We start from the raw sequence: 72,089 nt of genomic DNA, 5'->3' as shown, positions 1-72,089 counted from the left end.
GCACTCAGAGTCTAGTCCAATCATTTTAGAAGGATCTAATTCCAACTCCATACATATCAAAGGGTGGATTAAAAGTATTATTTCTTCTGAGGCATGGGTATTTAGAGTGTAACTTCTAAGTGCAGAATGTAAAGACTTCATTCTATATTAGGGGATTTCTATCTTTCTTATTTTTTAAATAGAGACAGGGCTTTGCCATATTGCCCAGGCTGATCTCAAAACCCCTGAGCTCAAGCAATCTGCCTGCCTCGGCCTTCCAAAGAGCTGGAATTACAGGCATGAGCCAGCATGCCCCGCCAATATTAGAGGATACTGAGTGGCAGGTGGGTGATACTGTTTTAGGAAAGTGAAGACGTCCTTTGCTGCAGTCACACTGGGGGGTCATTGCTCTTTGGAGGCTGGCCATGCTTCAGGGACACAATGGCTGCTTCTTCTATTTGACTGCTCAGTTACAAAACAACAAGGGGTAATTTTCTTTTAAGCTCTTTCTTTACTTATCAAAACTCTTTAGCCTGACCGGGTGCGGTGGCTCATGCCTGTAATCCCAGCACTTTGGGAGGCCGAGGCGGGCAGATCACGGGGTCAGGAGATCAAGACCATCCTGGCCAGCATGGTGAAACCCCGTCTCTACTAAAAATACAAAAAAATTAGCCGGGCCTGGTGGCACGTGCCTGTAATCCCAGCTACTTGGAAGGCTGAGGCCCGAGAATCTCTTCGGCCCAGGAGGCTGAGGTTGCAGTGAGCCGAGATCTCGCCACTGCACTCCAGCCTGGTGACAGAGCAAAACTCTGTCTCAAAAAAAAAAAAAAAAAAAAAAAAAAACAATAAAAAAAAAACACCACAACTCTTTAGCCCTTATCATCACTCACTTGGCATATGAATCCTGCAAAACCACGCTGTGGCTCAGTGCTCCAAATTAAAAATTCTCACTGGATGTCTTCCAATGCTGTCTCATGGTGTTTGAAATTTTGGCAGGTGATCTAGAGTCAATAGTGACTTACAAAGTGTTGACCTTGGTTACCTCTGGTGAAATGATGTAACCATCTCTCTATTCTTGGTAAGTCAGCAAGACATGCCCTAAAGTCACTTTAGGGTAGTGGCAAGGCTGATGGGTAAGAGTGCAGAAAACTGAAGTCTTTTCCATATATGGCATGGCACACACACACACACACACACACACACACACACACACACACACACGTAACGCTTTGCATTTATACAAAATAAAAGCAGGGAAAGACATTTTCAAATAACAACAAAAAAAATTTCCAACTCTAGATGGCAAACTAAAAGTGAGGCAGGCCAAAAGAATTTGAGAAGAAACAAAAGAACAAAAACAACAAAAAGATTCAGTAGCCCCTTTGCTCTTAGAGATGTATTTATCAGACCTACTAAATTTATAAAATACTGCTGTAATATGCAATCACCCCATAATGTATGCCTGCCATATATTACATATATTCTGCTTATATTACATATCAATAGAATTCTGTTAAGATGCTGATGTTGGGCTGATGGTCAGGTGTCTACCTGCTAGGTGAGTACCTCACTCGTGTACACAAACCTCAGTTGGCAAAACCACAAATTCCTAAATGTTATGAGCACTGGGGGACCTTCCAGAATGGTCACAATTGTAAATGGCAAATCCCCAAGGGTGCATTCTATGGAACTCTCCATGATTATGGGACAAAGACTTCAGGAAAAAAAGTGATGACTCACAGATTAAATACATCCTTGGCCTGTTTCTGACTGATGAATACTTCAAAGAGTTTCTTCTGATCAAATTTTCTATAAAATAAACAAGATCATGTTATCGTCCCTCAGCATTTCTAAGCTATGTTGATAAATGTTGAAAAACTACTGAACCCACATGAAAAGAATTTGATATTTTTGTTGGAATCTAGGAAAAAATTTCTGGTCAGAGTATGTTAATTTGTGTCAGATGCTGAGAAGATCACAAATGCACACATACAGACACACACACACGATGAAGAAGAAAGAAAAGATAAAAGAGGGCAAGATAAAAAAACACTGCAGGGACCAGATGGGGAAGGCAGACTGGGGTGATTACCCCTGGGTGATCCTTCCACACGTTCCAAGCTCAAAGAGCCTATACTATGGGGCACCATCACTCTTCACTAAACAAAAGTTGTCCACATAATTCCAGTAAGGTATGCATGACCAGAGGAATTCTCTGAGAGAGAAAAATCAATAAGGGTGAGCAGTGAATAAGTTTAGAATTTCAGAAAGTCTTTGATAAATTAAAAAAAAAGAATTTTAATCATCATGAAATTGATACAGAAATAATCTTGCTTGAACATGAATAAGGAACTTGCATGGAGCCAGTAATCAACACAGGCACGGGCTAAGTGCCCTCACTAACTATAGGCCTTATTAAGAAATGCTACTTCTAATTGTGAAATCTTGTGTTGTTTTAAAACAAATAACAACAACAACAAAAACCTAGCAGCACGTTTCGGGTGTTGTGTTGTGTTGTTGCTATATCACAAATTTCCCCAAAATGTAGTGGCTTAAAACAACAAACTTTAACTCGTGGCTTCTGTGGGCAGGAACCCAGACCTGCTCAGCTGGATGCCTGAGGTTCAGGCTGTTTCCAGAGGCTGCAGTCATCTGCAGGCCAGATGGGGGCTGAGGAATCTGCCTCTGGACTCATTCATGTAGGTACACATGAGTGTAACCTAAGCTCAGACGTGATATCCCATCATTTTTGTTGTATTTGACTTGAAAGTCAACAATTTCAGTCCCCACACAAGGGCGTGAACAGCAGAAATCTGGGGTCCCTGAGGACCATCTCAGAGGCTGCTGGAGCCGGCGTTCTGCACCAGAAGGCCTGCATGCACTGCTCTGCTCCTCTACTTCCTAGCCTCATGGTCTTAGCTCTCTCTATGCCTTGGTTTCCTCACCTTTAGGTTCTCAGAACCTAAAGCACTGAACTCAGAGGGTTGTTATGAGGAGTAAACAAGTGCTTTGAAATGCTGGATGGCACTGAGAAAGCCTTACAGAAGTTTCATTTATTACAAGGGATTGCTTAACGCTCTGGGTTTCAGAATGTTATGGGCATAAAAATAAGAACTTTCTGTAGTAGTTTACACAGTAGGCAATATACTTGTTAAGTGCATTATCCACAGAGATGTGGCACTGAAAGAGAAATAAAATGGTTTAACATCAGCAGTAGCAGAATTATAAACAGCTGCCCAGACAGAGTGTGACTGGAATTCCCCTCTCACGGCATGGAGCACGGAGAAAAGGGGACGTACGAACTAAGTCTCACCTTGAGAAGTCTTTCAAGAACCTGAAGAGCAGAAGCTTTGTCCTATTTCTGATGTCCCCATTCCTATTCCTAAGGCTACATCTTTTAACTTTGCCCTTCAGAAATAATATATTTGAGCACTGTCCATGTTAGGCCAAGGTCACAGAATTCCAATAGGACTAAAGTCAAAGTAAACATATCCCTGCAACTCAGTATCGATTTCAGGGGACAGCTATGCCTCCCTAACAGACCTGAAAACCACGCAACTGCCAGTAAAGAGAACTTAGATAGCACTCTGATGATCTGCTTGTCAGGCTGGGAACGTAAAAACAAGAGAATTCCGAGCCAAACCGCCAACTTCTTAAAGAGGATCGTCATATAAGGCACAGAGGTACATCTCCCAAAATAGGTCTTCTTCACCTTGTGCAGCATGAGAAGTTTACAAAGTTCATAAGTCTTCACTCTGTCCTTCAACCCATGTGTTCAGGACAGTGAGTACATCAGTCACCTAGAAGCTGTTGTAATTAATAAAGCTTAGTGATGGGATGTGACATACGAATTCCGTTGAGATTTCCATGGCTCAGACCTTTTGATTTACTAAATCAGATTGAAATTTCAGGTGTCTAATTCCACCCAATGTTTTGGACTGGTAGAGAATAATAGTAATCATAGCAAATTTATTGCAGGCTTATTATCTATTAGACACTGTACTGAGGGCTTTCGTGAGTGTCCATTCGACCCTCTCAATCACCACAGGAAGTATGTAATGTTATTAGCTCTTTTTACACATGAGAAAACTGAGACTTATGGAAGTTAAATAATTTGTGACCAGTCATCTGAACCCCAGAGATCTGACTTGAAAGCACATGCTCTATACCACAAAACTAATCACTAAAGAATAAAGAACTTAGAATTCTCAAGCTGAATAACTGATGTGTGTGTGTGTGTGTGTGTGTGTGTGTGTGTGTGTATTTCTTTTCAATGAGCAGGCTGCTGTCTTTAAAATAATAGAGTGGGCTGGACAGGTTGGCTCACACCTGTGATCCTAGCACTTTGGGAGGCCAAGGCAGGTGGATTACTTGAGCTCAGGAGTTTGAGACCAGCCTGGCCAACATGGTGAAACCCTGTCTCTACCAAAAATACAAAAAAAAATAGCTAGGGATGGCAGTGCATGCCTGAAGTCCCAGCTACTCAGGAGGCTGAGGTGGGAGGATGGGCTGCGAGGTTGAGGCTGCAGTGAGAGCCGAGATTGCACACTGAACTCCAGCCTGGGCAACAGAGTGAGACCCCATCTCAAATAATAATAATAATAATTGAGTGAGGAGGGGATAGATAACAAATTGAGTAGCACTGCCCCATCACACCCTTTTCCCAGTAGGCACCAAGGCGAAGCCCCAAAGAGCTTCTGCTGTTGTTCACTTGAAGGGAAAGGTAGATGTTATTTAGTAACAGTTGGTTTAGGGATAGGAAGGTTTTTCTTTCAAAGCCAGAGCCATCATTGAGGACATACTATTAATTGTGGAACATCTAGAGTCTCAGTGGGGCCAGACCACTAAAGACCAACACTAACATGTTAATGATGTTGGGAATTTAAAACTTACATCTCAACTCATTAGCCTCTGGCTGTGGTGAAGATGGTGACGGAATTATTTCTGGGGAAAGAAAGATCTGAGGTATACCAGCTAGGTTTGACAAAACGGCTAAGGGGAGAAAGGGAGGAACATTGCTTTTCTTCCTTTCCTGAGCCCTCTCTGAGCAGATGTGGGAAGAAGGAAGGACTAGAGACCAGAACAAGGGAGTCAAATACAAACAGCTGTGCTTGGAGACCCTATAGAAGATGAGGCCACAAAGTGGTTTGATGTGTTGTGTTTCAGCTGAGAACATAGTGTGCAAGGCTCAGATAACTGTAATAAAAACTCCCATTTGTCCAACAGTGAACTATCCAAAGAAGAAATCAAGAATACAATTCCATTTTACAAGAATAAAAGTTACTTAGAAATAAATTTAACCAACAGATGAAAGATCTGTACACTGAAAATTATAAAACATTGATGGAAGAAATTGAAGAAGATACAAACAAATGAAAAATGCTTCATGTTCATGAACTGAAAAATATAATATTGTAAAAATGGCCATACTATTCAAAGCCATCTACAGATTCAGCAGAGTCCCTATCAAAATTCTAATGACATTTTTCGTAGAAATGTAAAAACAATTTTAAATTTGTATGAAACCACAGGAGACCCCAAGTAGCCAAAGAAGTCTTGAGCCAAAAGAACAAAAGTGGAGGAATCACACTACTTGATTTCAAAATCTACTATAAATCTGTAGTAACCAAAACAATATAGTACTGGCACAAACACAGACATACAGAGCAATGGAACAGAACAGAGAGCCCAGAAATAAGTCCACACATTACAGTCAACTGGTCTTTGACAAAGGTGCCAAGATCACACAACAGGGGAAAGGACGGTCTCTTCAATAAATGGTGTTGGGAAAACTGGATATCCACATGCAGAAAAATGGAATTGGACACTTATTTCACCCCATATACAAAAATCAACTCAAAAATGGATTAAAGACTAAATGTAAGAACTCAAATTATAAAATTATCAGAAGAAAAAACAGAAAAAAAAGCTTCTTGACTTTGGTTTTGGCAAATATTTTTTCGGATGTGATCCCAAAACAACAAAACTAAACATAGACAAATGGGATGGAACCAAATTAAAAAAACTTCTGCACAGCAAAGGAAAAGATAATCTACAGAATGGGAGAAAATATTTGCAAACCATTCATATGATAAGGGGTTAATATACAAAATATATCAGGAACTCAAGCAACGTACTAGCAAGAAAACAACACAATTAAAAAATGAGCAAAGGACCCAAATAGATATTTCTCAAAAGAAGACATACAAAAGGGTAACAGGTATATGAAAAGGTGCTCAATGTCACCAATCATCAGAGAAATGCAAATCAAAACCATATGGAGTGATATCATCTCACACTTGTTAAGATGGCTATTATCAAAAGACAAAAGCTAGCAAAGGTTGGTGAGTGTATGAAGAGAAGAGAAGGTAACCCTTGTACATTGTTGGTGGCAATGTAAATTAATGCTGTTATTATAGAAAAATAGTACGAACATTCCTCAAAAAATTAAAAATAGAACAACTGTATGATCCAGCAATCCCACTACTAAGTGTATATCCAAAGAAAATGAAGACAGTAGGTTGAAAAGATATCTGCACTCTTATGTTTATTGTAGCACTATTTACATTGGCCAAGACATCCAGGCAACCTTAGGTGAATGGATAAATAACATATGATATGCATACACAATGGAATACTATTCAGCTTTAAGATAGAAATAAATCCTTTTATTTACAACAATATGGATATACCAGGAGAACATCATGCTTAGGGAAATAAGCCAGGCACAAAAAGCCAAATACTGCGTGACCTCAATTACATGTGAAACCTTAAGAAGTCAAACTCATAGAAGCAGAGAGTAGAACAGTGGTTACCAGGGGCTGGGGGTGTGGGTGGAGATGGGGAAATGTTGGTTAAAGGGTACAAAGTTTTAATTAGGAGGAAGGAATACAATCTGGAGATGTATTGAACAGCATGGTTACTATAGTTAATAATAATGCACTGTATGCTTGAAAATTGCTAAGAGAGTAGATTTTAAATATTATCATTACAAAAATTGTAAGGATGTGAAGGTGATGGATATATTAATTAGCTTGATTTAATCATTCCACAATGTATACATATATCAAAACATGTACCACATTGTACACCACAAATATATGCAATTTTTCATTTGTCAATTCAAAAATAATAAATAAAAGATAAAAACAGAAAATAGAGAACAAAGAACAAAAAAAAACTCCCATTCAGAAGAGGAATACAATAGTCACTGCTCTTTAGCAAAGCCAGAATCTCATAGGGCAGGCACTGCTGTGGCAGTGTAAGAGTGTGTGTGTGTGTGTGTTTGTGTGTGTCCTTAAGTAGATCTTGATCCTACTCTCAATAGGGAATGCTTTGTCTGTCCTTCTCTGGGGTCTCTGGATCTACCCTCTGGGCAGTAGGTTCTCATTATCTTCACAGTCACATCCGAAGTGGGTTTTGGGGAGGACCCCCTTCTCAAAGGCTATTAAAAGTCCACATGTTGACAGTTATTAAGGCTCAGTCAGATTCTGAAGTTGTTACATTTGCTGCCCCATGGAAAAGGCCAGTATGCATAGAGGGAAGGATAGAGACAGATAGAAGTAGATAATGTAAGTGAAGATCTCAATGCTATTTGATTTCCTGCTTCCACTTGTTTTTGCATCCCCAATGAATCCTTTCCTTCCTGCTCCTCAGATTGTCTTTAAATTCTGTAAGATACCCAGTAAATCACTAGCAAGAGTCTTCATCAATACAATTCTTTAATGAACTCAGCCATAAAGGACATTTCATTCAATGTCACAGACACTCAAATGCTTTAGCCCGTTTTAGAGTTCTAATAATGTTTGTCCCATTTTCATTATATAACATCCATTACACATTTCCAAGGCAAAAATGAAGTATGGTAGCTGATTTATGAGCAGATGGGTGTACTTAAGGGGATAGTTAAAAAGAAAAAAAGGATCATACTGCAGTCACTTCTAGGTACCTGGATCTTGTGCCAGGGAGTCAAATAAGTTTGTATCCGTAATAAAAACGTGTACAAAACAAAGACAGTCTAAACAAAATGTGGTATATACATACAATTGAATATTATTCAGCCTTAGAAAAGAAAGAAATTCTGTCACATGCTACAATAAGACTGAAACTTTTGTTAAGTGAAATAAGCCAGTTACAAAAAGACACGTTCTGTATGATTTCACTTATAGGAGTCAAATTCATAGAGACATAAAGTGGAATGGTGAGTGGAGGGAGAGAGTAATGGAGAGTTGTTGTTTAATGGGTATAGAGTTTCAGTTCGGCAAAATGAATATGTTCTGGAGGTAGATGGTGGTGGTGGTTGCACAACACTATGAATATACTTAACACTACTGAAATGTCTATTTGAAATGATTTAAATGGTAAATTTTTGTTACGTGTATTTTACTACAATAAGATAAAACACTGGGGGTGAGATCAATGTTCCAGAACCTTGCTGTTATTAGAAAACACATATATTTCTTGATAAATAGATCTAGACATTAGGTCGGAAGATCTTCAAACCTGGATATTAAAAAATGTAATGATGATAGCTGTTACTAGGTGAGTGCATGTTAATTTTTTCTCCATCGTCGTAGAAAACCACAACACAGAATACATTCTATTTTAGTCCTTTGGGAGCAACTAGAAGATCCTGCTTGAAGCTGGTCATTGACTTGGGGCTCTAGGAGTTCCAGTGCCCAACTGGCCTGCCACGTGCTGCCTCTCTGTGCCCTGCTGTCACCTATTTATGGCACACAACCTGGGAGGCTTCCATCCACAGGGACTGTTCATATGATAGTTGCCTCAGTCAATGGCTTGATTCCAAAGCTGACAAAGTGAGTTTGTGTAAGCTGTAGAGCTAAAAAGATCAGTTTTGCTCAAGTTGTTTTTGTTGTGGGACCTGCTGATACTATCTGTAAAACCTTGAACATCACAGACAATGTGTACTTATTAGCAGCTGATTAGCTTCCATTAGCTGTTAGTTGAGAGATACTAGATTTAAAATAAAAATAGACATTAGTTATATATTGAAATAGGTAAAGCATAACTACCAGATCCTGGGAGACTATTTCTAGCATTCAGTAATACTTTTGGATACAAACATAAATATTAACTGTTTTAGAAAAAAGCATTTCTCCCTGATCAACTGCCCACAATGCCTAATGAAATGGCTTATCTTAACCTAGAGTATGTTTGAAGCTATATAGCAAGAGGAATGGATCCCCAAAATAAGGTAATGGCATAGTACTGACATTTGGGTATACAACTCCAAAACCGAAAAAAAAAAAAAAAAAGAAAAGAAAAGAAAAGAACTTCCTAGTAAACTATCATAATGAATCTGTGTCTTAGATCTAATGCTTTATGTCATGCTTAGAATCCATCTTGGCTTTTAGAAATGTCCCTTTACGTGTAAAAGTTTATTAGAGAGTAATGTTTCTGGACAATGAAATTGTGGCAAATAAAAAGTATTACTCCTCTCATTGAGAAGTGGAGTCCATTTGCCCTCTCCTTGAGTCTGGGTGGGCCTGTGGCTTGTTAGGCCAGAAATAAAGCTGCATTATAAAATCTTAGTTTAGAAGAAGCCTTGCCCTCCTTGAAATCCTGCTTTCTCAGTAAAGGTGATCAAGTCCACCTCTGAACTAAAACATATCCAGATAATACTTCTGAAGATTCAGAGTTTGTCTAGAGTTCTGAACTAAAACAGAAAGGACAAATTTCAGATATTTGCCGCCATGCTAGGTGGATGGGGAGAACAGCATAGAACAATATAGAATTTAATCTACTACAATTTAACTGAAAATTTTCTTCAAGCATCTGAAGTCATGGCACATGCTGTTTTTCTTAGTTGTTCAACTGATTTTGGACATTATGAAGTTTAAGGAAAGATTGCAAGAATTTTTCCACACTCCAGCCTCCATTCCATCTTGAGTTCATATTTTGCTGGCCACACATGACATTTTACAAGTGCTTGAAAAATAAATCTCTAATAAAGCATGAGGACCCAAGATTTGTTCTATAGAGGTATGTTAATTGAATTGAGGTTATGATTTTCCTCTCTTTGTTCTGTTTGGTTTGAAATGGCACACTTTTCAAAGCTTATACAACAATAGACTTATACAAAAAGGTAAACTCATGACTATATCTATTAGAATAAAGAAGTGTCAGAAGAGCTGTGTACATGCATGTGTACTAGAAAGCTTAGAAATTCCAAGCATTTTGACACTAAATAGCTACAAAGCTTCCAAAGTCAACATATGCCAGCAGGTGATATACAGATCCTGATCAACTCTGGACCCAATAGCAAAGATCAAGGCTGTTTACTGATAAGAGTAGATCTTGAACAATATTTATCAAGGTCTTTTTTTTTACTATTTAAACTATGGACTACGGCTGTTTGAGAACATTGACACCAAACTGCACTGGCATGTAGCCTTGATCTTACGTATATTGTACTTGTTATATTTATGTTGAGGTAGTTCTATATTCTTAGATTTATGAACTCTAATTAGGTGGCATTTTTAAAAACTGCAATGCTATAGCCACACTTTCTTTAAGAACAAGACCCAAATCATTATGTAATGAATGGGGGAAATGCTATTTACTACAACTTCTAAGAAAGGAAAATCCTATTGAATGAACTCTTCCCACCCCACCTTTTCCTGCTGAGGACCTAAATTGGTTTTGCTTATGGGCTAAGTTTATGATCAGAGGCAGAAGAGATGTAATTTTCTCTATTAATACAGAGAGAGAATTTGGAGTTTGTATTAGTCCATTCTCATGCTGCTATAAAGAACTACTTGAGACTGGGTAATTTATAAAGGAAAGAGGGTTAATTGACTCATGGTTCTGCAGGGCTGGGGAGGCCTCAGGTAACTTACAATCATGGCAGAGGGCACCACTTCACAGGGTGGCAGGAGAGAGAATGAGAGCCCAGCAAAGGGGGAAGCCCCTTACAAAACCATCAGATCTTGTGAGAACTAACTCACTATCATGAGAACAGGATGAGGGTAATTACCCCCATGATTCAATTACCTCCCACTGAGTCTCTCCCACAACATGTGGGGATCATGGGATTACAATTCAAGATGAGATTTGGGTGGGGACACAGCCAAACCATATCATTCCACCCTTGGCCCCTCCCAAATCTCATGTTCTCACAATTCAAAACACAATCATGCTCTTCCCTTGCAACAGTCCCGTAAAGTCTTAATTCATTCCAGCATTAACTCAAAAGTCCAAGTCTAAACTCTCATCTGAGACAAGGCAAGTTCCTTCTGCCTAGGAGCCTGTAAAATCAAAAGCAGGTTAGTTAGTTCCTAGTTACAATGGGGGCACAGGCATTTAGTAAATACAGCCATTTCAAATGGGAGAAATTGGCAAAAACAAAGGGGCTACAGGCCATATGCAGGTCCGAAATCCAGTGGGGCAGTCATATCTTAAAGCTCCAAAATGATCTTTGACTCCATGTTTCACATCCAGGGCACATCGATGCAAGAGGTGGGCTCCTACGGCTTTGGGCAGCTCTGCCCCTGTGGCTTTGCAGGATACAGCCCCCCCTCCCGGCTGCCTTCATGGGCTGGTGTTGAATGTCTACAGCTTTTCTAGGCACACAGTGCAAGCTATCAGCGGATCTACCATTCTGGGGTCTAGAGGATAGTGGCCCTCTTCTCATAGTTCTATAGGCAGTGCCCCAGTGAGGACTCTGTTTGGGGGTTCTGATCCCACATTTCCCTTCCACACTGCCTTAACAGAGGTTTTCCATGAGCACTCTGCCCCTGCAGCAAACTGCTGCCTAGACATCCAGGTGTTTCCATGCATCCTCCGAAATCTAGACAGAGGCCCAAACCTCAATTTCTGACTTCTGTGCACCTACAGACTCAACACCATGTGGAAGCTGCCAAGGATTGGGGCTTGCACCCTCTGAAGTAATGGCCTGAGCTGTACCTTAGCCACTTTTAGTCATGGATAGAGCTGAAGCAGCTGGGATGCAGGGAACCATGCCCTGAGGCTGCACAGGTTGGGTGGAAAGGGAGAGGGGGCCCTGGTCCCAGTTCAGGAAACCATTTTTCCCTTCTAGGCATCCAGGCATATGATGGGAGGGGCTGCTGACATGCCCTGAAGACATTTTCCCCATTGTCTTGGTGATTAACGTTTGGCTCCGTGTGCAAATTTCTGCAGCCAGCTTGAATTTCTCCCCAGAAAATGGGGTTTTCTTTTCTATTGCATCGTCAGGCTTCAAAATGTCCAAACTTTTGTGCTCTGCTTCCACTTGAACACTTTGCCGCCTAGAAATTTCTTACCCCAGATACCCTAAATTATCTCTCTCAAGTTCAAAGTTCCGCAGATCTCTAGGGCAGGGGCAAAATGCCACCAGTCTCTTTGCCTAGCAAGAGTGACCTTTACTCCAGTTCTCAACAAGTTCCTCATCTCCATCTGAGACCACCTCAGCCTGGACTTCATTGTCCATATCACTATCAGCATTTTGATCAAAGCCATTCAACAAGTCTCTAGGAAGTTCCAAACTTTCCCACATTTTCCTGTCTTCTTCTGAGCCCTCCAAACTGTCCCAACTTCTGCCTATTACCGAGTTCCAAAGTCACTTCCACATAAAGTATCCTTATAGCCGCACCCCACTCTCTGTGGTACCAATTTACTGTATTAGTCCTTTCTCATACTGCTATGAAGAAATACCCAAGACTGCATAATTTATAAAGGAAAGAGGTTTAACTGATAGTTCCGCATGGCTGGGGAGGCCTCAGGAAACTTACAATCATGGTGGAAGGCACCTCTTTACAGGGTGGCAGGAGAGAGAATGAGTGTCCAGAAAAAGGGGGAAGTCCCTCATGAAACCATCAGAACTCATAAGAACTAACTCACTGTCATGAGAATGGGATAGGGGAAACTGCCTCTGTGATTCAACTATGTTCACCTAGTCCCTCCCACTACATGTGGGGATAATGGGAACTATAATTCAAGATGAGATTTGGGTGGGGACACAGAGTTTCAGGAAGCATCTTGTCTCCAAACAGAGAACATGAAGTTGCTATGACAGCATAGGCCTGGGAGTGTGGCATGGAAAAATGTGGCTAAAGAAAAATCCCCAAGGATGGACAGTTGGAAGGACTTGAAAATAGAAATGTTGGCCAGGCATGGTGGTTCATGCCTGTAGTCCCAGCACTTTGGGAGAACAAGGTGGGTGGATTACTTGAGGTCAGGAGTTTGAGACCAGCCTGGCCAACATGGTGAAACCCCGACTCTACTAAAAATACAAAAATTAGGTCGGTGTGGTGGTGCTCAACTGTAGTCCCAGCTACTTGGGAGGCTGAGTTGGGAGAATCACTTGAACTGGGAGGCAGAGGTTGCAGTGAGCTGAGATCATACCACTGCACTCCAGCCTGCATGACAGAGTGAGACTCTGTCTAAAAAAAAAAAATGAGGGAATGTGGAGTATTCTGTTGCAGTTGTTTGCAATGCTGTAATATTTCTTTCTCCTTCTGCAGTCTTCCTTTGTTAACATTGGCTGCCAAAATCAAGAAGGTTTTGTGTACAGAGTTTTGTGTTTTTTCTTCCAGGCTTTTCTTTTTGGGGAGGGTAGGATGGGTGCAGAAACCACAGAGGTCTCTAAGTTTGACATCTGTGTCAGGGTACTATGAATAGGAACCACATACAAGGGCACAGGGATGATCATAAATCCAACTGATTAAATACAAACAAGGAGTTTCAGGTAAGGATGCTAATGAAAATGAAGTCTCCTGGGGATCTGGGGAAATGTGGGGAAGGGCTTTTCACTTCCACAGGATGTAGGATGGGACCTTATCTAGAAGTTAAAAGGAAGAGAAAGCATAGCTACTTTTGGTAGAATTACCTTGTCTATTTGCCTGTCTCTGTCTCTCTCTCTCTCTCTCTCTCTCTTTAGGCAGGGAGGAGTGTGGTTAACAAATATGTAAATATCTTTACGTAACTTTTAATGCTATTACCCTTGCAGAATATTATTAGCTTCTATTCCATTTTACAAATGCAGACACTAGAGCTCTGAGTAACTTTTTCAGAGCCACCCAGGAATGAGTAACAGAGCAAGGAATTAACTGAGATCTGTCCAACTCCAGGGCAATATTTATTCCATCAGTCTTCACAAAAGTGACATGAACCCTTCTGGAACTGAGGAAATGCATGGTTATGGGAATGGGGAGGATGACTGGTAACATATAATCTAAAAATCTCAGTTTGCCATATATTACTGACTGTAATTATTTATTGACCTATATATTGAGATCCCTAAATAAATTAATAGGAGCTTTCAAAGGAATTAATTACCTTTGCTATATCATCACTTTTATTTTATCTTTCACCACTAGTTCTTCCCCAGAGTCCATTTTCTTGGGTGAATTTACTCCAGAAGATAGAATGTTTCTACTGTTTTCACAGACATTGGAGGAATTAAAAACGAAATATATTGAAAATATGGGAAAACATTCATTGTTGATAAATAGGGGTGAGTGAGAGAGAATGTCAAGTAGGTTGCAGTCATATGGTAGAATTAAATTACTGGGAAAGTAAGAAAGCTAGTTAAATGGAAATGAATAAAGATGAGATTGGATTTTCATTACAATCACAAGTAACTGAAACATTTGAAGATTTAAGCTAACAATGGGGATTTTGAATTTAGCTAAGAAAGAAGAGATTAAAAAAGACCTTATTATGGCTGTTTCTGACAACTAAGTATGACAGAAGCAAGAGCCCAAATAGAACAGAGCACCGGAGAGGGGACAGCTGAGGCAATTCAAGTGTTTATGCAAAGAACTTCAGAAGCAAACTTTGGCTTAGACTCTCCTCTCAACTTTGGCTTAGGTGTAAGATAAAGGAAATATGAGGATGTCAGAAGTGTAGGAACATTCGAAGAGAAAAGCGGATTTCTCCCTTACATCCCTTAGTACTGAGAGTGAAAGGTCTATGGTTAGAGGGCCTGGGGGGAGGAGAGAGAGAGAAAGAGAGCAGAAAGACAGACAGAGAGAGAGACAGAGAGAGAAGAAGAGATTTTAGGAATGAATGGCTAAAGAAGATTATGAAGAGTCGATAAGAGAAAAAGGTATTGTCCTAAATGAAGAGCTATATAGGACAAAGAGGCAGAGATTGTTGAACTTTTTAGAGACAAGAAGACCTAAGAGAGTGAATAGTTATGTAATGGGGTACTCAGTGGCATAAACACAAATAACAAGGAATAACTTCACACTGAGTTCTCATAGTGCACAAAGAGATAAAAAGAATCAAGAATGGAAATAAGAGTGAAATCCAGTGAAACCTTGAAACAGAGAGGAAGAGAAAAGAGATCGTCTCTACTAAAAACACAAAAATTAGCCATGTGCAGTGGCAGGTTCCTGTAATCACAGCTACTCAGGAGACTGAGGCATCGTGCCACTGCACTCTAGCCTGGGCAACAGAGCAAGACGCTGTCTCAAAAAGAAAAAGAATTAAGAATAGAAAAAAAGTAGATGGGCCAACCAGCAGTATGTTAGTGGGGAAAGAAGCGCAGTAGTTCAATGTTAGAATACATTATATGCATTATGTCATGTATTTTCCATTATCTATCAAGGGTAGGTACTGCCAGGTGAGGTTACTGTCACGCGCATCCATGTGAAGAGACCACCAAACAGGATCAGTGTGAGCAACAAGGCTGTTTATTTCACCTGGGTGCAGGTGGGCTGAGTCCGAAAAGAGAGTTAGCGAAGGGAGATAGGGGTGGGGCCGTTTTACAGGATTTGGGTGGGTAGTGGAAAATTATAGTCAAAGGGGGTTTTTCTCCTGTGGGCAGGGGCGGGGGTCACAAGGTGCTCAGTGGGGGAGCTTCTGAGCCAGGAGAAGGAATTTCACAAGGTTAATCGCTCAGTTAAGGTGGGGCAGGAACAAATCACGATGGTGGAATGTTATCAGTTAAGGCAGGAACCCGCCATTTTCACTTGTTTTGTGATTCTTCACTTGCTTCAGGTCATCTGGATGTATACGTGCAGGTCACAGGGGATATGATGGCTTGGCTCGGGCTCAGAGGCCTGACAGTTAATAAGGCATAGAGTTTAAATGCCTTGACCAAACGTCACTAGCTGGTAAATGAAGTCAAGTGTCAAACCAGGCCTGTCTCCAAAGCCTATACTCTATCACCATTTACATTTTTGAAGACATTTTAACTTCAGTATGTATTTTAAAAGAAACATTTTCTGGATAGCCAAAATATTATCATAATTCACAAAAATTAATTATAATTTTTTAATATACCCTGTCCATATTTCACAAACTGCCTTCCAAATATCATTTACAGCTGGTGTATACAAACCATGATCCTGTCCAAGCCACACTACTTACCTTTCCAATGTAGAAGAGTCTCTTTTTTTTCTCAATGATACTGATCTGTTCTGTAAAGTGTTTCACCTTCTGAATTTGTCTAATTGTTTCATTGTGGCAACTGTCTATTCTTCTATATGTTTCCTATAAACTGAAAGTTATATCTAAAGTCTTGATAGGTTTGGCCGGCCGTGGTGGCTCACACCTGTAATCCCAGCACTTTGGGAGGCTGAGGCGGGTGGATCATGAGGTCAGGAGATCGAGACCATCCTAGCTAACGCGGTGAAATCCCATCTCTACTAAAAATACAAAAAATTAGCCGGGCGCGGTGGCAGGCACCTGTACTCCCAGCTACTTGGGAGGCTGAGGCAGGAGAATGGCGTGAACCCGGGAGGTGGAGCTTGCAGTGAGCCGAGATAGCGCCACTACACTCTGGCCTGGGCAGAAGAGCGAGCCTCTGTCTCAAAAAAAAAAAAAAAAAAAAAAAAAAAAGTCTTCATAGGTTCAAGTTAAGTGTTTTAGTTGAAAGTGCATCATAGTTAATGTGTATACACCATAGGCAATTCATTAGGAGTTGGATAATACCTGGTTGTTCTAGCATTAGGGGTGCCAAGTTTGGTCAATGAATTAGGATGATGATGGCCTTATTCTCTATTGTACAATTTTAGTCTTATCCTGCCTCTGCCATTGCATATTTATGATTTCCCCTTGTGAAGCGAATGTGATCTTTTTTTTGATATTCCTTAAGCAAATCACATACAAAATTCACTTCCCCACCAATTGATCACCTAACAATTTTAACATCAACTGATAATCCTTGCCTGAGTCAGTAATTTTCATCAGGGCTGCAAAATGGTGAATTTTATCTTTCTATCTATTATCATCTATATTTATTAGCTGGCATTCTTTTGTAAAGTACAGCTTTGACTTGTCAACTAGGGCTACTAGTTACTCAGAAATACCGGTCTTACTGGAAAGGCAGAATAAATGTGTAATACTTCCTTTTACTTACCAATTTTCAAAGTAAGATGTTGGTTTAATGGCCACCTCAAATGGTAACAAATAGGTTTTTATGACTTATTTGAGAGTTATGACGGACTTAACGAATTTTCCTAGACCTAATGTGTTTCAGTTACCTACAATCTTGATGTTCAAATGGTGGCAAATTAGGCCAGTGGGAACCCCATCTACGAGGTTTTTGTGCCCTTTTGAAATGACTCCATGTCTTTGAAAGCTTCTTTACTTTGGTCAGAAGATAATGTGGGTCACCTTGTGTTTCCCTGTTTTAAATCTGGAATCAGCCATTTCTTCAAGGAGTCCTGCTTACTTTTAGTGAGCAATGATACTAGAGATCAAAATTTGGGTTTGAAATGATATTTTTTTTAAAAAAACTAAACTACAGTCTTAAGGTAAATCTGTTTCTAAGATTTTGACTTTGTTCTTATCATGAATTTCCCCCACATTATTAAATAAAACGCCTCTACTAGGCCTTTTTTTTTGAGACGGAGGCTTGCTCTGACGCCCAGACTGGAGTGCGGAGTGCAGAGTGCAGTGGTGTGATCTCGGATCACTGCAAGCTCCGCCTCCCGAGTTCACGCCATTCTCCTGCCTCAGCCTTACAGGTGTCCGCCACCATGCCCAGCTAATTTTTTGTATTTTTAGCAGAGACGAAGTTTCACCGTGTTAGCCAGGATGGTCTCGATCTCCTGACCTTGCGCCTTGTCCTCCCGAAGTGCTGGGATTACAGGCATGAGCCACCACGCCCGGCCCTGTCTACTAGGCCTTTTTAAGTGACTGAATGGTGCTCTATGAAACTATTATAATTTTTGATGAATAGGCTTGTGCAATTAAACTTTCTTCAAAAAGCTATTAAGCATTAAGTCCAGGAAAGGTAGAGGTCCTACAAAATTTTCATTGACTTTAACCTACTTGTTAATATTATACCCTACAAACCAGCCCATAGATCTTACTAGACTGAAAATGTTTTCAATAAGAATTCTCAAATTATCTTACCAGAGAACCAACTCAAATGGAAGGCAATAAACAACACAAGTTATATCTTCCCTAGATTTGCTCACTGTTATTCACTGATTTGTATCATTTTTCCATTTTTAACCATGTCAGGACATCTTTAAGCACTTTGTTGGTTAGTGTTTAACTTTGTGAAACAATATCAGAATTCAGAACTAAAGGAACAGTTTCTTTTTTCCAGCTTTACTGAAGTATGATTGACAACAATTGTGTATATTTAAAGTGTACAATGTGACATTTCGATACAGGTATTGTACCTGACTGAGTTAGAGAAAATGCCACACTTTGAGACAAATTAAGAGTCCGTTTATTTAGCCGGCGGCCAAGAGACGGCTAATGCTCAAAGTTCTCTCGGCCCTGAAGAAGGGGCTAGATTTTCTTTTATACTTTGGTTTAGAAAGGGGAGGGGGGATCTAGTTAAAACAATTTTACAGAAGTAAATTAGGCAAAAAAGTTAAAAGGATAAATGGTTACAGGAAAGTAAACAGTTCCAGGTGCAGGGGCTTTAAGACTATTACAAGGTGCCTGTAATCCCAGCACTTTGGGAGGCCGAGGCAGGCGGATCACGAGGTCAGGAAATCGAGACCATCCTGGCTAACAAGGTGGAACCCCATCTCTACTAAAAATACAAAAATTAGCCGGGCGTGGTGGCAGGCGCTTGTAGTCCCAGCCACTCGGGAGGCTGAGGCAGGAGAATGGCGTGAACTCAGGAGGCAGAGCTTGCAGTGAGCCGAGATTGTGCCACTGCACTCCAGCCTGGGCAACAGAGCAAGACTCCATCTCAAAAAAAAAAAAAAAAAAAAAAAAAAAACTATTACAAGGTGATAGACACGGGGCTTTGGGCATTATCAATCAGACGAATTCCTGGGAACTAAGGATATTGCTCGCCACAGTATCTTATCAATTAATTGCATTCTTGGATGTGCTGGGAGTCAGCTTGCACAAGTTAAGTCCTTGAGGAAGGGGCTGCCAGTGAAAGAGCCAAGATGGAGTCTGTCTGGCTCTCTTAGCTAAGGGAGAGTCAATTCAGGTGGAAACAAGGCTAGGTGATTAAAGGAAAGAGAGAGTCTAAGAACAGGGTTAGTAAAAACAAGGTTGGGCATTACAGTACACATTGTGAAATGATTATCATAATCAAGCTTCATCAACTCACATTTTTTGTGTGTGTATGGTGAGAACAATAGCAATCTACTGTCTTAGCAAATTTCAAGTATGCAATATATTATTATTAACTTTAGTCACCATGCTGTACATTAGGTCTCCAGGACTTAATCATTTTATAACTGAAAGTTCACATTCCTTGATCAATAAATCTTTTTCCCCACTCCCCAACCCCTTGTAATCACCGTTCTATTGTTATTAGGAGTTTAAGCATTTTTTTTTTAGATTCCGCATATAAGTGCTCATGTGATATTTGTCTTTTTATCTTTCTGTGCCTGGCTTATGTCACTTAGCATATTGTCCTTCAGGTTTTTCCATGTTATCAGAAGTGGCAGAGAAAAACTAGAAAATTCCTTCTTTTTTTTAAAGAATGAGTAATATTCCATTGTATATATGCACCACGTTTTCTTTATATGTTCGTCTGTTGTAGAACACTTAGGCTGTTTCCACACCTTTGTGATTGTGAATGACGTTGCAGTGAACATGGGAGTGTAGACATCTCTCAAGACAGTGATTTTATTTCTTTTGGACATATACTCAGAAGTAGAACTGATATGCGGAAGTAGGATTTCTGGATCAAATAGTAGTTCTATTTTCAATCTTTTGAGGAACGGTCATATTGTTTTCCATAATGGCTGTACCTGAAGGACCATGTTCTAATCTCCTCATTCTGGAGATGAGAAAGTTGGGACTTGCAGAGATGGTGGTAGAGGCATGCTTAAAAATTTGGGACATCCAACTCCTATGCTAATTCTCTCCATTTTCATTTTGCAGTTCTGCCACTTATATCTCTGTTAGCACACTGATAATTGTAAAGTTGCAACAACATTTTGCAAGAGGGAAAGGTAAAGATCAAAGTATGCCAAGACCAGCTAGGTTGGGGAGACCCTAACCCAGTGGCACTAGAGGAATTAGAGACACACACGCAGAAATACAGAGGTGTGGAGCGGGAAATCAGGGGTCTCACAGCCTCCAGAGCTGAGAGCCTCGAACAGAGATTTACCCACGCATTTACCGACAGCAAGCCAGTGATAAGCATTGTTTCTATAGATTATAGATTAACTAAAAGTATTCCTTATGGGAACAAAGGGATGGGCTGAAATAAAGGGATGGGTTTAGCTAGTTATCTGCAGCAGGAAACATGTCCTTAAGGCACAGATCGCTCATGCTATTGTTTGTGGCTTAGGAATGCCTTTAAGCGGTTTTCCGCCCTAGGTGGGCCAGGTGTTCCTTGTCCTCATTCCGGTAAACCCACAACCTTCCAGCATGGGCCTCATGGCCATCACGAACATGTCACAGTGCTGCAGAGATTTTGTTTATGGTTAGTTTTGGGGCCAGTTTATGGCCAGATTTTGGGGGGCCTGTTCCCAACAAAAGTAGAAGTTGTGAGAACTTATGACTGCAAAGGTAGAAAAGAGCTAGGAATTAAAATCTGATAAATCAGAATTTAGCTAAGGAAAACAGAAGGAAATATGGAATGGGTTTTTTTTTTTTTTTTTTTAAAAAAGGAAAAAGACTAAATTTTCTAGTAGTGCATTTAAATAAAGAATGCATTATTGAGAAGTCAGGGGAGCACTCAGTGGGGCATTTTAAATGCTGTCCAGGGAGCATGGTCAGTGAGCAATACACTCAAGTGACGGACATCTGGTAAATATCTGATGGGCAACACAACCCTAAAAAAAACCCAAGGTCGGCCGGGTGCGGTGGCTCACGCCTGTAATCCCAGCACTTTGGGAGGCTGAGGTGGGAGGATCACGAGGTCAGGAGTTCGAGACCAGCCTGACCAACATGGTGAAACCCCGACTCTACTAAAAATACAAAAATTAGCCAGGCATGGTGGCGCGTACCTGTAATCCCAGCTATTCAGGAGGTTGAGGCAGGAGAATCGCTTGAACCAGGGAGGCGAAGGTTGCAGTGAGCCGAGATGGTGCCACTGCACTCCAGCCTGGGCGACAGAGCAAGACTCCGTCTCAAGAAAAGAAAAAGAAAGAAAAAAAAAGAACCCAAGGCCTTCTACACTGATACCCTCAATATTTTTATGTTTTGACATTAGCTATATTACATTTCTGAAAATGCCAATCATATTCAGCCAAGTATTCCTCATTTATACTGCAGGAGATCACAGAAACCGTGGCTACATGATACTGACGTCTGGGTAATTTCTAATTCTTATTTGAACAGGTAACTTTGATCCTCTCCCTTCATTTTATTAACGCAGCTAAGGGAAAGATACTGGCATGGATTCTTTCCCAGGACCTATACACCCCCTGGTGGAGACAAAAACAAGTAATCAAATTCCCATACCCTGATGACCTGATGTTAACTTGTCACAAGGTAACTACTGTATAAGATTTTGTATTACTACAAGTAGCACCTTGATTTTGTAAAGATTAACAGGCTCTATGATCTTAAGTATTTATTGCCAGATAATGACATGTTTGGGCGGGGATAAAACATAGTTCGTCACTCATTGTTACCTGACATGGCTCCTCGCCCATACATACCTATCAGTAGGTGGAAACCACACAGTTCCTTGTCTTACAGCCTGGGTCATTGTATCAGATCCAAGTCACTTTGTCAAAGAAGTGAAAATGTAATAAACAATAGTACTCTTGATATTTCTAATTGCTGCCAACCAGTGATATCTGATGTAGTCTTCTCTTTTCTGGCTTACAGTTGAATAAGAATACCAGATTCTTGCACCAGATCAATGTAAAAAAAAAAAAAAAAGAATTTGATATTCCTATCTCCAGTTAAAGAAAAACATAATATTCTTATAGAATTAGCGCCAGTGCCTTTCAAATATTCTGCTTTTTTCTGCCACATCATTTTTGATGTAAAAAAGTTTCTACGATAGGTTTGAAAAACAAAACAAAACAAAAACAGCAAACATTCAAGGAAAATATATCAAAACATTAAAACACATTAGAACACTCCACACAAGAAAGTTAAACAGAACCCAAACTACCAAATCTTCATACATTAACATTCCATCTGAGGATGCTTTTGGCAGTGAGGCCAAAAATTACATTTGCTGAATAGCCTTCAGAAAATTACTTAATATGCTGAATACTCACCATATTTGCTGAATATCCTTTAGAAACTACTTAATCCTTTATAATAATCTACAAAATGAATATGTCAATATCTCTGTATCTACACTGCTAATTACTATTAAGAAATAAGGACAATGTTTGTTACCCAAAACTGCAGGACAATGGAAACTGAATCATGCCAACCATAAGGAGATACTGACTTCATCTCTACTCACAATGTGATTCTTCACGTCACTTAACTTTTACCCATGAAAATACTGGGGATATGATTTATTCTGCTTATCTCCAAGGGTTCTCGTGGAAGCCGTATTTTGAAATAATGAATTTTGTATAGGAGCGAAGAGCTTTACAAACTCAAGTGCTGACATAGTAGAGATATTTCAGGATTTATGTTTATATAGGCTTTTACATTGTTGGTATTTATAGATATATCTCCATTTACAAATTAGATGACCCCAAGTGTTGAATGTAAACTGACTTTTGTAGTTAAGTCATTCAGATTGCACTTAAAGGGACTCAACAGAGAATCATCAATAAACAACTATTTTGCAGTTGAATTGGCACCAATACTAATGTTATCTTATATATAAAGATATTCCTGATGAAAGCTGTCTGTGTTACAGGGCTTTGCTCTTCTAATCCTCTAGTGAGCCTTGTCAGAGCTGACGGTGCCCCACCTCTGCTGTGCCACTGGCAAGATACCATTCACACTTGGTACTTCTCCTGACATGTTACTGTCAGGAGAACTCAATGTTCCAAGGAAAGTTCCCAGTGAGTCAGAAAGTTTTGGAAGTAATATTTAGAAGTATATGGAGAACAATGAGAAAAAAGAACCCAAGAGGAATGGAAGTGAAAGTTTATACAGTGTTTGAAACTTTATGGAAAGTTTATGAAAGTTTATTGAAAGTTGGTTGGAGATTTAGAAGTATATGAATAAAACAAAAAATCGCCACCAGCACCCTACCCTATTTACATATAGTATGAAGATTTTAAAAATATTTTGGGATATTTACAACTAGTAAAAGTAAATACCAACTTGCTTACAGTAGGAAGAATAATGAGGAAATAAACATGTTTTTGTATATACTTAAATGCAATTATCTAAGTAAAATCTTAGCTTTGGTGAACCATTAAAAGTGGTAAAAACTGGAATTAGGGGATCTGTTTGCAGGTATAAAATAATAACTTGTCATAAATTTAAAAGCTTTTAGAAATGCAAACATCTTTTATAATTTTATTATTTTCACTAATAGATTAAATTAAGGTAGCTCCTCCTAATTTAAAACTAATTTAGAGAGGGAAAAAAAAGAGTTTGTGAGCCATCCAGTGATGCTTTGCCTCTAAGAAGGTCGGATCACGTTAATATATGCCATGCACTCACTGTGGCATGAACATGACCTGGAAACCCATCAAGGCTTCTTTTTGCTATTTTCATTACATCCAAAACAAAAGGATTGAGATGCTTGTGGGTACAGTCCTACGTTAAAAGTAATTTCTCATTTTAAGAACAAAATATAGAGAACTCCTGATTTCTTGTAAACTTCAGTGCCATTTTTAATGTCAAATATACTTAAGATTTTTATTTATAGTACGTAATAAAAACCTATGGAAATTAAGTAATTACTGGTTGAATATTTTAACACGCAGAATAGGGTACTTTTAAGAACTATCGAAATTAAGAGGAATTTATAATATCATTTATTTTTCTGAAAAATAATTCCAAAAAGAACATTGAAACTCAGGCATGTTTGCAGATATCCTTGTCTGTTTATAAAGGTTGTTTGGAAATCTGTAACTCCAGGTCATTTCTACTGCCTTTGCTTGCGTGAAAGATTGCATAAGTGAGTTAATTTAGAGAACAAAAACAATATATAATGACAAGTGAGAATTTTCTTTAAAAGTTCAGCCAAACTGAGCAGGTAGCCAAAGTCAACAGCTACTTGAACTTGTTTGATTTCAGAGGCATGAGTGCCACATAACTAAAGCCTCTAATATCATCTTATTTTCTGTAGTTTTTTATTTAAAAAATTATTACATAGATTTAGAAACTCATTAACTCCTCTTTCACATTTTTTTGGGTGTCAGTAGTCAGGTAACAAATAAATGATGATGAGATATTACATTCAAAGCCTGAAAATGTTGGAATATGTGAAATTTAATAAAAATAAATTGAAAAATGGATATTACACAGGCTTGTATTATATAGCCTGCATTATATAGATTTTATATATGAAAATGAAATCTATAATAATCATACTGTAAGCAATCAGATAGTATGACAAGTGACCAAGGAAACTTTGGTTGTTTCAGAGTGAAAACAAAAATCATTACTGAACAGCTTGAGGGTTTTCTACAATGTCTTCATAGCACAGTGTTCTTCCTTATCTCCAGACTTCTAGAATCACAGCAGTTACTACTATATATATATACACAAAGTTTTTTAAGCCAGGGTCTTGCTCTGTCACCTAGGATGGAGTGCAGTGGCATGAACATGGCACTGCAGACTCAACCTCCTGGGTTCAAGCGATCCTCCCACCCCAGCCTCCTGAATAGCTGGAACTGTAGGCATGTGTCACCACACCCTGCTAGTTTTTAAAAATATTTTGTAGAGACAGGGTTTGCTACGTTGCCTAGGCTGGTCTTGAACTCCTGGCCTCAAGCAACCCTCCTGCCTCGGCCTCCCAAACTGCTGGGATTACAGGCGTGAGCCACTGCACCCAGCCAACATACATTTTTCTATCACCAGCATCAACTTTGTTGGCACTGCTCTCTCGTTTAAAAAACATTAATGTATATATTTCCTCAAGGTCCAGAGGGTTCTATTCTTCATTCGCTGATTTATTACTAATTAACCATTTACCGAGTGACTCCTATATGTAAGATGTTGTTCTGGGCTCTAGGGACACATAGTGGAGAGTCTGGAGGAATGGGAAAGGAGCATGTTAGTCAAACAAGTTAACAAGAAAATGTCAGGTATTGCTAATGCTACAGTAAAGAGTGTAAAAAGTAACTGAGAGAGAAAAGAGATGACTTTAGATTGAGGTATCAGGGAAGGCCTTTCTGAAGAAATTACATTTATTAAGCTGAGGTCAGAAGGACAAACTGTAACAGAGTGTCATTTACCCTAAGTAATGTGCCGCCTGCAAATACAGGACTGTGTTCTTGGTAGGCCCTCAATAAGTGGTAAGTCCAAGTAGTCATCTCTAAGTTATGTACTCCTGGCTGGGCGCAGTGGCTCACACCTGTAATCCCAGCACTTTGGGAGGCTAAGGTGGGTGGATCACTTGAGGTCAGGAGTTCAAGACCAGCCTGGCCAACATGGTGAAAACCCATCTCTACTAAAATACAAAAAAAAATTAGAAGGGCGTGGTGGTGCATGCTTCTAATTCCAGCTACTTGGGAGGCTGAGGCAGGAGAATCGCTTGAACCCAGGTGGCCAAGTTTGCAGTGAGCCAAGATCGTGCCGTTGCACTCCAGCCTGAGCAACAGAGCAAGACTCCATCTCAAACAAAAAAGGAAAAACAAAACAAAACAAAAAACCTCCAAAAGTCATTTACTCTATTGCAAAAGTACCATACACATGCTTAATATTAAATCATATAAAGTCAGATTAGTTTGGGTTGCCATAGAACACCAATGTACACAACATTCTAGACACTAACATCTACTCACATTACAAATACTTATAACAGGTTTTCTTTTTTTTTTTTTTTTTGAGACGGAGTCTGGCTCTGTCGCCCAGGCTGGAGTGCAGTGGCCCAATCTCGGCTCACTGCAAGCTCCGCCTCCCAGGTTCGGGCCATTCTCCTGCCTCAGCCTCCCAAGTAGCTGGGACTACAGGCACCTGCAACCACGCCTGGCTAATTTTTTGTATTTTTAGTAGAGACGGGGTTTCACCGTGTTAGCCAGGATGGTCTCGATTTCCTGACCTCGTGATCCGCCCCCCTCGGCCTCCCAAAGTGCTGGGATTACAGGCATGAACCACCGCGCCTGGCCTATAATAGGTTTTCAAAGGGGAAAAGAAAACCCTTCTAGCCTCAATATTATGTATTTTATATGTACAAGTTTAAACATGGTGTTTGCATGTAACTTTACTGTATTAATAAAAACGACCACCTCATCCCCTGGAATGTTGAATCTGTTATCAGTTTGTAGAAAGGATGAACATTTCTTTCTACAAGATATCACTTCATCCTACTACCTTCTTTCTCAAAAGCCCACATACAGTCACAAATTCCAGGCTAGGGCAAGCAGGACCTCCACTTGTATCAACTGGTTCATGCTTTCACTTTCAAGTCTACTGATGCTCTGAATATCTGTAGTATCTATAGTTGCTACTTTTTAATCAACATACTTACAGACAACTAAACATTATAGTTTTTACCATTCCTGATAAAAATGATAAAATCTGTTAAACAAGCCTTTCCCACAAAGATAAAACTGAAGAATAAAATAGGGAAGATGTTAAATACAGAAACTATGAGGAAAGACTTTTATAATTAAGAATGTTCTACAAAGTACATTGAAAGGTACACTATGTAAGGAAAACACAAACCAAAAATCAATACAAAGGATAAAACAGAAAGGACATGTACTCATTTTAAATATTCTTCTATCTCCAAGGTCAAAGTGAGAAAAGGCACTGGCTCAAATATTGACACTAATTGTGAGTCATTTTAAACACTATTTCCAAGCCAGTGTAAACTGAAGGAGGTAAAGGACAGTAAAGAGAATCTTGTGAGGAAAAACCTTTCTTAGTCCTCTTTTAATGTTGCCTAATTATCATACAAACCTTAATTCAACAATGATAAGCCATTAGAAAACATTGTATTGCTAATTATGTGTGAAGTCTTTAAGTCCATGCGAATAAGTTAGTTAACTGTTACGCCCTCCAAAGAAAGCAAGAAGTGTTGTGATACAATCAACAAAACAGTGGTTTATCAGCATTCTCTTTCCCTGTAGCTTTCCTTTGAGTAGGTGCACTTGGAATTATGCTAGTGAAGCCACATGAAATCAAACTACAGGACTCAAAAGAAATTTTAAGGTAGCCACTGCCGAGGATGATTCTGAATGTCTCTGCTTTATATTGTAGCAGGACAAGCCGCAGACAAAACCCCTCAGACACCGAGTTAAAGAAGGAAGGGCTTTATTTGGCCGGGAGCTTCGGCAAGACTCACGTCTCCAAAAACCGAGCTCCCCGTGAGCAATTCCTGTCCCTTTTAAGGGCTTACAACTCTTAAGGAGTTCTGTGTGAGAGGGTTGTGATCGATTGAGCAAGCAGGGGGTGCCTGACTGGGGGCTGCATGCACCTGTAATCAGAACGGAACAGAACAGGACAGAGATTTCCACAGTGCTTTTCCATACAATGTCTGGAATCTATAGATAACATAACCAGTTAGGTCAGGGGTCGATCTTTAACCAGGCCCAGGGCGTGGCGCCAGGCTCTCTGCCTGTGGGTTTCATTTCTGCCTTTTAGTTTTTACTTCTTCTTTCTTTGGAGGCAGAAATTGGGCATAAGACAATATGAGGGGTGGTCTCCTCCCTTAATATAGAAAGATTTATCTAAAGGAAAATGAATCATCAAGTTCAAACTTTGTAAAAGAGCATTTTCCCCTGCACAGATCCCCAGGTCATAGCTATAAATTCCAAAGAGGCAAAACTGTTAAGCTAAGTGGATTAGGGCTAATTATTAGTTCTAGGACACACATGCTATTTTCATGTGCTATAACACACACACACACATACATATACATGGTTACACATGTACTAGGGCTCTTTTTATAAACTATTTGAGTTAGAAGATACTTTACATTAAAAACTTTATAGAGGATTATAGAAATTATTAGCCTTTATGACAATATTGGTCACATATATATTCACATTTATTGATCAGGGACACTCTTAAGGGGCAAACACTAATACAGGATATAGAAATAAATTATTTAGGCAGATAGTGAGGGCAAAAGAGTCCTCAACAGAACTTCCCTTTTTACAAAAAGCAGCCCTAGAAATCATTTCTTTTCTAACAAAGAGCAGCCTGAAAGATCGAGCTGCAAACACAGGTAAGGCAGCTGGAAGCTTGCACAGGAGGAGGCCTGCAGCTGTGCCAATAGAAAAGGGTTACCTGGGGGCCAGACATGTCCACCATGGAAACTCCATCTCCCCTTTTTTGTTAGCATGTGTACAGTAAGAAAGAAATGGGCAACATGGAGAAGCTCAGGCAGAGAACCCACCTGCATAATATTGGGGTGGGGGCTGCCAGAGATTTACACCCTATGCAGATGGCACACCTGTTCCTAACTGGCTTGTTGCACCCTATGTACATCAGACACTATCCCCCAACTAGCTCATCTATAAAACCCCCTGCATTTCACTGCGGATCAGCAAGCAATTTTTCCAGGACCCCTCTTGGTAGCAGAGCTCTTCTCTTTCTTTTGCCTATTAAACTTCAGCTCTTAACCTCACTGTGTGTGTCCACCTTTTTGATCTCTGTGGCTGTGAGACAACGAACCTCGGGTGTCGCCCCAGACAAGGCCGCTTCAACATGATGCACTTTTTAACAATATACGTTGCATGAACCCCAAATACCTAAGACAGGTCTCAATTTAGGAAGTTTATTTTGCCAAGGTTAAGGATGCGCAAGTGTGACACAGCCTCAGGAGGTCCTGATGACATGAGCCCAAGGTGATCAGGGCACAGCTTGGTTTTATACATTTTAGGGAGACATAAGACATCAATCAACATATGTAAGATGGACATTGGATCAATATGGAAAGGTAGGACAACTCAAAGTGTGGGAGAGGACTTCCAGGGCACAGGTAGATAAGAGACAAATGGTTGCATTCTTTTGAGTTTCTGATGAGCCCTTCCAAAGGAGGCAATCAGATAGGCCTTTATCTCAGTGAGCAGAGAGAACTGAATAGAATGAATAGGAGGCAGGTTTGCGCTAAGCAGTTCCCAGCTTGACTTTTCCCTTTAGCTTAGTGATTCTGGGGTCCCAAGATTTACTTTCCTTTAACAATTGTGACAAGGTTTTCAGAAATCCACTGTGGCAAAAAAGCAGCACCTGAACCTTTTTATTTGGGTAGAATAAAAACAGAAACAGTAACAGGATATTCAGATAATATGCTACAACCAATTCCTTCTCTGTCCCTGACAAAGGTGCTCCAAGGGAAATTAAACCACAGGAAATGTTATTCATGTTAAAACAATCTATTCAGGCACTCAAAACTACAAATCAAAGAAAATTTGAAAAACCTTTCCAATAAGTTTCAGTGAAAACATTCTTTATTAGTAAGCAGACATTTCAAAGTTTTTGATTACATACATCATGCAAAATGACTGACCTCACAGATGGTTGTCTGTTCATTGTGACATCTTTTTTGAGATGATTATAAATTTAAGATGACTGCAGTAGTAAAAATAATTCATGAAAATGACTCTCAATAAAGCAAAACACTACACAGCACACATGAAATACTGTTCATCCCTCCTGGATGTTTAATTCTCTCCTAATGTAAATCTCTATCTTGGAAGACTTATATATACAAAAATGGCAGTTGTTTTTCTATGTGCACCTATAGGCACTCAACTGATAAAAACAAGAAAATTTCAAATACTTTTACAAAGATTGGTTATTTTTCCTGTTTTGTTAATCCACAACAGGATAATGCCCTTTGATTTACAATGTTCAATTCTTTAAAGAAATCATTTTCTTCGGAAGATGATTTTGACCCATGAAAAAGTTGTTTTACCCCTGATAATCTTTTTGAAATGGGGCTGGCTGTTATACATTATCCAAGTTGTTTTCAGTAAGTGAAAAGGAGTAGGGCTTATTTTGAGAATTCCTCTATATTACGGCACTGAGAAAACTTCTCTGCAGTGGTGGGCTCACCACTTTCATCCTGTGATAGTTCTGGTAGCACTCGCAGTGTGAAAACCCTAGCACAGGTAAATTCACCTCTTTGAAATAAACAGTGACCCCGGAGAAAGGTGAATTCCAAATCTAGTAGCATATTCAAGTCATCTGGCAGAGAAGCAGGCATAAAAGACTTTTCTAGGTACTTGGGGTGCTGCTGTAACAAACCTAAAAGTGGAAAAGTGGCTCTGGAATTTGGCAGTACGTAGAGGCTGGAAGAATTCTGAGGAGCATGCCAGAAAAGAGCTAAATTGCCTTAAACAGACTGTTAAGTAGAAATATGGAATGTTAATGCTAGGACGGCCTTGAAGAAAGGAGCATAATAGAGAATACCTCGATTGCCATAGAATATCTAAATCATCATGAATAGACTGTTGGTAAAAAATGAGGAATATGTTATTGGAAAAGTGGAGGAAAGGAGTCCTTGTTACATAGTGGCAAAAAGCTAAGCCGAGTTGTGTCCTGCAGTCATGTGTAAAGCAGAACTTTTAAGTGATGACTTCAATATTTAGCTGAGGATATTTCCAAGCAAGCTGTGGAAGGTACAGTCTGCTGTCTTCTTGCTGATTATAGTAAAATGTGGAAGGAGGTAGATTGAGGGAAGAACTGTTAAATATAAAGAAACCAGAACTTGATGATTTGGGAAATTCGTGGCCTATTCAAAGGGCAAAAGCCACTAAAACTAAGATTCACTGTCAGGGCAGCCTTCTCTAGAGAAAGTGAAGATATGGCTGTATAACCTTTTGCTAATACTTCAGAAACATCAAAAGGTCTGAATATCAGGTCACACAAAAGACTCTTTGAAGATATTAAGGGTGTGAATCATAGATCCTCTCAGCTATTTCAGAAAAAGCCAAAAACAGAGACAGGATTTTCCAGGAAAGGTATGTGAGGAGCCTCTTATCTAAATGAGTGCATCCCCGTGACATACGTAAGAGACCCACAAGTTTCTTGACAACGTTATAGCAAGTTTCTTGACAACGTTATAGCAGCAGAAGCACCACCATTTTTAACAGAAAGCTTTAGAGAATATAAAAGAAGAAACAAACTGATAAGCTGATACTCAGCTGCAAATGTGTGCTACCTTTTGTGAAAAAGTAAAGATGACTCTGAGACAGTCAACAAGCCCAGAGAACAGCAGTGAGCTGAAGATTACTCCCAGGCCTTGAAACTTAAAGAAGGGTGCCTGGCTGGTTTTGTAAATTGATTGGTGCTGATGGCTCCTTTTTCCATCCCAGTTTCTGCTTTTTGAACAGGAACGTGTGTAACTATTATTGTCTGCCTGTCATGCCATCATACTTGGGAACAGATAACTTGTTTTCTAGGTTCACAAGTGCACAGATGGAATTATGTCCCAGAAATCACACACAGATCCTCTCCCAAACTTAATTTAGATGGCTTTAATGTGAGATTTGAGACTTTTGAGTTGGTGAGACCCAGATAAGATTTTGGATTTAGAGTTGATGCTGTAATAATGGGTTGTGACTTTTGAGCACCTATGAGTGACGTCAATTTATTTGTGATGAATCTGAATCTTTATCACAGGGGTGAAGCGGGGGGTGGGTGGGAACTGTAGTAGGCAAGAATAATGTTCCATGTAAAATGTTAATGTCCTAATCTCCAAACCTGTATGTAACCTTAGATGGTAAAAGAGACTTTGCAGATGTAATGTTACTATGGATTTCAAGACAAGGAGATAAGTGTAGATTATCCAGTGGGCCTCATTTAATCATGAGTCCTGCAGAGAACCTCTCCACGCTGGTGTCAAAGAGATGTGGTAACAGAAGGGTCATAGAGATGAAACAGCACTGGTTTTTAAGATGGAAGAAGGAGGCCACAAGCCAAGGAATGAGGATGTCCTGTAGAAGGTGGAATGACAAGGAAATGATTCTCCTGTAGAGCCTCCTAACGGAATGCAACCCTGCCAACACATTGATCTTAGCACCGCGAAACTCCTAACCTGGACTCCTAACCTACAGAATTGTGAAGATAATAAATTTGTGCTATTTTAAGCCACATTTTGTAACTTGTTATGGTGGCAATGGAAAACTAACCAGAAGTGATAACTGAGGATGAAATGGTGTCTGGGAAGAAGGAAAAGCTTCTGGCTTCAGCAGAAATGCAAACATTTATGCTGGTAATTCTTTGGATCTAGTCTGTCTGACAGAATTTACATTCCTGTATTTCTACACTAGTCTTGTTCTGGAGAAGACATTCTAGATTGAGCACATAGAATAGTGTTTAATGTATACAGTGAGTTTCCTAGAAAAATGTGTTAAATGAATAAATGAATGTGATCAACGCAAGCTCTGGGAGGAACTGTAATTACTTGATTTTAAAATGTTGTTGCTGTTTACCACATCTTCTTAAGAACTGCTGACCTTTAGGCTGGGCGTGGTGGCTCATGCCTGTAATACCAGCACTTTGGGAGGCTGAGGTGGGTGGATCACCTGAGGTTGGGAGTTCGAGACCAGCCTGATCAACACGGACAAACGCCATCTCTACTAAAAACACAAAAATTAGCCAGGCATGGTGGCGCATGCCTATAATCCCAGCTACCCAGGAGGCTGAGGCAGGAGAATCTTTTGAACCTGGGAGGTGGAGGTTGTGGTGAGCAGAAATTATGCCATTGCACTCCAGCCTGGGCAACAAGAGCAAAACTCCATATCAAAAAAAAAAAAAAAAAAAAAAAAAGAATTACTGACCTTTATGTGTTTCTGTTTAAGTTCACAACAGTCATAATTCTGTAAAATACAAGGCAAAACTGTAGTTTCCGATACTAGTAATATATCTAAATCAGTAAGTAAAAAGGATGTGTAAAATCTTAATAGGAGAAATAATTATTGTATGATCAAACAATTTCAAAATCAAAATAGACACGTTTCAGTATATATTATAGACAAATTTTTAACTTATTTGATCAAAAGATTTCTTAATGGCTGTTGGTCAATGCTGCATCAAGAAACTTTAGTGCAAATTTTACCAAATGCATTTATCAAAAAGGGGTTTTGTTCGTTTTTCTCTGCAAAGAAATGTTGCTACATTAACACTAAGCATGTAACAAACTGATTTGCCTAGAAATCCAAAAACTATCAACATAAGCCAGTCCTTCAACTAAAAACTCAAACATACTTATCTCAAGGTCTATTCCTAATCCAAATTTGTCTATATTCAGATTGGAAGACAGATTAACAATAAAACCAAAATTTATCTGTAAAAATAATAAAAATAATTTGGCTGTTTTTAATGCTGAAGTATTGTCCTTATTAATATGGCACATCATCTATTCCCACATGCTACTGCATGGACAGGAACAATATTATTTTAGTTGCTGGAGTAACACAGTGTTAAGAATATCTGCTTCTAGCAGTGTCAGGCTTTCATCTGTTAGCTCTTTATTCGGAAATGAAGTCACAAGAATAAAGTCAAGAGCTGCAAATTCAGGACGAGACTGTACAATAAAGTTCCGGACATCCAGGATCCTGAAGAAATAAGATAAAAATAATTTGTAACATAAAAAATCATATTTTCATGTAAACTTAAAACTGAATCATAATAAAAATCACAAAATTTTAATCTTTATATAAAGGTGTTGTAACTTTCTTTAATATATAGTATTTCAATTGAAGGATTTATCTTAGGCTTCAGTTAAAATGTAAAGTAACTTTAGTGTGTACTTTTACTTTTCCTGTAAAATGGAAACAATCTTCAGGTAAGTTATGCATAAAGTTAAGTGTACTAACGTTGTTATTTTAAAAGTGCAGGTCCAGCTGGGCACGGTGGTTCACGCCTGTAATTCCAGCACTTTGGGAGGCAGAGGTGGGCAGATCACTTGAGGCCAGGAGTTCAAGACTAGCCTAGCTAACACGGTGAAAACCCCGTCTCTACTAAAACCAGAAAAAATTAGCTGGGCATGGTGGTGGCTGCCTGTAATCCCAGCTACTCAGGAGGCTGAGGCATGAGAATTGCTTGAATCTGGAAGCCGGAGTTTGTAGTAGGCTGAGATTCCACCACTGAACTCCAGCCTGGGAGACAGAGTAAGACTCTGTCTCAAAAAAAAAAAAAAAAAAAAAAAAGTGCAGGTTGTACTTTTTTCGGAGTATAAAATATGTTAGCAGCATATGACCCAGAAAAAGGTAATTATGATTGGCCTGTGGCAAGGTGAGTCTAAAACTATGAAATGTCTTATCATAGGAATAATTTTAAAAAATTACTCTCACACAAACATAGTAATTCAACCAAAATCATAAATATATCTGTTAGGGTCTTACTTCAATGGACAAATCAAATGTTGATGCACAAGTCAATATTAAAGAAACATTTAAAAGTATCTGAAGTTCTTGACAAAAGTACAATTAAACTTGATTTACAATACACATTTATATTATGAAGTATTTGCTATACAGAAAATTAATCCCAATCAAAATTATCACAAATTTTTAAATGAATAAAGTCCCCAAAAGGTTTTACTATGTTAAATTAAATCTGATTCTACTTCATATAGTTTTAGTAACAACGTAAAACTATAGTTCTGAATTTATTTCTGTGTGATATCTGAGATCACATTAGTATTTGGATAGTTTATAGAGACTGTTTAAATACCACATATTTCATTTCTTATACACAGCTATTGTCCTTTCAAAAATGTTTCTTCTGCCAAAAACTTACTTCAAAAGTAAATCTAAAGAATATCATATTCTTCATTACTCAAAGTCACATACAGTTCTACTTAGATAAGCAATCCAGTGTATATAACAGCAAACAGGACACTGTTGGTATAGAAGCTTACCTGTGTGTACTATTGAATCTTTGTATCAAACGACTCCCATCTGCTAACCTGATTTGAATTTTTGTTGTTGGCACTGAATCATCAATAAGAACAACTGCATTAAGTATTGATTTATCCTCCTCTTCTGGAGAGGAAGGTGTACTGACTATTTCAGGTGTAAGGCTAAAAAAGAGGAATTAAATAATTAGAACACCAATCTGAATATGTAAAATATATGACAAACTGAAGACAGCAGATAAACACTTAGAACATGGCTTCATTTGAGTCTCCTATACTTCTTTCAACGTCTTTCATTATATTAAAGTTATTTTGGATCCTACGATTCTTATTTGGTTTATCTAATCTCTCTTAAAAGCCTAACTTTGCATCCTTTCCTCATTTAACTGTTTGCAACTTCATCACTGTTTAGCAAACCAGTTTATTTAGAAATACAAGCAACTCTGAGTTAGTGTCAAAGAATCACTAAGAGCACAGACAGACATGGTTTCACATCCCAGCTATGTCAACTGTGTAAAGTTGAGTAAGTACATCAATCATTTTGAATCCCAGTTCTATCATTTATAAAGTGAGGGAATAATACTATGTTATGAAGGTATATTATACCAGTAAGTCCTTAATATTGTGCCTAGAACACAGTGTTTCCACGGGTGCCAGCTATTGTGAACATATTATCAGCACTAAATTCATTTAATTTAGACTTGGTTAATATTACTTAAAAACATCTGATTCAAGCACTGCTTTGCAAAAGAGAAATAACTTCTAAGTACTAGTGAGGAATAAAATGTTATTACATGACAATAAATTCATAATGAAGCTTGATAGAACATCTTACCACCATTTGAACTTGGTTACTAGTGACCCTAGCATTGCTGTCTTAGCCCCTTCTAACACCAGCAGGATGATCAGCCAGCATATGCCAAAAGTGAATGTCAAAAATAGACGAGTACTCTTTTGGTTAAATAATTAAAATACATTTAGCTCAATTTTCTCAGTCATCTTAAGGAATTTTTGATAGCCTTGAAGTTTTTTCTCTTGAACTCTGAGATTTAGGTGGTTTCCTATAGATTATTTTCTTCTGGAAGAAAGACATGCATGTATCTACATATTACTAGTATAAAAGTTCTATGAGCATTTGGGCTTTACTCCAATCTAAATCATGACTCTTCCTCCCATTCAAAAAGCTTCTCTCTCAGAGTACACAGTAAAGTGATAAAATTACCTGGTACTAACTGCTGACACTTTCTCTTCCTTTAGCTATTTCCTGATGCTAATTTTAGAACTGACTTGAGGATACATAAAAATATACGTAAGGTTAAAATTATGACTTACAATAAATGATGAGATATTAAGGAATTTCTTTTTAATTTGGAATTGAGGGCCTAAGTAATTGCACTGCCAATCTGGTTTACTGTGCCAACAGTCCAGCGTTCCTTACACAAGGGAGGGGGATGAAAATCCAAGAGAAAAGACATGAGACACTGAATGCAAAGGTCCTCTTTACCTCCGCCTCACTGATAACCAGGTATACACATTATCATCGTCACTACCACCATTACCACCTCTGCCACATGCAATATTTCATTTACATCAGCCTGGGAGGCAGTGTTAACAGCATGGTTCCCAGAGCTGGATTACCTGGTTTCAATCCCAACTCAGCACTTATTCTGTGACACCAGGCAAGTCACTTACCCTTATTGTGCCTGAGAGACAACAGCAGCAGTGCTGTAAAGATTATATTAATTAGGACACATAAGCACTTCAAATGGTGCTTTTATATAGTTGGTACTACTAAAAGTTGTCTATTAGCATTATAATTATCCTAACAACAACTCTGGAAAAAAAAAAATTACGCCCAATATTCCTATTGGTAAGTGAGAGAGCTGAGGTTTATCTTGGGCTCTTTCCACACACCAAGTTGCCTCCCTGTTATTTTTGTAATCTACATCTTTCTGTTTAAGGCAGATTCTGACCAGGTATGCTTTTTCTCAAAACAGAAAATGCGGGATGGGGAAGCTAGGTAAGAAAATGTGTGTATATCACAATGAAACTATTGTGTATGGAATAATAACATTTGAGAACTGGAATGGATGGACTTCCAACATAATTTAGGCCAACCATATCATTTTATCTAAAAGAAACTGAGTCACAGAGAGACTAAAAGACATGCTGAGAACCACACAGATAGATAGCTGGACAAGCTGGTAGTGTGGTATTAAAAAACCAGCCTAAAAAGTTATGTTCATTAATTTATTTTACTTTATTTATTTATTTTTCTGGGATGCAGTGTTGCTCTGTTGCCCAGGCTGGAGTGCAGTGGTGTGATCTCAGCTCACTGCAACCTCTGCTTCCTGAGTTCAAGTGATTCTCCTGCCTCAGCCTCCCAAGTAGCTGGGATTACAGGTGCCTGTCACCACATGCGGCTAATTTTTTCTCTTTTTTTTTGTATTTTTAGTAGAGATGGGGTTTCGCCATGCTGGCCAGGCTGGTCTTGAATTCCTGATCTCAAGTCATCTGCCTGCCTCGGCCTCCCAAAGTGCTGGGATTACAGGTGTGAGCCACAGTGCCCAGGCAAGTTATGTTAATTCTAACATTTAGCTGTCAAAATCACATCTGTTTGCTATTTAAAACTTTCTCCATATCATTCAATTGATCAAGCCATAGTAAAACTTTTACATTAAAAAGAGAATTTTTTTAAGAAAGAAAAGAGAAATTAATTGGTACAACAAGGTTTGTAGGCAAATGGCAGGAAAGGATGTAGGTTGTAATTCCCTCAGACAGGAGGAGAAACATCCTCTTCTTCAAACTTATGGAGGGAGAGGAGGATGGAAATGACCAGCTTGAAGGCTGGAGGGAAACATAATAAGAATGAGAATTCCCGTCAGGTTCTATTTTCTCAATGAAGCTGGAAGCATAATTTGCTGGGAGTGAGGGGCAGGGGTCGAGGAGGGGGTTTAGGAAAGCAACTCAGCCCTGTGAGACTGACGAGGCACAGCAATGCCTGCTCAGCACAGCTGAGACTGTCCCCAGAAGTACTGAATTGCACAGGGCTGACAACCCAGTCAGGCTTCAGTTAGGCCACAGCTGTTGAAGAGCTGAGATAAGGTAAGGCTTTGAAGTTTTAGGGAAGAGGGCCCTCAGGGTCTAGGGCCCCAGATGAAGTCAAATCTCAGGTGAGTGAGAGTGGCAAGCACAATCTTTTGAAGAGAACAGTAGGACAAATAGGCAGTGACTGTTCTTCTGCAGAAAGATCAGCTTCAAATCATGATGTTTATCATTATACACGCCAGCTCAAAAGCCTACCAAGAATGCCTACTCGCTAGTCCTATTAAAAACGACTCCGTGATTTTGTAGGTCTTTTACTTGTTAGGCACTACTCTAGCTCACCAAGCTAATTTTTATTCAATAATACAGTTTGTTCTACCATTGCAAATTTGCAGTTTTATATCTACGGTTTGCTTTCTTCTATTATGTGAGGGTACTATGTAACATTTTTATGGCATTTTGGTTTGCACCATAATTGTATATCGCATGAAAAGATTTAGTTCCCATCTATGTAACATTCTGTGTGTAATTAGACTGCCATCTATGGAAGACAATAGATTATTTTCATTTCTGTTTTACTTGCTTCTTTTTATTTCCTGCTCAGTAAATAATTGTCTTGAACTCTTGAGAACCAAGCCATTTTAGAAAGTTACTTTCTAAATGAAGGTTAACTATTAAACTTTTAATATATTTCTTAATGTAAATCTTTAATATAAAATGTTCTATGTAATTCTTCACTTTAGAATATATGATATTTGCTTATTCAACTGCTGGGTTTGTGTACACACAGGCTCACATCATCATGCTATCTCCTTCTATTAGAAGCTGAAAATTCTAAAGACTCCATCTCCCAGACTCTCTTGCAGCTAGGATTTCATGATTCTACCCTTCCACCAAGCAAACAAACATACATTTGTTTGGTGGAAGTAAGCACTGCAAAGTGGAAACTCTGTAGCTCTTCTGATTACTAAGGTGGTGGAGGCATTTATTTCTTCTATGGTGGAATGTTCTAATATCTAGTCCCTAGTTTCATGGGCACCGAGCACCTGACTGGGGGACGTAGTTTTTTCTCTGGAACACTCTTCTACGGTGTTTGTTTCTCCTGGCTAAGGAAAGCTTGGTTTGCTTGTCTCTTCCAGATATTCTATAAATTACACAAGATCCTGTAAGAAATCTATTACTACTGGCAAGTAGATTCCGTTTTCTATAATCAAAATCTTGATCAATATGGCTAGTAAATTAACATGGCATTATTACCACCACTGATCTCTGTCACTTTCTTCCATCAGTTTCTCCTTTCTTTTCTGTTATTTTCTCTATTTTCCTTATAAGGAAAATGATTGGCCTTTGTGAGATACTATCATCAGATAATATCGTTATTTTCATGAGTTTAATAATCACTGGCTCTTCTCAGATGCCTTCCCTTTATGCTACCTTCTTCGATTCCAAGTCTAGATTTACTGTAGGTCTACTAACAAGGATGTGCAGTCTAACATTAATTCTTGGTCATACATTTAAATAATAGAGAAGGAATATGTATATAGCAAAGAGATGACTAGGCATTTTATCTGCATTCTAATTAAAAATCGTAATCTCAATAAATATTAAGTAAAAATGGGAAGTGATAATTAAAAAAATACATACATACATATATACACATACATACATATATATACGTATATATATACACATATATATATGTGATCACAACAAGAGGAGTAAAAACATAATATTATACAATTCGAGAGAAGCCTGGCCAGGCGCAGTGGCTCATGCCTGTAACCCAGGCACTTTGGCAGGCCAGGGCAGAAGAACAGCTTGAGGCCAGGAATTCAAGACCAGCCTGGGCAACATAGTAAGACATGTGTCTCTACAAAACCTAAAAATGAAAAAAAATTAGCTGGGCGTGGCAGTGCCTGTAGTCCCAGTCAGGAGAGTGGAGTAGGAAGCTTGCCTGAGCCCAGGAGGTCAAGGCTGCAGTGAACTATGACTGCACCACTGTACTCCAGTCTGGGCAACAGAGCAAGAGACCCCATCTCAAAAAAAAAAAAGAAAGAAAGAAAGAGAAGCTTGACATGTGTTGGCAGGAAAGAGAGATGAGGAAGAAAATTTCCGAGTAAACCTGTGACTTAAAATTGAAGAGTTTGTGTCCTAAGAAAAACAGGTCAACATAAATTCCTGTATTTCCTTTATGTCCCCAGCGCCAGTCTCTATTAGGAGAAGAGAATACAGAAAGGGAGACTAGAGATAGCAAAGCATAAAGAAGCAATATTGAATTCTTTCTTATCTTGAAAAATAAGGGGAGAATAGACAACCAGTGTACACCGGGCAACTGAAGGGGGCTTGGAAGGGAAGGAATCACATGAAGAGAAGCAAAGGATGCACCAAAGAATACACTGGAAACATCGCCAATGTGGCAATTCCATATCACCTGTAACAATATGTGGACGAGTAGAGGGTAACTTTTACCAACATATTTTACAATTTCTAAGATTACATTAAGCCATGGCTATTATAAAGGAAACCACTCATACATTCTGCCATGTGCATTGGTTTTTAAATTGTGCTCTTCAAAGTCCTAAGGTTCTTTGGAAATGTCTCAGACACAACGCCTTCTTTCACCGACAATCAGAGGAACTCAGGTTTTACATATTGCACTTCTATGACTTGAAAAAAGGGTTTGGCTGTTTAAAAACTATTGAAAATCACAAAGCTAAGCACACTGCTCCTGCTGCAAGAGCTTGGTCATTACTGATGGCAGACATGCATGCTTAAGTTGTGATGTAAGGTATCCATTATTTTATCTCATTGACAACCCTTTACAATTCTCTCCTTTGAAACCAGGTAATCTGAAAGAGGCATATAACATAGTGGTGAAAAGCACAAACTCTGGAGTCAGAGTGCCTGGGTTTGAATCCCACATGCTAGTCATTTCTTAGCTCAATAATCTTGGGCAAATTACTGCATCTGCAAAATGAAGTAATAACAGTATCTACGTCAAAGAGCTGTTGTAAAGATTAAGTGAGATAACACATGAATAGGGCTTAGAGGGCCAGGAACATGGTAACTGCAATCTAAGTATTAATTACAGTATTATTAATATCACAATTAATATCATAATGATATAATAGTATAATAATATAATACTATTAACAGATTTATATATCTAATGTGCATGGTTCATATTTTTGTTTTTTACTTCATAAGTCATTTTGCTTTTCTTATTCTCAAAGAAAAATTCATGTTCAACAAAGGTATTTTTCTCATTTTAGGATTTTTACCTTCCAAGTTTTTGCCCTTCTCCACTAAAAGCCTTGAACCTCAATCTAGGTTTTATGTATTCTTGATCCTGATGATCCTCCATATCCAAATTCACTTGGCCACCATGAACAAGGCGCTGAAGCTCCAGGGGAATCTCTCTTTTAAAAAGGGGGGAAAAAATTATCATTAAGTTTTTCAAGAATTAAACTACACTGTTGAGATTACTGTAATTATTTCATGAGCTACACTGGAAAACAGAATTTTTTGCTTAAATCATAACACAAAAATTTCCATGATGACTGATCAGTCCTTGTAGATCTTTTTTAAAGTCACTTCACATTACTCCTTACTGTTTCTCAACATAGGGATGCTTTGGTTGTCATAATTATCTTGGAGAGCTTCTGGCATTTAGAAAGTTAAATTTGAAGACAGCAATTTATATGTAAATCAGCACTAGAAAATTCCTATGAGGATAAAAAGGTAATGTGGATATTTATTAATAAACTCCTTGGAGAAAGTTCTGAAAATTGATATTGGTGTTTTTGCTTGTTGGGAGTATTAGTCCATTTGCATTGCTATAAGGAAATATCCGAGGCTGGGTAATTTATAAAGCAAAGAGGTTTACTTTGGCTCATGGTTCTGCAGGCTGTAAAAGCAACATGGCACCAGAATCTGCTTCTGGTGAGACCTCGGGAAACTTACAATCACAGTGGAAGGCAAAAGGGGACCCAGCATATCACATGGCAAGAGCAGAAGCAAAAGGGAGACGGGAGGTTCCAGGCTATTAAACAACCAGCTCTTGAGTGAACTACCGGGGTGAGAACTCATTACCATGGGGATGGCACCAAGCCATTCATGAGGGATCTGCCTCCAGGATCCAAAACCTCCCACCAGCCCCGCCTCAGTAATGGAGGTCACACTTCAACATGAGATTCGGAAGGGATAAAACATCCAAACCGTATCATTTCACCACTGGCCCCCCAAATCTCATGTCCTTCTCACATCACAAAATACAATCATCCCTTCTCAATAGTCCCCCAAAGTCTTAACTCGTTCCAGCATTAACTCAAAAGTCCAAAATCTCATCTGAGATTCAAGCCATGTTCTTTCTACCTATAATCCTGTAAGATAAAAAATAAACTATTTACTTCTAAGATAGAATGGTGGTATAGGCATTGGGTAAACATTCCCATTCCAAAAGAGAGATCTGCCCAACGAAAGAGGCAACAGGCCCCACATAAGTCTGAAACCCGGCAGGGCAGACATTAAATCTTAAAGCTCCAAAATAATCCTTGATTCCATGTCCCATATACAGGGCATATTGGTGCAAGAGGTGGGCTTCCAAGGCTTTGGGCAGCTCTGGCCCTGTGGCTTCTCTCATGGGTTGGAAGTGAGTACCTGTGGCTTTTCCAGGCTCAGGTTGCTGGTGGCTCCACCATTCCTGGGTCTGGAGAGTGGCACCTCCCTTCCAACAGCTCCACTATGCAGTGCACCAGTGGGGACTCTGTCTGGGGGCTCCAACCTCACATTTCCCTTTGGCATGCCCCTCTGAAATCTAAGTGCAGCCTCCCATGCCTCTTTCACTTGTGCATTCTGTGTGCCTGTAGGCTTAACACCATGTGGAAGCCACCAAGGCTTACAGTAGTGGCTTGTGCCCTTCAGAGCGAGTGGAGGCCCAAGCTATACCTGGGGCTTTTTGAGCTGTGGCTGGAGCTGCAGCAGCTGGGATGCTGGGAACAGTGTCCAGAGGCTGCACAGGGCAGCTGGGCCCCGGGTTTGGCCTCCAAAACCACACTTTTCTCCTAGGACTCTGGGCCTGTGATGGGGGTTGGGGGGGCTGCCTTAAAGGTCTCTGAAATGCCTTCAAGGCTTTCTTCCTATCATCTTGATTAGTAGCACTAGGCTAGGCTCTCTTCTGTTCATGCAAATCTCTCTATCAAGTGGTTGCTCCACAGCCTGCTTGTATTCTTCTCCTGAAAACACTTTCTCCTTCTCTACTACATAGCCAGGATGAGAATTTTCCAAACTTCAACTGGCTCTGCTTCTCTTTTAAATATGAGTTCCAAGTTTAAATCATTTATTTGCTCCTATGTCTGACCACAGGTTGTTAGAAGTTGCCACAAAGCCTCTTGAATGTTCTGCTGCTTAGAAATTTCTTCCACCAGGGCCAGGCGTGGTGGCTCATGCCTGTAATCCCAGCACTTTGGGAGGCCAAGGTGGGTGGACCACAAGGTCAGGGGTTCAAGATCAGCCTGGCCAAGATGGTGAAACCCATCTCTACTAAATACAAAAATTAGCCGGGTGTGGTGGCAAGCACCTGTAATTCCAGCTACTTGGGAGGCTGAGGCAGGAGAATTGCTTGAACCTGGGAGGTGGAGGTTGCAGTGAGCCTAGATCATGCCACTGCACTCCAGCCTGGGTGACAGAGCATGACTCGTCTCAAAAAAAAAGAAAAAAAAAAGAAATTTCTTCCACCAGGTACCCTAGATCACTCTTTAGTTCAACCTTCCACAAAGCCTTAGGGTATGGACACAATGCAGACAAGTCCTTTGCTAGGGTGTAACAAGGCTGATCTTTACTCCAGTTCCCAATAACTTCCTCATTTCTATCTGAGAACTCATCAGCCTGGACTTCACTGTCCATATTTCTATCAGTACTTTGGTCATAACCACTTGAGAAGTCTCTAAGAAGTATCAAATTTTCCTTTGTCTTCCTGTCTTCTTCAAGGACATCCAAAGTCTTCCAACCACTGCCTATTACCCAGTTCCAAAGATGCTTCCACATCTTCATGTATCTTTAGAGCAATGCCCTACTCCTTGGTACCAATTTTCTGTATTAGTCTGTTTGTACTGCTATAAAGGAATACTTGAGGCTGGGTAATTTATAAAGCAAAAAGGTTTATTTTGGCTCATGGTTCTGCAGGCTGTACAAGTAGCATGGTACCAGATTCTCCTTCTGGTGAAGCCTCAGGGAACTTACAATCATGGTAGAAGGCAAAGGGGGACCTGGTGTATGACACAGCAAGAGTGGAAGCAAGAGAGAAGGGGAGGTTCCAGGCTCTTTTAAACAATCAACTCTCACTTGAACTGTCAGAACAAGAACTCATTCATTACCATGGGAATGGCACCAAGCCATATGTGAGGGATCAACCCCATGATCCAAACACCTCCCACAAGCCCACCCCCAACAGTGGAGGTCACATTTCAACATGAGATTTGAGGAGGACAAAACATCTAAACCATCTAAACATCATGGCGTGATTTGTGAGCACTGCTGTCATTCAGTGTCGAGGTAGGGGATGTCAGATGCACTGCAACAGGAGATTTGTCTTACGTGATAAAGACTCGTCTTGGGTTCCAAAGAATCATCATGTGCCCTCCAGGGAGTCACGTGGATAATACTGTCTGATCCTAAAACCTAACTCTGTCTCATATACAAGCAAAACACATTTTTTAGGCTACTGTATTAATATACTTTGCAATCTCCAGGAATGTACGATCATGTAAAGTGAGGGAAGACTGTACTTTGTTTTGTTTGGACCTTTACCAAGTCCTTGAATGCAATGTTACTTGTAGTAATTAAGCTGACAACCTCATATACTTAATTTTTCTGTTTTTATACCTGTCACATTTACATGGGAAGTGCTAGACTGCACAGAGGCACAAACTAACTACTTCTTATGTGTGCTGTGTGGTCATACCAGGGCATTTATAAACTAAAACATGTATCATTTTTATAATAAATTACTTTATTTCTTCAATATATTTAAGGTAGAACATATATTAATTTCTTTTGGAGAATCATGTACATAGATTATATTATCTATGAGTTCTCCTTTGAGGATAGTGTAGATGGTTTTACAAAATATTTCTTATAAAAAGGAGACAATGGGTCTTACATAGCTGAGAACCACTACCTGACATTACTCATTTTCTTTAAACAGTCTTTTCTAAAACCCTTATTGATCATAATTTGTACATTATTGCAGATATGGTGTGGCTCAAATTTTAAAATTCTTTTAATATACCACATTTGTTTAAACATTAGCCTACAAAGTTTATGGTTTATTTTCATTTAACAATAAATTAGTTTTTATCTATATAATAGTACATTCATTCTCAATATGTTCTTTGTTTCCACTATCTTGAAATTAGTATCAATTTCTATAGTTATGTTGGTCTTCACTTAGCCAATCAAAACTTCCCCCACCTAGTTGCTCACAGCTCTTCCCAGGGATTCTGCAGGTTTCCAAGTCCACAGCATTGACTTAAACCATTATATCCTGTATTTGCCACCCCCATATACTGCCTCCTAGGACAGCTTCCCACCTTTCCCAATGCCTTCAGCATACTTCTTATGGCATTTGTTGCCTTTGTTTGGTATCCTGACAGTATCTGTACATAATTTAAATTCAAAATTCATGCTAATTAATCTTCTAAAAGACTAACCTCCACTCCATGTCAGCCACTCATCCTGGACATATTTCAACATTTGGAAATGCTCCACCTTCTATTCCTTTATGGAGTATAACCCTGTATATATAACTCTGGTTATATACAGTAAAACTCTGATCCTTTCCTACAACTTAATTCCCCAGTTTATGCTCAACTTTATGTCTTTAGTTGCATATCTACTTAGAAATAACTCCACTTTCAGCTAGTTTAATCATAACACAGAAAAGCTTTTATTATCATAGCAAAATCACTTGATTCCTCATCCTTTAGCAAGAAGAGCTGGTAAGTTACAATGTTCTTTGGATGGGTGAGAGCACTGAATATCTGAGTTTACTTTCACAAATTACAACTTCAAACTAACCTTTTGAAATCTTCTGCCAGCAGTAATGCCACATTAAAAGATTTCTAATATAAGTTGCTGAATTTCAGGCATACATGCAATGAGAGTCACCCTGTCAACAGTAAGCAGGACAGTGGCTTAGTGGGTGGGCAGCTACATACTAATTAACTCATTGATTATCACATTAAGATGTTTCTTCTTGGAGCTGGGATCATAGTTTCATCAGATTTTAAAATGGGCCAATGTCCAATGCCCCTGGCCCACAAAATTAAGAACCAGTGACTTACAGATAGCAGTATATCCTTTATAAACTTAAGAATACCTACACCCCCAGCAACCACTTATTTAATATATTCCAGGAACTACTTCTTGAAAACCCGTAGTGCACTAATAATGAGTAGTCTGTTAAGAAAATAAGTCCCACTCTACGTAACAAATAGAATACAAATAATACATCTTACCCTCTCTTAACAGACTCCAGAAATTGAGCATTTGTTGGTTCATTGTAAGGTCTCAATTCTCCATCATCTAAACTGAAACCATTGCTCCACAGTTTAAGCAAAATCTGAACCTTTTGGGTATAGAAAAAAAAAAATATATATATATATTCACATATATGTAAGAATACATCTCTCCCAAATAATTTTAAGTTCCAAATGTGATATCATAAAACGTATTTACTTAATTTAAAATAGGGAGTTATTTCTACTATTCTTTATTCATAGTGAAAGACATTAATGAAACCACATGTGTTTGTTTGGCTAGTTTGCATTCAGCTTAACAAATTGACAATGGCTGCAAATACCAAAGGTCCTGCAGCTGGACCCTGGCCTTGAAGTACAATTATTGGTGGATGGTTCACTAGAAAATGAAAGCAATGAGAAGAGCTGTACTCCGTGATTCCCACTTCCTTCATTTTCCTTCATCTGCACCCATACTCTTCTTTGCTACAGAGCTTAAATATTCATGCTAAGGGGAACAGAATTTCCAGTAACCTTCCAAGAAACTATAAATGTCTAAAATAAAATTAAAACTCCAAAATTTCAAAAGGCAACAGAAACAAAGAATGACTTTAGGTGTTCTACATTTACACCTCACCTCATTTTAGCTTATGAAAATATACCATTTATAATAATAACTATATATTTGTTCATTTTTCTTTTTTTAATTGATTTTTTTATCTTAAAGAGCCAGGGTCTTACTATGTTGCCCAGGGTGGTCTCGAACTCCTGGGCTCAAGCAATCTGCCCACCTCAGTCTCCTAAAGTGCTAGGATTATAGGTGTGAGCCACTGTGCCTGGCCCAAGTTCATTTTTTTAAACGTCTTTTTTTTTTAAAAAAAAAGAGATAGGGTCTGATTATGTTTTCCGGGCTGGCCTTGAACTTCTGGGCTCAAGTGATCCTCCTACCTCAGCCTCTGGAGTAGTTGGGACTCCAGATGCATGTCACCACGCCTGGCTGCAAATTCATTTGGAAAATGAATCACACATTCTTTCAACAAATAGTTACATATCTCTAAGTGCAAGGCATAATTGTGATACAAAACATAAAGATCGAGACTGAAAACTCACACATCATTGGTCCTTTTAACCCATGTTTTAAAAAGTAACAAAAATATATTTATATTATCAATTCTTAATTTTAAAACCAACAGTTTTAGTAACTAGAAGCAAATATTTATACTTTTTCATTTTGATTATTGTACCTACATCTTGCAGCTGATTTTCTCCATAGATATATTCAGACCGCTTACAAAAAGAACTACCCAATCTGTATCCTCCACCTGTAAATGACTAAAATACATAGCAAGTGAGTTAAAATTCACAAAGGATTATTCAGCAAAAAGTTATTATGTGATATGTATTTTAAAACTAGATTAATTCTAATTAGCCAAAGTGGCTCATACTGGGGAGCCTTCAAGAACCGAAATTACCATAAGACTTGACTAAAAGATAATTTCAAACCATTGATGAATAATGAAATGAAAACCAAAATTTAAGTTTCATTAGAGCAGTGGTTCTCAACAATGGATGTCAAAATTATCATAGAGGCTTTTTTAAAAGACATGTTTCTAGGCATATCCCAAATCTATTGAACCGTAATACCTGAAGCCATCAGGTAGGTTAGACAACCTCCCCAAATGATTTTGATGGAGAAATTCCAGGTTGAGAAATGCTACTTATAAGAATGTATGAAATGATACCACAAAAGACACGTAACTGTTGGTCTTTAGTATATCAATATTGTGTCAGTTGATAACAATTATAAAAGCTGTATAGAGGTGGCTCACGCTGGTAATCCCAGCACTTTGGGAGGCCGAGGCAGGCGGATCATGAGGTCAGGAGATCGAGACCACCCTGGCTAACATGGTGAAACCCCGTTACTACTAAAAATACAAAAAATTAGCTGGGTGTGGTGGCAGATGCCTGTAATCCCAGCTACTCGGGAGGCTGAGGCAGGAGAATGGCGTGAACCCGGGAGGCGGAGCTTGCAGTAAGCCCAGATCGTGCCACTGCACTCCAGCCTGGGCAACAGAGCGAGACACTGTCTCAAAAAAAAAAAGAGAAATTTAGAAACGTACAAAAGCAATTCAATGGAGAAAGGAGTGCCTTTCAAGAAGTGATGCTGGAGCAACTGGACATCCATAAGCAAAACAATAAACTCTGGTTTCAACCTCACACCTTATATAAAAAATTCAAATAGATCATAGCTTTAAATGTAAAGCTGTAACATTTTTCCAGATAACAAGGGAGAAAATATTTGGGACCTACAGTTAAGTGAAAAGTTCTTAGACAATACAGCAAAAGCATGATCCATAAAAGAAAAAAAAGGAATAAATTGGACTTTATCCAAGTTTTTATCTTTTGCTTAGTGAAAAATCCTGCTAAGAGGATAAAAATATGAATGACATTCTGAGAGAAAATATTTACAAACCATGTATCTGACACAGGACCCATACCTATTAAAATATACAAAGAATTCTCAAAACTCAACAGTAACAAAATAATCCAATTAGAGAATGGGAAAAGTAATGAAGAGATATTTCCTTGAAAAGAATAATACAGATAATGGCAAGGAAGCACATGAAACAATGTTCATCACTAGCTATTAAGAAAATGCAAATTAACATCATTAGTTATTAGAGAAATAAAACCATGTTATGTTATCACTACACACCCATCAAAATGGCTAAAATTAAAAATAGTGACAATACCAAATGCTGAAAAGGATGCAGAGAAACTTGCTCTCTCATATATGTGGGAATATAAAATGGCACAACCACTCTGGAAAATAGTTTGGCTGTTTCTTAAACTAAACATACACTTAATGTATGACCTACAAATTGCACTTCTGAGCATTTATCCCAGAGAAATAAAACCATACGTAAGTAAAAAAAAAACCTGTACCCAATTGCTCACAGCAGCTTTATTTGTAATAGTCAAAAGCTGGCAACTAAAATATCCCTCAATAAATGAATGGTTAAACTGTGGTATATCTATACCATAAAATGCTACTCAGGAATTAAAAAGGAACAAAGTTGTGATACAAGCAATAACTCTGACAGATCTGAAGGGCATTATGCCAAGTGAAAAAAGCTATTCCAAAAGGTCACATATTGTATGACTCCATTTGTATAACATTGGAGTTTCACCATGTTGGCCAGGCTGGTCTTGAACTGTGATCTGCCCGCTTCGGCCTCCCAAAGTGCTAGGATTACACGCATGAGCCACCACACCCGGCTGGTGTAACACTCTTAACATGATAAAATTATAGAGATGAAAACCCGACTAGTATTGGCTAGAGGTTAGGGATGGCAGGAGAGACAGGGTGGGTGTGAGTGCAAATGGGTAGGCTATGAAGGAGAGCTTCAGTTGGGTGATTACACACGTGATGAAAGGACATAGAGAGAAATGCCAAATTCCTGGCTTTCATATTATACTACAATCATGTGAAATGTAACCATTGGGGGAAACTAAGTGAAAGGTACATGAAACCTCCTGTATTCTTTTTGCAAATGCCTGTGACTCTACTAATTATTTTGTAATTAAAAGGTAAATCAAAAAGTTGTTCAGAAATGTAAGAAATTGTCTCAACTTTCAATCATTAACAGAAATATTATAATTTTATAAAAATGAAACAAATATTTAAAACAGAAATATACAATTAGAAAAGCAATGTTTGCAAATAATAGAAAAATGAAAAAGGAGGTAAAATATAGAAACAATGTATTTAGTTTAAAATTGAGCACTGACCTTAGATTTATCATCACCTGAAGCTCTTGTGGCTTCATTCAGAGGGACAGCCCCATGTTCCCTTGCCTCTTTGAAAAGTTCATTCACAATTTTCCCAGTTGAAGGTCGAACTATATTTAATCCACTGTATTCATGTTCACTTGAGTAAAACCTTTAAACATTTTAGTTCATGAATAAAAACTTAGGATAACAGACATAAACTGAAGTAAAAAGCTACATAGTCTTATGAAAATAAAAGTATTTTATTTAAAAAGAGGCATTCTTTTGACTTCTATGAGAATATTAAATTTTTAAAATGGGATTAAGGAAAAGAATAAATAGGAAATAGATCATATACTTTCTCACTGAGTTTGCAAAGATTGACTCTAAGGGCAAGTTCAGCCTCCAGCACGGTAACTGGCTTGGTTGCTGATCCCTCAGCCTTCTGTAACTGCTTATCACATACATCTCATTCACTAATTTAGCACTTCTGATGTAGAAGGGAAAGCAGTGTCAACAATCAAAAGGTAGTCCCTTCTCCCTAAGAAGGCCACACTCAGTAGAGACCTAGTTAGTGACGAGATCTCTAGATTTAGACAGTATAAACAGCTAATTCTAAACTAAAGGGTTATCTATAGAGGATTTATCTTTCAGAGATTTTTGGATTTAAGAGACCTACTCCCTTATAAGCCCCTGTGTTTGTTAAAAGTAAATAATTTAGACAGTAATTTTTTGGTGACCAATTTCTACTTTGACTCCAACTTCATAAATGGTCCTAGGAAACATAAAAATTACCTTTACGTAAGATTAATAACCTACTTTTATCTTTCAAGATGTTTTCTATCAAGAATATCAGAAACTATAACCAATGAAGTATCAACATGGAGACTTCCAGGGTAAGATGACAATCAAACTTCATTTGTTAAAATACTTACAACTCTCCAATCCAATTCCAAATTCACACTGAACTGACACATAGAACAAAACAATGGGGGGAAATGATATCTGCCTTGGAGACTAGGAATGGAATTCACCTTCAAGGCTTTCTCCTAAATTAGAATATGCAAAACTGAGTAAGATAAGAGGAAAGAACAGACCAGCTCTTACTTTGCAGTAAAGGAAGGAAAAGATCTATCAGGATGGAGAACAAGGAGACACCAGGAGAACCCTACTAAATCCCACAAACTGCAGAAGGTGGAGGTGGGGCTTCATCCTGCCAGTGCTCTGGAGAAGTACACTGGGCCCAAATTTATCTAGAGCAGGAGCCTATGGAAGCCCTCCTCCCAAGCTTACACTCAAGGGTCCAGGGTAGCAAGCAAGGGTGAACACTGCCCTAGTTGGCTTTTAAGACAAGCCTTAGTGTTAGAAACAGATTATTTTAGGTAGCTATGACAAACACAGAGAAGCAAAGCAATGCTTCCTGCTGCAGCTGTCTGCTGCTGTAACACTCCTCCCCTCTCTGGAGTGCCCTGGAAACAAGGAACGGAAGTCGCCTTCAAGGCTTTCCACATCTCTAATCTGGCAAAGTGAATAATCATTCCTTTTTATCTCAGTCTTAGTGAGAAAGACCTTACTGCAAAAATCGGTCATAGCAAATGGTTTCCTATGTCCTTTATGGTTAATGGTTTTTATTATTTGAAATCTTTGCCTACTCTAAGGTCATAAAGATATTCTATTTTCTTCCAGAAATTTTATTGTTTTAATTTCTATATTTAGATCCACAACCCATATGGAACTGACGTTTATAGGCGGTATAAGGTAGAGGACAAGAACTATTTTTTCTCCACATAAATGTCCATTTGTCCCAGTACCACCTAATGAAATTCTGCCCCTCACTGCTCTGCAGTGTCATAAATCAAGTTGCCTATGATTCTGAGTTCCCTTATTTTGGTCCATGGTCTACTGTCAGTTCTTACTCTCTTAACCATTGCAGCTTTACAATAAGTCTTTGCATGCAGCAGTGTAAGTCCTCAACTTTAATTCCTCATGAATGTTTGGGGCAAAAATATTTATTGATTGCTGAAGTAATTCTCTATACTCATTCAAACTAACTTATTAAATATAAGTGAAAAGGAATAAAAGATGCCTAGTACAGAATTAGTACTTAGCTGGGCCTTAAAAGGGTTTAGGACATTAGGACTTAGATAAGCACAGAGGACAAGGGACAAAATTCTAGGAATGAAGAGGAACACAGGAGGAAAAAATCAAAATGACCAGAGGAATCAGAAAAAGAATCAGTCTTTTACAGTTTTCTTTGTATGCAATTATGTCATTACACATAATGAGCTTTATTTATTTCCAATTTGTATACTTTTGTTTTTCTAATCTCATTGTGCTGACTAAAACCTCCAGTACAAGTTGAATGAAAATTGTGATAGGGGTTACCCACTGATAATGTTCCCAACTTCAGAAGAGTTGGGCGGTTTCAATCTTTTTAGATCCTAATGATGATTATCCAAACCTTAAACATTACCTGCGACTGGTGCCCATCTTTCCCGTGCATTTACTCCCTGCGGTAAGATTTTTGCTCCCATTTTGCTACTGAATGTCAAGGTTTGCTACTGAATACTCAAAGGTTCTGAGTTATCTTCTCATTGCCAAACACAAAAGACTTCCCTCAGTTATTAAACACTTTCTGAAACATTTGATCCTTTTGAGTCTATTCTTCTTCTCCCTTTCGCTGTTTCATAGTTGAACTCTCTCCTGGACTTTCATCATACCAAAATTGCTTGTTTCTTTGCCCAATGGGATCCAACATCTCCTTCTCTATTTTACTGAGTTTTCTTCCTCCTCCTCTTACATAAATATGCCTATATCCTTGACTTCAATTCCCCTCTATTTAAGCTCATGTCATCATCAAAATATTTATCCACTGCCAAAGATAACCTCTTCCTATACAGATGACTATGAAATATGTGCTTTTACCACTCACTTATGGTCCAGTGTTGAATTTAAAAGCACCTGCTAGATAGTTCTACTTCAATTAAGTTCATCTCCAAAACTGAAGCTATTTCTACACATAAGCCCTCCCATTAACAATCACACTTTTTCCTGTATCCCATATTTAAAACATTTAAGTCTTCTCTCTTTCCCACTGGCTTACTCCCTATATCCCATGTCATTACATTTCTACAATAAACACCTTGAAAATATCCTGCATTAATTTCATCCTTTTCTCTCCATTCCATTGACACTACCTCAATCCAAAATTTATTTTATTTATATATTTTTTGAGACAACATATGGCTCTACTGCCCAGGCTAGAGTGCAGTGGCGTGATCTTGGCTCACTACAACTTCCACCTCTTGGACTCAAGCTATCCTGCCACCTCAGCCTCCTGAGTAGTTGGGACTACAGGCGTGCACCACCATGCCTGGGTATTTTTTTGTAGAGACGGGGTTTAAGCCCTGTTGCCCAGGCTGGTCTTGAACTCATGAGCTCAAGCGATCTGCACCGCTTCAGCCTCCCAAAGTGCTAAGATGACAGGCGTGAGCCACCGTCCTTGGCCTTGAATCCAAAATCTTATTACCTCATTCCTTAGTTTACCTCAATTGTTTCTGTCTTGATTTCTTTCCCTCTTTATCCTGTTCTCCCCATCCTCATTAATTTTATATAGTATTGCCAGTCCTATTTTCCTAAATGAATAGTAATAGCTAACATTTATCAAGGGATGACTATGTGTTTAGTTAATCCTCCTAACAATGGTATTACTCCTGTTTTACAGGTAAGAAAACTAAGACCGAAGGAGTTTAAATAACTTGCCAATTGGCAAAACCTTATTAGAAGACAGAGGAAAAAAAATCACAGGGAGGAGGAGCGAGCCAGCCTGGGGGGCGGCTGCACACAGTCTCCGGGATCCCCAGGCCTGGAGGGGGGTCTGTGCACTGTCTGCTGGCTCCACCCCGTATCGGGTCCCGAGCGGGCCTCCCTCGGGCCAGCCCAATGTGACCGAGCCCAGCGGAGCCTGAGCAAGGAGCGAGTCCGTCACGGAGCTGGAATGTGGGAGGAACATGACGTTGCAGAGATGGTTTCACCCAAATATCACTGGGGTGGAGGCAGAAAACCCACTGTTGACATGAGGAGCTGATAGCAGTTTTTTGGCAAGGCCTAGTAAAAGTAACCCTGGAGACTTCACACTTTCTGTTAGAAGAAATGGAGCTGTCACCCACATCAAGATTCAGAACACTGGGCAGGTCACGGTGGTTCACACCTGTAATCCCAGCACTTTGGGAGGCCGAAAAGGGCGGATCACGAGGTCAGGAGATTGAGACCATCCTGGCTAACATGGTGAAACCCCGTCTCTACTAAAAAATATAAAAAAATTAGCCGGGCGTGGTGGCAGGCACCTGTAGTCCCAGCTACTCAGGAGGCTAAGGCAGGAGAATGGCATGAATCCAGGAGGCAAAGCTTACAGTGAGCCGAGATCATGCCACTGCACTCCAGCCTGGGTGACAGAGCGAGACTCTGTCTCAAAAAAAAAAAAAAAAAAAAAGATTCAGAACACTGGTGATTACTATGATCTGTATGGAGGGGAGAAATTTTCCACTTTGGCTGAGTTGGTCCGTGATGCATTAGAACATCACGGGCAATTAAAAGAGAAGAATGGAGATGTTATTGAGCTTAAATATCCTCTGAACTGTGCAGATCCTACCTCTGAAAGGTGGTTTCAGGGACACCTCTCTGGGAAAGAAGCAGAGAAATTATTTTTTTTTTTTTTTAAGACACATACACACGTATGTTTATTGTGGCATTATTCACAATAGCAAAGACTTGGAACCAACCCAAATGTCCAACAATGATAGACTGGATTAAGAAAATGTGGCACATATACACCATGGAATACTATGCAGCCATAAAAAATGATGAGTTCATGTCCTTTGTAGGGACATGGATGAAATTGGAAATCATCATTCTCAGTAAACTATCGCAAGCACAAAAAACCAAACACCGCATATTCTCACTCATAGGTGGGAATTGAACAATGAGAACACATGGACACAGAGAAGCAGAGAAATTATTAACTGAAAAAGGAAAACATGGTAGTTTTCTTGTATGAGAGAGCCAGAGCCACCTTGGAGATTTTGTTCTCTCTGTGCGCACCAGTGATGACAAAGGGGAGAGCAATAATGGCAAGTCTAAAGTGGCCCATGTTATGATTTGCTGTCAGGAAGTGAAATACGATGTTGGTGGAGGAGAACGGTATGATTCTTTGACAGATCTTGTGGAACATTACAAGAAGAATCCTATGACGGAAACATGGAGTACAGTACTACAACTCAAGTAGCCCCTTAACACGACTCGTATAAATGCTGCTGAAATAGAAAGCAGAGTTTGAGAACTAAGCAAATTAGCTGAGACCACAATAAAGTCAAACAAGGCTTTTGGGAAGAATTTGAGACACTACAACAACAGGAGTGCAAACTTCTCTACAGCCGAAAAGAGGGTCAAAGGCAAGAAAACAAAAACAAAAATAGATATAAAAACATCCTGCCCTTTGATCACACCAGGGTTGTCCTACACGATGGTGATCCCAATGAGCCTGTTTCAGATGACATCAATGCAAATATCATCATGCCCGAATTTGAAATCAAGTGTAACAATTCAAAGCCCAAAAAGAGTTACATTGCCACACAAGGCTGCCTGCAAAACATGGTGAACGACTTTTGGCGGATGGTATTCCAAGAAAACTCCCGAGTGATTGTCATGACAACGAAACAAGTGGAGAGCGGAAAGAGTAAATGTGTCAAATACTGGCCTGGTGAGTATGCTCTAAAAGAATATGGCATTATGCGTGTTAGGAATGTCAGAGAAAGCGCCGCTCACAACTATATGCTAAGAGAACTTAAACTTTCAAAGGTTGGACAAGTGAATAAGGAGAGAATGGTCTGGCAATACCACTTTTGGACCTGGCCGGACCACGGAATGCCCATTGACCCCAGGGGTGTGCTGGACTTCCTGGAGGAGGTGCACCATAAGCAGGAACGCATCATGCATTCAAGGCCAGTCGTGGTGCACTGCAGTGCTGGAATTGGCCGGACAGGGACATATGTTGTGATTGATATTCTGATTGACATCAACAGAGAGAAAGGTGTTGACTGTGACACTGACGTTCTCAAAACCATCCAGATGGTGCAGTCTCAGAGGTCAGGGATGGTCCAGACAGAAGCACAGTACCGATTTATCTATATGGCGGTCCAGCATTATACTGAAACACTACAGCGCAGGACTGAAGAAGAGCAGAAAAGCAAGAGGAAAGGGCATGAATATACAAATATTAAGTATTCTCTAGCGGACCAGACGAGTGGAGATCAGAGCCCCCTCCCGCCTTGTACTCCAACTCCACGCTGTGCAGAAATGAGAGAAGACAGTGCTAGAGTGTATGAAAACGTGGGCCTGACGCAACAGCAGAAGAGTTTCAGATGAGAAAATCTGCCAAAACTTCAGCACAAAAATAGATGTGGACTTTCACTCTCTCCCTAAAAAGATCAAACTTTCGCAAGAAAGTTTACGTGAAGACCAAATTTGGATTTGGAAGGCTTGCATTGTGGTTGACTACCTTTTGATAAGCAAAATTTGAAACCATTTAAAGATCACTGTATTTTAACTCAACAATACCTGCTTCCCAATTAGTCATTTCCTCAGACAAGAAGAAATCATCTCTTCTATGTAGACATTATATTTTATAGAATTTTGTTTTAAATTGAGGAAGCAGTTAAATTGTGTGCTATATTTTGCAGATTATGGGGATTCAAACTCTAGTTATAGGCTTTTTTTTTTCTTTTTATAACCTTAACCAGTTTTAATTTTTTTTTTCCTCATTGTGGGGGATGATAAGAAGAAATGATTTGGGAAGATTAAGTAACAACATCCTAGAAAAGTGAGAACAATCTCATTTACCATCATGTATCCAATAGTGGATAATTCATTTTGATGGCTTCTATTTTTGGCCAAATGAGAATTAAGCTAGCGCCTGAGACTGTCAGAAGCTGACTGGTCTACCTTTGCATTGGCATTAAAGAGTCATAGAAAAGGAATCATGGATATTTATGAATTAAGAGGTGTAGCTTTTTTTTTTTTCCAGCCGATGACAGTTTGGCTGTTGACTGAGAAGGTTGTGGTGGGAAAACGTTTGCCGTATTTTCTTTGCATTTGAGTAACTGTCTTCTACTTAGAAAAAAAGCATCTATGAATGATCAGTGTTTTTGGTTGTCAAATGTTGCTGACAAACTTACCCTAAAACTTTAGTGGCTTAAAAAAAAAACCCACTCCCGGCTGGACGCGGTGGCTCATGCCTGTAATCACAGCACTTTGGGAGGCCGAGGCTGGCGGATCACAAGGTCAGGAGATCGAGACCATCCTGGTTAACACGGTGAAACCCCGTCTCTTTTGAAAATACAAAAAATTAGCAGGGCATGGTGGCAGGCTCCTGTAGTCCCAGCTACTTGGGAGGCTGAGGCAGGAGAATGGTGTGAACCCAGGAGGCAGAGCTTTAAGTGAGCTGAGATCTCGCCACTGCACTCCAGCCTGGGCGACAGTGCAAGACTCCGTGTCAAAAAACAAAACAAAACAAAACAAACAAACAAACCCACCCCCAACTGTTCTTCAATCTGAGTTGGGCTCAGCTGGGCTGTTCTTCTGCCAGCCTGCAGGTGGCCACTCATGTGGTCAGCAGGTTGGCAGAGAGACTGGGATGGCTGGGCTTCTCTCTCTGCCTGCAGTCCTGAGCCTCTCCTTCTTCGTGTAGTCTCTTTCAGTGGCCTGGCTGGCAGGTAGAGAGACCTCTGACATGCAGCTCGGAGCTCCCAAGAGCTCAAAAGCAGAAGTGGCCAGGCCTTCTTAAGACTAAAGTCCAGAATTGTCGCAGCTTCCCTTCTACTGCCCTCTATTGATGATGATGATGACGATGATTCTGTCTAATCAGAAGAGAGCTGGAGTATGCCCTCTACTTACTAAACAAGTCACATGCCCAGCCCAGATTAAAAAAAAGGGTGTGAAGTAGAGGTACAGTTAATTGGGGGGCCACTTGTCTAACAGACGGTCACAACCAGTGCCATGGAAAACCAAGGATATTAGCAAAAGCAGAAGTTGCTAGTGACCCTGGGAAGCTGAAGCTGCTTACAGCAGCTGAGACAAGCTGAAAGACTGAAAAATAAAGAGAGGGCCTTCAAGAAGCTTCCTGAATGATTTCTGCCAATCCTGAGCCTATTTTTGGAACCAGCACTTGGGGAAACTGATCTTGTGAGGATGGATGTGTTTAGGGACACACGGCTTTTGCAGGCAGCACCACCCCACTGGGGCACCCCCAGACTTGGGAAATGTGACTCTTTCTTAATGCCACTGGTTTTTAGTCAGGCCACAGTGAGAAGGAACAGCCCTAACAGGCCTCTAGCCAGGTTGAACGAGATCATTTTTGTTTTAGCCAAATGGTAAGATTTGCTAATGTTTCACCTTAAGTGCCTTCTCCAAAGACATCCCTCTTCGCCTTACACGTTGAATCATCATTGAGTGTGGATATTTCAATGAAAATATCATTGGTTGACTTTTGTGATGGTAATACAATGCTATGGCATCTTCGCTGTGAAGTTATTGTCTCCTTGGATTCTTCTGACTTTGGCTCCTGAAAGGAAGGCCTAGATCCAGCCCTGGTAGTAGTTCCTTTCTGAGGTCTCTCAGTCTCTTAAGACTCTGAGTTAGTTTGGCTGCCATTCTCACTAACAAAATGTGTATCAGCCCCTATCCCTCCCCCCAATATTCATTGAACTTTGAATTGCTTCAGAACACAGGTGTGGCCTAAAGGTATTCCCTTATTAGGGAAATGTCATGACTGCTGTCTTCTAGTCAAACTTGTAAAGAAAAAGATTCCAGTTCAGTATTTGCAGCAAGAAGCTTGAATCCTGTTCTTTTTATTGCATTGTTACATTGACTCATTCTCCATTTTGCTTTGGTTTTGTTTTGACTTGACTTTGGGGGTAAAGTCTTTCACCAGCACACAAGAGTTTGATTGTACAAATATTTCTCCTGTATTAACATCTCTGCCTGTTGCTTAAGATCAGTTGCTTTTATACTCAGAATGGAAATACCTGATCTTGGCTAGCTTTGTTTGTTATATTGACTTCATTTAGATTTCCCTCCACAAGGTCAGCAAACTATCATGTTCTTATGTAACCTTAGGCCAAGGCCAGAGTTATCATAGTCCCTAGGTTGCTAAGGCTTATCATGTGTTTGGTAAAAGGTGATTGCAGGTTCTCAGATGAGGTTACTTTACATGGGATGGAATAAGGCAGAGACGCTGGGATGATGGAGAAAGCTCGAGGTGCAGGTTTTAAAAAAAGGTGTGGAAATTAAAGTTCCAAAGAGGTGGTTTCTGAGGAAGTCAGAGAGCCCAGGGCCAGAGCAGTCAGTAATGGGTGAATCAGGTTATTTGGAAAGTTGGTGTGACAAATACATGGTATTTGTCTACTTCTAGGTTGCTGGTAGGTATTAAATATGCACAATATTCTAGAGCTCACTGAGGATTTTAAAATTATATGCATGCGATTTTATATTTTGGGGTGAAACAGTTATCTGGCACATGGTATTGTAGTTTTTAAAAAAGACAAATTTCACAGTCTTAATAGCTTTAAAAAAAAAAACTAAAAGGCGCTTCATGTCTAGTATGCGGCCCTCCTGAAACTTACGGTCATCTCTCCCACTGAAATCAAGGTCTTTTCAAATGTGGCTAAATGGGGATGAGAAAACATGTGTAGGACTTTCTTGGTGTGTGTGCATTCTTTAAAGAGCCCAGTTACTTCGGGGAAACAGTCAAGAAAATGGTCAAGATTGTTTTTAGAGGTTATTTTATTGGGGATTTTAAGAACTAATAATATCTTGAGTTATTTTTAGTTCAGGGGGATGTGGAAAGGTTTGCAATTGTGAAGTGTTTTGTTTTAGCTTAGTATCCATAAGGGAAACTTAGACTGTAGACATAACTACAAAGCCAGTGCAGTTTTTATTTTCTGTATGTTGTTGGGGGAATCGAGTTTTACATATAGCAAGCACATGGCCTCCCTGATGTCAGGATGCCTTTGTCAGGATCTGTATTTGCCCTTAATTTTATTGAAATATTTTTTCCTTCTTCCTCTTGAAAAGTTCCAAAATACAGTTTATTGTATCTTTCATCATTAAAAATTTGTTCCTTTTCCACTACAGGCAGTTCACACAAGGCAAAAACTATTGAACAGTTGGTTTTAGTGGGTCATATAACTTTGCTGTATATCAAACTAATTTCGACAAGTTTTCATCCGAAGACTCAAATCATGTAATTAATGATTTGTCTGTTTATTTGTGACCTAATTGTGATTCTTTTATTAATAAAAGCTAATGGGAAAAGGATCCCTGATTAAGCTGATGACTAGACCTACAATTAATTTTCCTGCAGTATATGAAGTACCAAAGTATTAAAAATATGTAATATTTTATTGATAAATCTATCTTTTAAAAGGAATACATTTTAGGATGTCATCATTTTGATGTGAATCATGTAAATGTTGATAATATGCTGTTTATTATACATTTAGTGTTTCAAGAGATTCACTTAATTGCCTTTTTGCCCACTTATATTATGTAGTCTATTTGCAACTGTTTTTAAAAAAATGACATTAAAAGAATACTTTATGTAGAGAAACATTAGTGGATGTTAATTGTCTCCCCACCTATATTTATGGGTGTTAGCGCAACTGCTTTGCTAGTTGCAAAGCTGTATTATCAGAGTAAAAGTGTATTTGTAAACTGTATGGGAACTAAAAATTAGGAATAAAACCGTTTTCTTATATGAAAACAAAAAAATTACAACTGAGATGTATCTATCTCGAGTCAAAGCTTTTAACATTGTATTATAGTTTTGTCATTAAATTTTTATTAAAAGACAAACTGACTTTCCACTGCCTTCTACACAGGTGCAACTTATCTTCTTGGTCTTCAAGGCTGTATCCACAACTGGCTACATAATTTGTGAGACCCAGTGCAAAGCAAAAATCGAGTCCCCTTGTTCAAAACCAATTAAGAATTTCAAAACAGTAACAGCAAAGCATTATTCCAAGCACAGGGCCCATCTAAGCATGGGGCCTTGTGCAATAGCACAGGTCACATGCCTATGAAAGCCTTCCTGGCTGCACCCCCATCTATCCAACCTTATTTGCTACTAAGCTACTAAAGTTCTGCTGGTTCCTTTTCTGGTTCCTCTGGTCATTTTGATTAGGTGACTCTCTGTTCCTGGAATTTTGCCCCTTGTCTTCTGTGCTTATCTAACTCCTAATATCTTAAATCCTTTTAAGGCCCAGCTAAGTACCAACTCTGTGCTTTGCATCTTATTCACTTTATCTCATTTAATTCTCAAAGCAATACTACTATATAATGACTTGTGGAGGACATATCCAAGTTCTGATTGTGATATTTAACTTTTCATGGATGAATATGTCAAAACAGGCATCAGACTATATCCTGAGGGTCTTTCTGTAGATTACGTAACTCCTCTTGTAAATTAAAAACACAGACCATCTTATGTCTAGAGTTTCAGATAATGAAACTATCTTGGCTTAAAATGACAATGAGACAATAACTGTTTTGATTTCAAATATTGCCCAAGGAGGTGGATCATGAAAATAAGCACTGTTTTCTGTACCAAACAGACCCGTAGAAATAAAACGAAACTGGGAAAATTTCAATATTGAATATGAAATCAAAGGAAGTGTACACTTAGCATTAGAAAATATCATACTTAGAAAAAAAGATTGCGAACAATTTGCTATACATTGTATTATAAACAGATTAAACACAGTTTACGTCTCAACCTATATATTTTAAGGAAGCTCAGTTCTTTTAATAGATAAATTATTCTAGAGATCAAACGCGAGGCACAAAATCCTTAAAAACTGGATTACTGAATTACACCTATTAATCACAGCATTGCTTCAGACAACATAAAAGAAAACCCTTCACTGAAATATCTTAGTGATTATATTTGAATAGCAAGGAAAATATTAATACAGTAATCTTATGATAAGAACTCAAATATTAAGTCATTCAACTTATGTTCAAACTGGGGAAACAGTGGCTAAACAGTGAGTAAAATGTAAGTACACAGATACATATTAAGTACTTTCAAGACTTTGGAGAATATACAAATTAAAGAAGCAGCTAAAAATAACAGTATTTTATATGCATAAAGATAAGAATTAAATGAAAGAATAGGATGTTCAAACAGCATCAAGATACCAACCTGCTGATTACAAAGGACACACAGTATCTTACAATGGAGTGCTGTGGTGGTCTGGTCAGCACCTTAACCAAATGAACATATCACTAATGGGGGAAAATCCTGAAATTATGACTCCTGTTGTCATGTAATAAATAGCAGACAATATCACTTATCTAGCATCCTCGACAAAAATTCTAATGAAAATCTAATCATGAGGAAACAGTGATCTAGAATGTTAGACATTTTATAAGACATCTGGCCTAGACTCTCTAAAAAAGTCAACGTAATAAATTTTAGATTATGTAGCTGAGCTAAAAACAACAATAAAAAGGTGGGGAGAATGCTGTGTTTTCAGAAATTCAAAACAGGAATAATTAAATGCAATGCAATGTCCTCGGTTGAATCCTAAATCCAAAGAAAAAGCTGTAAGAGATATGTGACTACAGACTATATATTAAATGGCATCACAGAATTACTATTTTTTTTTTTTTTTTTTGGAGACAGAGTCCTCCTCCATCATTCAGGCTGGAGTGCAGTGGTGCCATCTCGGCTCTCTGCAACTTCTGCCTGCCAAGTTCAGGCGATTCTTGTGCCTCGGCCTCCCAAGTAGCTGGAATTATAGGCCCGTGCCACCATGCCCAGCTAATTTCTGTATTTTTAGGAGAGATGGGGTTTTGCCATGTTGGCCAGGCTGGTCTTGAACTCCTGACCTCAAGTGATCTGCCCACCTTGACCCACCTAAAGTGCTGGGATTACAGGCATAAGTCACCACTCCCCGCCTGAATCATTATTAATTTTGTAAGGTGTTATCAATTTTGTAAGTGTGCTTCTTCTTGGGAGACTCATGCTGAAGTATCTAGAGGTGAAGTGTCATGATGGCTACAATTTCCTTTCAAATAGTTGAGTAAAAAAGAGAGAGAGAATACATGTGAGCACAAGTTCAATGTAACATTGTAACAACTTGATGAATACAGGTGAAGTAAACACAGTATTTACTCTACTAGTCTTGATTTTTGATGAACTGAAAACTTATAAAATAGACTTTCTGAGAATAAGATATAATGGGAAAACTGACATTTCTTCCCCAGGGATGATATTTACAGTACTAAAAAGATGTTAATGAAAATATTCCTGGCAACAAAACTCACAGCAATAAAAGACACCTGGTTCTCATCTCTTAAGTCTTCATAGTTGGTTGTTTTTATACTTCAGGGATTTTAATAACAACAAATACTATTTAGGAGGTCACACATTAGAGGAATCATCACCCAAAGGAAGAAGAGACAGACTTCAAAAATCACAGATTCTTAAATGGAGGAAAAAGACCTGCAGAGGCTCCATGGAGTGGCTTCAAGAAACACACACATCCTTAAAAACGAACGACAAACTTGCACATGAAAGTTGTTTTGAGAGGAGAATTCTATAGCTTTCATCAGACCCTTAATGAGTCCTATGACTCAAAAAATATTAAAGAACCATTGTGCCCAAGAAAAACAGTATTCAGGATATAATTTCATATGATATCTACCAAAATATTAGGTATTTTAAGGTAATTTTTCCTTAAGTTTCTTTTAGCTCTGATTGTAAAAGTTTTAAAAATAGTACCTAAATGATATTAATCATTTCTATTTTTTATCCAAATCTGCCTCGATCTTGGAATAATAATTTTTAAAAATTATTGAAGAAACCTTGAAGAAGGCCATTTAAAATAATTTGAAGTTAGTAAATTTTTAGAAAGGATTATAATTTCTTTTTACAACAAAACAAAATAAAACTTACCGTTGAGGTGGTGTCCGTGGGCTCTTGAAGACTGTAGCTTTAGGTCTATTAGACTTGGAAGATTTGCACTTCACTTCATCTTCATACAATTCTGCCAAGGCCAACTACATAATAACAGGCTTGTTACAAAGTATAACACTAGGAATAACCTCTTCCATACAACTAGAAGTTATGTATAGAACACTAACTTAAAATTGAGTGGTAAAGACTTTTCATGAAAAAAGCTGCTGCTTCAGATGATTCCTTTCTGAAATAAACTTACTGCATCTCATTATACAGAACTAACCAAAATGCCACATCTATTAGAATAACTTTAAGTTATAATAATTACTTGATTATTTTCAATTAACTATTGAACAGTGTCAAAATCTGTTTCAGGTAACAAACCATTTTCAAATTTAAACCTAAAATTCTTGTGCAATTCTTTTAAGAATTCCTGAAGATGTTCACACTAATGTCAGCTTCTTTCATCAGATCTCATAAAACAGTTTCATTCAGCTATTCAAGTTTTCAAACTCCAAGCACATAAAACAATTTCAGAAGTATTCTATTTAAAAGTCTACCAAACTTAATAAATTTCATCGTGTTTAGGAAAATGAGTTTCTGAACAAACAAGATCATAAATTATATATGGTTTATATACCATTTAGAAAGTAATATTATCAAATTATACATTCTAGATATTGGCTGGATAGTTTATTTCAAAATGAAATAAAATTATATTTGTTCTTAAAATGGAATTTTAAAAAGTAATCCAATATTTCAGTATTGTATAGAATTTTTTCTGACTTTTGACATCTTTGGACACAACTCAACAACTTCCTTTAATGCTCCTGTGGCTATTCAATTATAATTGGCATGACCATAATCTCTGGGTGTTTTTTTTTTCCCAAAAAAAATCCCCAAAAAACAAACAAACAAAAAACCCCAAAACAAAAACAAAACAGATTAAAATGCTCCTTTTAGACACACAAATGATATGAAAACTACCTCCAAGAAGAACAGGGCATTGGGGCAACGTTAATTCTTTGAAAATTCTATTAGTCAACTTTTAAAATATACACAAATAAAACAAAATGAAAGACTTCTAATTTTTTTACCCCTACCCTCCCACATTCAGTAACATTCATATTTGTACAATGGCAACTTTGCTAGAAATCTGAATTATAAAATAGAAGTGTTTGGTAATCTAAAAGGACTGAATTCAAATCCTAACTTAGGCACTTCCTGTGTGATCTTGGGCAAATTATTTAATTTCTCTGAGCCTTAGTTACCACATCTTCAAATGCCTATAAAAAATCACCGTAGAGTCATTTGAAGGATTAAATAATGTATGGAAAGCACAAAGCATGTGTTCCATCACTAGAAGATATTATTCTTAAATGTTTAGCAATGATTGTATCAGTATTTCATTTTCCCCAAGATTTTTTTTTCTTCCTACAGTGTTATATCTCCTTATGGTCCTTTACTACTCCATCCCCTCCAAAAAAACAAAACAAAAAACAAACAAATGACAGAGGAGAGAGAGACAGACATGTACATACACAGTCTGACGACTAGGGTCTAAAGTTTTCAGAAATTTTACCTCCCTGAAATTTCTTTAAAGTAGTATTATTTTATGGATTTCCTTCTGAGCTGATTATGTCAGCTTTATGAATCACTTTTATGATATTCCTATTCTCATCAATGAAAATGTCATCTGTATTTCAAAGGCCCATTTCAGCTCTCCTTCACAAAACCTTTTCTAATTTTCTTAATATCTTTTTTTCTAAATACTCATAGCACGTGATACCCCCAATGACATTCATATTAAGCATTATGTTGTCATTACTTGTGTACTTTTGCTGTTTTATTTCCCCAACTAGATTTTAAGTTTCTCAAATTGTTTCTAATATTGTACCTAAAAGGCAACAAATTCACGTTGAATTATATAAAGAACATAATACAAAATGAATCAGAAATAGATATAGATAGATGTATTTTAAATTGGGGTTATATTTGCTAAACATTTTTTGCTTTAACAAGATTTGAATAAATGCTTCCAATCAAATAACAATTTTCTTTGGTGACATAAATTAAAAAAGCAAAAATACCTCTGACCCCATGGAATGTGGAACATACATTAACAAAAGAGGAATATGAGGAAAATGATATTAAAGAGTCTACCTGGCTGAAAGATCCTAGTTATTAACTGTACATCATTAAAAACTCAGAAGAAAATGAGTGATATTTAGAGGGAGTTGATGCCATATGGCATCATATGGCATGAGTTCATTAGTAAATACTACAAAGAAATTTAATTTATATTATTTAACATAGCAGATGATATTACATCAAAAGAGGAAATGATAATTTAAATTGATAAATATTAATTGAAGTACTGGTCAAAACTAACACAACAAAAAAATCTCAAAACGTAATTAAGAAAATGTTTCAATAATATACAGAGGATAAAGTATGTAAGTAAAGTATTGATAATCTTTCCTCTAGAATTTGAAATGTGAAGAACTTGAAACCTGAAAGCAAAGGAATCGGGTGAGAAAATCAAGTATGTAACAAAATATTAAAAGCACTGGAATTCTTAGCCTTAGAGTAACCAATTCTAGAAGCTGTAATCAATGATTATTATACAGACACCTGAGAACTTGTAGGAAATGCATACGCTTAAACTCTACTCTAGAACCAATGAATCACACTCTGGGGTAGGGCCCAGCAATCTCTGACAAGCCTTCCAGGTCACAGATGCACACTAGAGAATCAACGATACAGAATAATGACATTCAATACGATTAGGGTACTTGTGGCAACACAGTTATCAGAACAGTTATCAGACATTTTAATTCTTCTCATTTATAGTACCCACTATTGACTCCATCCTAACAAATCCAATCCTAACCCTAACAATACTGAAGTTATCCCTGTTCCCACTCCCTCCCCGTCCAACCTATATAGAAACACATAATATGCGGAGGAAAACTGGGACAGAGTATACAACTAAATACCTTAATGAACATGTGTGTGGACGGGCTGAGGGACACCAGAAGAGAAAGCAATTCAGAAATACTATTGAACACTAATGAGGTTTTGGGCTTAGTTTTGCCACTAACAATCCCACCCCTAACTTTCCCCCTGACCATCTCCTTATTTGAGGGGGATGAAGGGAGCTATGAAAATCTACTCTGATAGGCAAAAAAACATTTCCGAGTCTGCAGTTTGTAACATGGGGGCTCCTAGGGCTGGGAGGCCTTTTGGGAAGCAACTATGCAGCTTTTCTCTGGTGGTACCTGGAACACTCCCTCCTGATTTAGATGCTGACAAACCCTACACTGCATGGCAGCTGAGATACACTTACTCAGGGGTAATTCTGCTTGTTCCAATTAGTAATATGTTGCCCCTTTACTCACTCTGAAAGACTCTTAGAGCAAGCTGTTAGGGAAGTAAGAAATATCTACTGAAAGCTGCACGAACTGGGTAACTCTTAAGAAAACCATGTCTAGATTAAATGATAACAAGATAATCTATAAATAATCAATATCCAAGATACCATTTGGGAAGAACATTATTTAATTCTTTTAAACTTTTGATACATACTTTATTTCTTGATATGCCATCCCTTTGGCTGTTTTCAAGTTTCTTTGCAAGTTCTTCACATTCATATTAAGTTCTAAAGGAAAGATTATCAATACTTAGATACTGTACTTGATACACCAAATCACATTCATAAAGAAATCAGTTATCTTCCTACTGCCCTAACCTACAAGAAGTAGACAGGAGATGAAAAAAAAAAAAACCCATCATAACTTAGGGTGGAAATGAAGGCATTCTCACAATTAGCAACATCTACCAGAGTATCTCCAAACATTAATCATACTTTGATCCACTGGATTAAGACTGCAAACAATTTGCCAAGAAGCAGGTGGTCATTAACCAAGCTGTTCTCACTTTTCACATAAAAAGAAGAAATGAATTAGGGAAAGGACATTAAGTTACGTACTGTATTAACTTTAATGATATTAGAACTGACTAGCCAGGGAAAGTTATAGCATCTTTCTCCTGAGGAAAAAGGAACCAAATATTTGGCCAGCAACAACCGAGCCAGGATAATGTAGTAATTTTGCATAGGCCCTTTACAACATTATTTAATCCTTACACCACCACCAGCACCCTGACCTTCCTCAGTTTACAAATGAAGACACAGGGTCAGACAGGTTAAGACATTTCTCCTAAGTTCACAAAACTACTAAGTAGCAGGACTAAGAGGCAAACCAAAATTGGTGGGACTACTAACTCCATGCTGCCTCTTAGTGATGTGGGTTTATAATAGGAAAGATGAGGTACACAATAGCTTCCTATCCCTTGATACTGTTTACTACTACTGAACCAACTATGGGAGCTGGAACTATTCTACATTAAGTTCACCTCCTAATATTACACTGATCTCTCCAGCCTCCAAACTCTTCGCTTTATGCACTGCTTATTTTGGCACCCAATCATACTCCATCTTAAAATGTTATGCTAAATGCATTCATACCCTATTTCTCCGAAGAAATCTGTAGGCTTCCAAAAGGTAGAACTGTCTTTTACACTTACATACCCATCAAGAGTTCAGCACCGACTAAGGATTTGATGTCCTTATTTCCACATTCCCAAAGCTCAGCAGTATGTTACAGTGGATGGTGGTTTGTTCACATTAGAATGAAGTGTGGTTGTAAAGTAATACAGCAAAACTGTTCTACCAAGATTCTCCTTAGTATCTCCTTACTGATATTTACTTGTTAAATTTTTACCAATAATCTTATAATGAGACACAAAAACGCCTAAAATGAGAAAAGTGGCGTTAGTATCTGATAAAACGGGATTTGGTGCTCTACTATTTAGCTAACTAATACTAGTGTCCTACACAACATGACGAAGTTTTATTTCCCTGTTTCTTGTGTGCAATGTTTTAAAGACCACAGCTTAGACAACTAGGCTGTATGGACATAGCGTGCATCGTTTTCCTTCACCCCTTTAAAAGAAAAACCTACCTGATAAAATGGAACCATTTTTATATTTAAGTAAGCAAGTCAGAAATAGCATCCAAGACAAAAAAGAACAAATCACGTATCATTACTGTTCAGGTGACTGCCTACTTCCCTGCGGCCACAGTAACCTTTCTTCTGGAGTAAGTCTCAAGAAGGAAGCATCAACCCGTGAACCGACCAACTGACCCCGCAAAATGTCATTCTAAACGAATAGCTATTTTTACATCGTACGTGGGGTGGAAGGGAGACAAAGCACCAGCGCTGGAGGCTTGGGCACTTGTGTCCACGACCACCACAGTGTTAAGGGCCGACCTCGGGAGACCGGGCGCCAGATTCTATCCCCAGACCGGGTCGGGGAAAGGCTCCGCCGAGGCCAGAGGCGGCCTCCGACTCGCACCAGCCCGCGTCCACCGCCGCGCTCCCTCCCCCAGCTGCTCGCCTCACCTGCAAATCCCGCGCGCTCGGAGGCCGCGGCCCGGAAGACCTCCTCTCCTGCTCGCCGGGCTCAGGACCTCCGCCCTCCGCCATCTTCCGCTGGCTAGCGGCGCCCGCTGCTAACGCACGTCCCGCAACTTCCGGGGCCGGTTGCCTGGCAACCGCAGGAGGGGCGAAGACGCGCAAGGTGCGTGCGCGTCCCCGCTACCCGAACACGCGTCCCGTTTCCGGTGCTGGCCCACCTTTTTAGTTTCTCCTTTTTTCTTAAAGGGAGTTTCTCCGCAGGGAAACCTCTGTTAAGTTTTGTGTTGCTCCTGCTACTCGCCCAAAGGCACTGTAGGCCGCCCTAGAGGGCAGCATAGACTTGCAGATTCATTTAGTTCAACAATGAAAACATCCTCTGGATTTTTCATCTGATGAAAAATTGCAACCTCTCCATCTAGTGTTGGTTAGATTCTCTCATCTTTCCTATCAAGGATTGGATGGTACATCGTCACCACAGAGTGAATTGGCACTGAGAGTGAAAAACACCGTAAAAAGTGCTTGGAATAATTTGCTAAAAGCAGAACTCTGCCGGGCCTGTGGCTCACGCCTGTAGTCCCAGCACTTTGGGAGGCCGAGGCGGAAGAAGTGATGGAGACCATCCTGGCCAACATGGTGAAACCCCTTCTCTACTGAAAAAAAAATAAAAATAAAAATACAAAAATTAGCTGGGCGTGGCGGTGCGTGCCTGTAGTCCGAGCTACTTGGGAGACTGAGGCAGGAGAATCGCTTGAATCAGGGAGTCGGAGGTTGCAGTGAGCCGAGATCGCGCCACTGCACTCCAGCCTGGCAACAGAGCGAGACTCCGTCTCAAAAAAAAAAAAAAAAAAAAAAAGCAGAACTCGAGACTATCAAGCCCTCGTCATTCAACTGAAAATGATTTAGACTCCGGTCTTCTTATCCTAGGCACTTTTTTTTTTTTTTTTTTTTGAGACAGAGTCTCGCTCTGTTGCCCAAGCTGGAGTGCAGTGGCGCGATCTCGGCTTACTGCAGCCTCCACCTCCTGGGTTCAAGCAATTCTCCTGCCTCAGCCTCCCGAGTAGCTTGGACTACAGGCGCACGCCGCCACGCCCGGCTAATTTTTGTATTTTTAGTAAAGGCGGGGTTTCACCGTGTTCGCCAGGATGGTCTTGATCTCCTGACCTCATGATCCGCCCACCTCGGCCTTCCAAAGTGCTGGGATTACAGGCGTGAACCACTGCGCCCGGCCTCCTAGGCACTTTTATGCCCAAGGGATGCAAAGGTAAAAAGAAATAGTCCCAGTCGTTGTGAAACTGAGTCTAGTGGGGAAAAGAGATATGTAAACTGGTAAGATGCAGCTTGCAGTAGAGCTTTGCTTGGGAGGGTTACAAAGGAAATGTGAGCCGTGTGAGGGGAAATACTCCGTTGGTATCTGCTGTGTGCAGCATGCTAGGTGCTGGAGTTGACAGCTTGCCACCCGAGCTTTGGCATACTGATCGTTTTGATGTATAAAGGCATTTGAGGCTGGGAACGGTGGCTGACGCCTGTAATCCCAACACTTTGGGAGGCCGAGGTGGACGGATCACTTGAGGTCAGGAGTTCGAGACCAGCCTGGCCAACGTGGTAAAACCCTGTCTCTACTAAAAATACAAAAATTAGCCGGGCGTGGTGGCGCGTGCCTATAGTCCCAGCTACTCGGGAGGCTGAAACAGGTGAATCGCTTGAACCCGGGAAGCAGAGGTTGCGGTGAGCAGAGATGCACCATTGCACTTCAGCCTGGGTGTCGCAGAGAGACTCCGTCTTAAAAACAAAAAACAAAAAAAAAGCATTTGATAAACAGCAGGTGCGAGAAGAGCACTCTGACCTTTTCTTCCTGAAAGAAGGAAAAGAAACTACCATGTGATAGATGCCCTCCCTATACCAAGAGGAAAGATACTCATCACCAGAGAAGGGGAGTTGAGACCGAGAGACATCTGTACAGATATTGTTAAACTAACCGGTATCTTCCTAGATACTCTTCCACGATTGCCTCTCTT

At 39.1% G+C, this 72,089-nt stretch overlaps 1 protein-coding gene and 1 pseudogene across 5 annotated transcripts; one reads left to right on the top strand and one right to left on the bottom strand.

Moving 5' to 3' along the window:
• Window positions 1-29,810: 29,810 nt before the first annotated feature.
• Window positions 29,811-70,203, bottom strand: UBXN2B (UBX domain protein 2B). Of its 5 annotated transcripts, XM_054498753.2 has the most exons (8): window positions 70,060-70,203; window positions 64,592-64,695; window positions 50,599-50,749; window positions 48,055-48,138; window positions 46,807-46,916; window positions 41,572-41,709; window positions 35,249-35,410; window positions 29,811-33,941 (listed from the first exon to the last, which is right to left on the bottom strand). In XM_054498753.2, the coding sequence occupies exons 1-8, from the start codon at window positions 70,141-70,143 to the stop codon at window positions 33,779-33,781; spliced, it is 996 nt and encodes a 331-aa protein (XP_054354728.1). In that variant the 5' UTR covers window positions 70,144-70,203; the 3' UTR covers window positions 29,811-33,778. The 5 variants fall into 5 exon arrangements, with proteins under 5 accessions (XP_054354728.1, XP_063524861.1, XP_054354729.1 ...); XM_063668791.1 differs by lacking the exon at window positions 41,572-41,709 and having other exon boundaries at window positions 70,060-70,186; XM_054498754.2 differs by lacking the exon at window positions 48,055-48,138 and having other exon boundaries at window positions 70,060-70,186.
• Window positions 54,588-57,060, top strand: LOC129042562 (tyrosine-protein phosphatase non-receptor type 11-like; annotated as a pseudogene).
• Window positions 70,204-72,089: the final 1,886 nt, after the last annotated feature.

This window comes from Pongo pygmaeus, chromosome 7, assembly GCF_028885625.2.
Source record: "Pongo pygmaeus isolate AG05252 chromosome 7, NHGRI_mPonPyg2-v2.0_pri, whole genome shotgun sequence".
NCBI lineage: Eukaryota > Metazoa > Chordata > Mammalia > Primates > Hominidae > Pongo > Pongo pygmaeus.
This window is presented reverse-complemented; position numbering and strand designations above follow the sequence as displayed.

What these genes read in the sequence shown, in the direction of transcription:
- UBXN2B (XM_054498753.2), bottom strand. Translation starts at nt 70,143, where the DNA reads ATGGCGGAGGGCGGAGGTCCTGAGCCCGGCGAGCAGGAGAGGAGGTCT. An exon ending in CCACGGACACCACCTCAACG is followed by an intron (nt 50,750 to 64,591) that starts GTAAGTTTTATT and finishes AAATGTTTAAAG; the next exon opens with GTTTTACTCAAGTGAACATG. An exon ending in AGATTCAATAGTACACACAG is followed by an intron (nt 33,942 to 35,248) that starts GTAAGCTTCTAT and finishes TTATTTCTTCAG; the next exon opens with GATCCTGGATGTCCGGAACT.